At 48.0% G+C, this 60948-nt stretch overlaps 4 protein-coding genes across 6 annotated transcripts; all 4 read right to left on the bottom strand.

Annotated features, from left to right (window-relative positions):
• Nucleotides 1-25404: 25404 nt before the first annotated feature.
• On the bottom strand, nt 25405-26802 carry HOXA1 (homeobox A1). Its single transcript, XM_009955685.2, has 2 exons — nt 26187-26802; nt 25405-25760 (listed from the first exon to the last, which is right to left on the bottom strand). The coding sequence occupies exons 1-2, from the start codon at nt 26800-26802 to the stop codon at nt 25405-25407; spliced, it is 972 nt and encodes a 323-aa protein (XP_009953987.2).
• A 4752-nt stretch (nt 26803-31554) lies between these two features.
• Nucleotides 31555-33385, bottom strand: HOXA2 (homeobox A2). Its single transcript, XM_086468250.1, has 2 exons — nt 33004-33385; nt 31555-32300 (listed from the first exon to the last, which is right to left on the bottom strand). The coding sequence occupies exons 1-2, from the start codon at nt 33383-33385 to the stop codon at nt 31555-31557; spliced, it is 1128 nt and encodes a 375-aa protein (XP_086324376.1).
• A 5336-nt stretch (nt 33386-38721) lies between these two features.
• On the bottom strand, nt 38722-41415 carry HOXA3 (homeobox A3). 3 transcript variants are annotated; one of them, XM_086468123.1, is made up of 3 exons: nt 41170-41415; nt 40944-41139; nt 38722-39491 (listed from the first exon to the last, which is right to left on the bottom strand). In XM_086468123.1, the coding sequence occupies exons 1-3, from the start codon at nt 41413-41415 to the stop codon at nt 38722-38724; spliced, it is 1212 nt and encodes a 403-aa protein (XP_086324249.1). The 3 variants fall into 3 exon arrangements, with proteins under 3 accessions (XP_086324249.1, XP_086324248.1, XP_009949135.1); XM_086468122.1 differs by having other exon boundaries at nt 40950-41415; XM_009950833.2 differs by having other exon boundaries at nt 40944-41415.
• Nucleotides 41416-59145: 17730 nt separating this feature from the next.
• Nucleotides 59146-60608, bottom strand: HOXA4 (homeobox A4). The gene is made up of 2 exons (XM_086468140.1): nt 60014-60608; nt 59146-59474 (listed from the first exon to the last, which is right to left on the bottom strand). Exons 1-2 carry the CDS (start codon nt 60606-60608, stop codon nt 59146-59148), a joined length of 924 nt encoding a protein of 307 aa, XP_086324266.1.
• Nucleotides 60609-60948: the final 340 nt, after the last annotated feature.

Here is a 60948-nt window from a genome sequence, read left to right on the forward strand (position 1 = left end):
TTCCCAAAATTCAGCCCAAACTGAGAGATACCCTGGACCCACCATCAGACCAGAGAGTGCTGCAGACCATATTCCAGAGTGTAGGACTCAGTATTGCCTGACTGTGATGACTGGGAATAAAGTGAGAGTTGAAAAGACAGGAAAGTTCACTTGAAAGGCTCATTTCTTTCATCTCAAATGTAAGGCTAGGTGACAAATGGCCAGCAAGGACAATATATTCTGAGAAGCTGAGGCCACAGAAGACATGTGAGCTCCTCCTTGACCAGCAAGCTTCCCCCTCACTGCAGGAGGTGCTATCCAAACACAGCAACAAGAGGAGGCAGAAAGGAGCTGACACAACAACAAAACCTGACTGGTGCACCAAGATTAGCCATTTCTGAGAAGCAGAGATCCCAGCAGCTCAGCGTCCTCCTCTCCAGGCTCACCTCTCCTTTGCACTGTGCCGTGAGCTCGATCTTTGTCTTCCCTGAAAGTTAAAAAAAAAAAGAGGTATCTAAAAAGAAAAAGTGGTTCATATAACAATAAGCCAGGATGCTTATCATTAGCTTCCATACTTTTTCTCCACACTTTCCCCTATTATTTCTGCTTTCATTTTTTTCTAAAAGTTGTTCACTTGCTGTTCTATTTTTTGCTCCATGCCCTCATTCAATGCAGGTGGAGGTGCAGACTTTTGAACCCTCTTTGCTGGTTTGAATTTTGGAAGAGAGTTATGTACAAAAACTATGTGGCCTTTGAGTGAAAATATAAACCTATCATGTTGAATGGAGTCTAAAAATCAAGGCAAAGCTGTCAAAACATGGTACAGCTTTTCCGCAGGATAGAGTATGTCCAGTTTGCCCTCTTTGAAAAGAGGAAATACATGGAAATCTCATGAAGGAGGAATTCTTATACCTTTAGAAGGTGTATGATCTTTAGAGCCGCAAAGCTAAAACCTCCTAAGCCTTTGTGCATTTAATCATATTCAAAACTCACCGCAACTGTATCTGTCCCTCCTAGCCTGCTGTTCAGCTGATCCAGTTGGTGACATGAGTGGCTAAGGACATGCTCGGCGGCCAAGCTCCACACAAAGGGAATATCAGTCCGTTGCCTCATGAGTGAGTGTGAGAAAAGGTAGGAGAGCCACAAACAACAGGGAACTGGCCTGAGGCAGTTCAGCTTATTAGCAGAGAGAGTGGAGCAGCCCTGAAACAGATGTAACCAACACCCTTCATCTGTAATCACTGTACAGTTCTCATGTCAGGAGAGTCTGGGCAATATGAGGATCTCAACTGCTGTCAACGTCCAGTCCATGAGAAAACAGAAGATGTGGCAAACCTCCAAGCATAGCTTGGCTTGATGGTCCAGCAAGTTAGTTTTATCCTGGAGAGACACTTACTTTTCAGCTACTGACCTCAGTTCCACTTTTTCTTTTTTTTTTTTTTTTGAAGTGACACATGGGGATTAGTGTAGCCAGCTAATATGCTTAATCTCTGGAGAGCAGGAACCATTTTATGCCACTCAACAGAAGGCTTTACAGTTGCTAGAGGTCAAGTTCACAATGATATCTGAAAACCTAAATCCTATAGGGGTACTTGAATTTCCTCTGGCCTTGGTGGGAATTTAACCACTGGAGAGTTAGACTTTAAATACCTTTGGGAAACTGAGCTTAGACAGCTGACATTTCTGCCTCAGGGGTCTATTAGTAACTCCCTATTTCTTTGAGAGTTACTTCTTGAGCTGTTCCCAAGTTTCAAAGTTTCCTACTTCAGTTATAAAGCTGGGGGTGGGGGGACAGATTATAAGAGTATTTACACAGTGAGTCAATAAACCTGCAAGTAGCAAGACAGCTTCCTGCTGTAGAAAAAGTACTGGCAAGCTTATACTTTTAAGCATAACATTGGCCTTTCCCCCTTAACTGCAGAGCTGGGAAGCTGTTTAGTGAGTGATATACCTGCAGTCACAGACCCTGAGAGTCTAATACCTCATTCATTCTGTTTAGCTAGAATGGTATTGGGGAAACTGAATGTTAGATAAGACCTGTCAATAATTCCACAACACTGGCATTCTTCCACATTTATTAGTACAGAGCCTCTCTCATGTACCATAGGCATTACTTTAAAATGTTTGCTATGTCATCTCACCTGCCAGAAAAAAATGAGCCCTGGATTTCGCTTTGAAGTGATGATGTCCCATATGTGTCAAAACATGTTGCCTCTTTTATTAATTCCTTCCCATAACGATTTCAACGGCCATGGTTTAAATTAAAATTCAAGAGTGCAACAACTTAGAATAAGGTATCGCCAGTACCTGCAAGGACACTGTCCCTTTAAGGCCTTGCAGTCGGCCCCAATTAACATTCCAGTTTTATTGCATGTACCTGGTCTGAAGAGAGTCAGTAGCCACTGGGTGTAGCATAAATTGTTGGCCTTCAGCAAAATGAACAGCTGAAACCACGCAGTACCTGACCATGCTTGTTAGGCTATTTGCTCCTTTAATCACCCGCTGCACTGGTGAATGCCTGCCATTCAATTATCTTCAAAACCTTCATCATGTCACTAGACAATAAAACGTGACAAGACAGGTATTACTGTGTTAAGGTCATCTGATATCTAGAAGTGTCTCATTATTCCCTTCAATGATTAGCTACAATTACTGATTTAACCCAAGTATTTAAGGCCATAACTAAGTGTTTCAAATATTCATCACAGGATACCTTATGAGCTGCAGAAGTGTTCAAGGAAGAAGGACAAACAGTTCCCAGCTGGCTGTCCCCAGAGCAGCAGCAACCCCAGGGAGGGAGCTCCCAAAAATGTTTTTACCCCCAGTTTGCTCTTATGCCACAGAACTCGCTAGCCTAAGGGTAGGCAGCCTTCATCTTGCCTGTGCAGATTGCAAGTGATACCAGACGTTTTAGGAAGGATCCATGTGCAAGACTGACCTTGAGTCATCTTTCTTGCCCTAAATCACTTCAGGCAGGGCTGATGGGATAGTTGGAGGCCAGAGATTAGTCTGAAGCACTCAAAACATCTCCCGCAGGAGGTGCTACAGGAGCCACCAGAAGGTTGCACCTGTGTATACATGCTATGTTGGCCCCAAGGAAGTAATGTTACCCCTCTCTGGTAACACAGACATGCCTGGCCCCAAAGATACCGCAGTTTCTGTATTTCAGTTAAGAATTTGTAATTAGATTTAATAGTAGGCCGTCTTGTTTGTTAAGCAAATGCAGTCCTATCCTGACAAATCCACTTCAACCAATTTAGGACCAGGACAAGTTTTTGTTCCTCATGCCTGAAAACAGCAAGTTGTGAGAGTTAGAACTAATAAAAAATTACACAATCCCATGTTCCTCAAGTTTGGATAAATTAGGTAACTCCCTGAATTCAAATTCTTTTTTTCCTTCAGGCCGTACCATTTATGGTGAGCAATGGGCAATGGAGAGTTCCCTCCAAGAAGGGCGAGTCCTACAGGCAAGCAGAGATGAAGGAGACAGGGCTGGCATCTGTGCAGTAGGAATGCTGATTGTCAAGAAGAAAGCAGGACAGACTCAGGGTTCAACATTTCTCAGTAAATGTAAATTACATCCAGGATCAAACTAAGGCTGCCTCTCTCCCTTTCACCCTGCCCAACCTAAGTCAAACTCTGGTGAAGGGGAGAATTTATTCTGATCTTTGGGTTCAAAGGCATGACATGCGTTTCACAGTGGCCCTGCAGGAGGTGGAAATAATACCTGCATAAAGTAGTAAACAAGAACGGCCAGCCCTTCACTGACAGACAGGCAGTTTTACGAGCGCATTGCCAATCAAAACCTCTCTCCCACTGTGGCTCAGAATGGCCCCAGTATCCGCTCTGCCCTCCACATTGCAGTCAACATGACAAACTAATATCCACAGCTGGCACTGCCGCTGGCAAAGTCAGCAGTTACCTCAAGCAGATGACTTGTAGGAACAGCAAAATAGCTTTTGTGTTACCTACCAGCGGAGTCCTGGAAAGTCAAGTGAGGGGATGTGGCAGATGTCCTACTCCAGTGTCATGGGAGTGGCAAGCCTGGCTCTCCAGGACTCGCCTCCGTTCCAGCCCTTCCTTCGTCCTTCCCCATCCAGCAGCAGGACAAGCCCAGTCCTCCAACCTTGGGGCTGCAAAATTCAACCCTGCCAACACTGCTGAGAAGATTTGAGCTGGCCCTGCAGACAGTGCGGCTCATTGCAAGAGAATGAGTTGCCAATTTTGTTTCTTGTGGTACAATGAAACTTATTTAAATAAAATCCTGATTAAGACGGGAAGCCATGGACTTGATTCACAGCAGGGAAAGCTGAAAACTGTTTGCTACATGCCGTTAAATTACCGATTTCTAGCATTTTATTTTTAAAGCAGAGTATTGTTTCTTTGAACTGGGAACAACACGGCATGCACATCATTTTGGATAATGTGTATGCAAGGTCACTTTGTTCATTTGGTGTTACTGAGCCCAAAGTAAGAAACATGGGAGATTTTTTTCCCCTCCAGTTGAGGAGTATCATTTGATATGTGGAAGTCAATGACCCTAACGCAGCAAAAGATCTGTCCCCGTGTGCAAATGGTAAAGGAAGGTGGCCCACCCCACCATAAGGCTCAGACAGCTTTCACCAGTCATTGTCCTATGCCAGGGATGCATGAATGAGGAAAAACAAACTTTGTAGCTCTCTCATCGATTCCTCCCATTTAAGTCGTAACTGCTACAGGGCACAGTTAGTATTTGCAAATCATTCCTTTCTGTGCCAGTTACAGAGGACCTGTTACACATACCAGGCACAGCTGGCGAAAGTTCAATTAGACACACATTAAGATAGCCTATAACAGTGCATCAAAAATTTAATTTAATGCTAACTGTGAATAATTTGGCTCATTTTGGCCATATTTCTTTCTAAATCTTATTCAGCTAATCACTTATCAACTTTTCCATTGCCTGGCTATGACTCTTCTCATGTTAGTCCATGCAGCTTTGTTGTAGCTTATCATTTCAGAGATCATTTCCATTTCCTATTGGGATAAGCATGTGAGCAATCCTGAAGCAAATACTCAAGTGTCCTTCATATGGCTAGTTGTGTCTAGAGACAGGAATGCAAGAACTTCCATGGAAAATGGCTACAAATAGAGCCTGATGATGGTAAAGAAAATGCGGTTACTGAATTCATATTTGGTCATCCTTTGAGCTCTTTTCCTAGATCTTCTTGAAAGAAATGTTTTATCTCCTATCAGCTAGCCTAGCTGTGAGTTAGGGGCACTGTATCAGCTTACACCACCTGAGAATCTGGTCCTGTTTGTACTGTTCGTATTCAGCTATGGCAGAAAGTCACAGAAAACATGTCCAATACTTAACTGTGTCTTGTTCATCTGCAGATCAGGGGAATGTGTCATATCTATTAACCACCATAACAGTTGTGTTTGTTTTCAGTACCCAGACAGCCAATTAATGGAATAGATTTTTAGGTAGCTACATTTTAGATGAGAATGCACATGATGAGTCTGCATCATTGTGAGAATGAACACTCAGCCTATGTATACTCATGGCTTACTGAATTCTTTCAGGCCTTCCGTGGGACCCTGAAGCTCTAAGTGACTCCCAGCTATGGACTCTGCTCATATGTCGCTACTGAGACTTGCATTACAGTAACAAGCCGTTGGAGAGGTTATTCATTATATGTAATTAAGATGTTGGTTAACCATGACACCCAGAATAAGCATTAGAGCAAAGACACTTTGCTAAATCTGTAGCAGTATTCCAAGTCATCAAGACATCCGTCTGATTGACAGATCAGATAATCTCTTTAGTAATCCTCTGAATTCTAAACACAGAAACACAGATAAGAATATGCTGCGGTTATACTCTACAGTAATGGAGAACAGAGTTTAAGTTGGCTGGGTTTATCCACTCACTGTTTGCATGAGGTTCTTAGAGCATCTCTGATTCAAAATAAACTTTAACTTTAGTAACGTCAGTCATATTCATTAATGTCAATGACATGTTCTTGCAGAAGTTCTGCTTTTTTTTTTTACAAGGCACTAATGATGTAATAAAGATTAATCAGTGTAAGTTATAGTGTCTGAAGTGTATACCTTCAAGCTGTTAAATGTGTCAGTGGAGGTCCATTATGACAACAACAGGCATATTATTCTCAATAGAGATTGCTCTATTTGCCAGTATGAGATGTGTGCTCCTTATTAAGACAAAACCAGTGAGAAGAGCCCAGATTTGAACGCAGCTGAAATACAAACCTTGCTTTACACAGCATGATAAGCCTTGATTTTGTAAACACTATTACTTTGCTTTCATTACATATTCCTGCTGGTATTATTTCATGGCATCAGCTATTTTACAGGCTTTTATTTGTCGTCATAGAAAATCAGGCCAATAGCTTAAACAAAATCAACTTGGTGATTTATGAAGGATAAGTACTTGAATTCCAGATATAATCTGTGTATCCATATCAATATCTGCTCATCAGATGAAAACGGTTAAAACTCATCAAATTTCTACAGCCAATAGCACACAAGTGAGGGTTGTGGCTAACAGCACATCTCTATACTTGGACATCCTGTAGTCCAGTTAAATAGGCATCCACTCACTACTGGATTAGAGAGGAGCGATTACCCCTGCAAAGCCCAAATCCATCTGTGTCTATGGATCCATATTGACAATTGAGATATACTCCCACCATCTCTTCATTCAACTATCTCTTTAACTTGTTAGAAGATTTAAACTGATTTTAAGGCCATTATCAACATAATTCAAAATAAATGTGAAATACAACAGTAAGATATTTGCTGCAAAGTTACTGTTTAAATGTTACAAACACCAGTAACAAATGCATTGCTTGGAACATTTTGAGTGCATAAGCCAGTTATTAAAATGCAGTGCTTGAACTGGTTTTCAAGAAGGCTGGTAGCTGCATGGAATGGGCAAGTCCTCACTATGCTGAGATAGGTGCATCTGAAGGCATTTCCAAGTCCCCCACAACAGCCCAGCCCAAATGTGGTATTCCAGCCAAATGGAATAGACAGCTCTTCTCCACTTCCCAGGTTGTCATGATAAAGGGTTTTCCCTTGTTTGTATTTCTCAAAGGAGTATTTTTCCCGTGCACATCTAGAAATTTTTTCTCAACACTGTTTTCCAAACTTGTGATTCTACCCAGGAGTCTTCTGTGCATGGCATTCCTTGAATTTTGTGGGACTGCAGCTGGGGTAGGACATTGGCCTCTACAGAACATCCAGACATTAAAATTAGACGTAATTTTCTCTGAGGTATTTTTGTTTGTATTCTTGCTTGCTTGTTTTTAAGTTGTAGCCCCAAAGAAGGTTCGTTGTCTCACTCTTCTGTGACTCAAAGTTGAATCAAATAATTGTCCTCAAAACTGCAGCAGAAAAAGAAGGTGTTTTATGAGCTGAGATCAAGTATCAAAGCTTTCAACTCTAGAGAAGCTTGGGAGGAATTTACAAGTATTTGAAATTGAGGAAAAAAAAAAACAAACATGACAAGAGTGACTTCCCTGACACCTGGGGAAATGCTGTTCCTTCCTCTCTTCCTGCCATGGCCTCCAGTTAAATTAAATTTCAACTTTTTCAGAGCAACATGAGTAGGGCTCAAGGCTAGATCTTACACTCACTTTTTGCTGGCTTTCTGCTAGCTGTCTCATTCAGGTTCACCTTAATACAAAAGAAGGAAAGCAAGGTGGTAGACATCGGAAAAGGAAAGATACACACTATGTCTGTCTGAAGTCTTTTTCTCTTGCAGTTGTGCTGGCCTGGAGCTGGGCTCAGCTGCCACCTGAAGACTCAGCTGGCACGGAAGCAGCAGGATGACTGTTCATAGCCTTGCTCTGATCCCAGAAATGTAGAGTAATGGCTATGCTCAGCTTTTTCCATCTGGGACAGATTCAAAAGTGAATGCAATGTCAGAGACTAATCAAGTCAGTAATATCAGGTAGCACACCAAATACTGTTTCCCAGTGCTGTCAGAGACTGAAATATTAGTGGACTATGCCTCGAGAGAGCCATGAAAACCCAAAACATTGTCTGTATATCACTGACTGTGATCTGCTTGTTTGATTAAGATCTCAAGATTAAGGCTGGATAAGGGAGAAATCCCTTTCCACAGAACCTTCACTTTCTCAGAAACGAAAAGGTTATTCCTGCCAGTACGTAACGAAATCACAAATTCCTGAAATAACATGAAGTGTCAGGGCAACCCAACATACAGGAGCACAGAGAGCTACCCTGAGAGAGTGGGCACTTTTGTAGACGAGGTAAGGATTCATCTGAATGTGGCCAGTTCTGGGCCTTCACTCACAGCTCCTGCTGATGACCCCTATACCACAGTTCAGGAACACTACCTAAGTGCCAGTGTCTGGTTTTGCTTTCTGTGGATGAAAACCAACAGCAATTACTGCTGCGTTCTTGATCAGCATCCCATTTGTGGAAGATGTTGAAAAAAGAACTGAAGAAACTTTGCTTTAGGGGTTTGAATTCAGAATTAAGATTAAGCTATCATAGTTTCCTACCTTGGAATGCGAAGTCTGGAACTTACATCTAAAATACAGCTCAAGTTACTTTCCATACATTAATCATTCTTAGAGAGTTCCAAATATGTTAATTTGCTTAATATGAGTCCGTTAACATGCTGTATGAACATGTATTTACTGAAGATCACATGTGTGCTTTAGCATATTTAAAAGTAGATGCACAGTTTATCAGGCAGTTACAGAAGATACGTGCCTGGCTGTGACCCACTTAAGGATTCCAGCCATGTAATTTTTTTTTTTTTTGGCAAACTAATCACTGCTACTATTTGGAACTATATATTAAAAATGCCTTAATTATGTGCATTTCACTATGAATGAACCTTTTTCTAATAATGGCACTGCACCTTAAATAATTAAATCGCTGTAGAGCTTATAATCACAACAGAAATTGAATTTTCAGTTAACATTTTCCAAGTCCTATTGATGAAGATTCCTACTGATTACAATTCATATTGATTGAAAGTGATTTTAATCAGTTCAGTTGTTTTTTTAAAGGACTGACCACAAAATAAATACTTTTTTCCCATATGAGAATATTTGCATTACCAGTACCCATACAGGGATGAAGCTTAAAATTCAGTGTTGATTTACTTTGACTGGCTGTCTCCCCTGAAAACAGAAAAACAACTCTTGTTTGAAGACACTCAGCACCATAATTTTGAATGCATGGGCATATCCATCTCCTATGGATAAGACGTCAAAAAAATTTTAAAATTCCATTTCTGAGACTGCTACACAGCTCAGCCGGTTCAAACATCTACTTGCTTAATTTCTTAAGCACTGAGCAAGCATGGGAATTAGCTATAAAAAATGAGAGCTAATGTTTATAAAATGTAAAACCCAAATGCTTAATTTCATTACAAACAAGTTAACTTTCTAAAAGACTATTGATTTGTTCGTATTATGCACCTGCAGCATTTTCCATTGTTCTTTTTTACTGAGATTTATAAACCTTATACTTATGGCAAAATTAACCAGTGGTATGGAATAGCTAACATGAGCCTTTCAGATCGCTTCAGCCTTCACAGGGGCTATGGTCTAGGATTTCTTAAACCTCATATCCGTGACAGCCTCAGCCAGATCAGCTGTCTCTATCCATGATTCCACCCCATAATGGTTATTGGTATTTTACCACAGATTTTAGTGACCTAAAGGAGAATTTCAGTGGGGAGAACATGAGCTAGTGGCTCTGAAGGCATCATTGAGGCATTGCACAAACCAGACAGATGCCTGAGTGCAGACTCTGAGAAAACCCAGTGACTGGCTCCATTGCAGAGGCATGAATTTCACCCCGAGAGTGGAAGTCCTCCCACCAGCCTGCTTATTCAGGGATGCATGGCAATGAGCTTCATTAAAATCATTAAAGAACCAACACCGAAGTCTCCATCCAAACAAAAATTCAGTTGCAAGTCAGTCAGGTCTGGCCTATGGAGTATAAGACCATAATACGTGGTAACATATCTGAGTCAATATTGTCCTAAACCACAACATCTTCCTAATTTTTACATGACCCATAAGCAGGGAGTACTCACTTTCTCTCACTCTCATGCATAGTATAGACAGGCTTACAAAAAATGTCTGTAACTGGAGCCCTGAACACCAGAACTTCAGTAAAGAGCAGTTGTCAAAATACTCTAAGTTCATCTTTAGACCTAATATCCTAAATGGTTCCTTTGCACAGAAAAATATCTTTGTTTAGGCCCTATAGTGCACAAGTCTTCCTGGAAAGATCTTGGCTGAGGTGAGCTGATGTTCTGGCTTTTAATCTTTTAGCACCTTGACTCTGTATGTTGCTATTTACTGTCAACTCCAGGATCCTGCAATATTGTGACTTCATCTTAGTGTCTAACATCAGGTGGGGGATGCACTTGCTCCCCTGGCATTGTAATGCTATAGCTGAGGACACAAGGTACAACATCTGCAAGTGTTTTGATAAATCAGATCACCTAAAGTTTTTTTTATTTAAAAAAAAAAAATCAATTAAAACCATTTGGGTAGTGTGATAGATAAATTATCAGAGAAACTGCAACATACAGAAAAGAATCAAGACCCAGAGTCTGGCTATTTCTTTAAATTTCACACAAGTCAAGATGACAAACAGATGGCACAGTTAAGAAAATCTAGAAGGCAAAATATAGCCCCCATGTCACTTTAATGATGCCTCTGCTTATCACAGGCTATATTTTAGATGAACTTATAAAGTATTTTTCTAAATCATAAAATTCTCTTGAGCTCTATTTTCTAAAGACAAACTGGTCTGTAAAGATGCATCACTCAAGCAGAAGATTAATTCCTGTTGTACCAAGTTGTTGTTTTTGGCACAGAAGTCAATATTTATAAGACAGAAAGCAGCTGTAGTATGCAAGTTAGCATAGTGCATAAATCTTTGCAGCAGGTTATAGCAAGATGATGCCACTATCCACAGGTAACACGATGGAAGCACTGCCACAACAGAGCCTTCCTAATGGTGGTCATCCATTTATCAGTGTGAGCCACGCTAATGAGGTCACACTGATTCACTTTCTGTCATTTCCCCTTTGGAAGCAATCAGCCCGAATATAAACCAGTAATACATTAGAAGAGGTCACCCAGCACAGTAGCTCTGTAAAGAGTGAGCTGTTTGTATAGGATTCCGAGCCAGATCCACGGCTGCCTGGAGCAATAGGACATGTGGCTACTGACAACAGGGCCTGGGAAGCAGATTAACCCCCCGTCCCCTCAAAAGCTGGATGAGGTAAAGGGCTGCTCTCAGCTTTGCCTGTGGTGTGGTACTTCATGCCGCCTCTCTCATCACCCTGCCACGTCAGCCGTGGGGGCAGCAGGGAAGGCGGGGGGTTAACTCTCAATTTTCCTCCTGCTGATTGAAGCTTTTGCCTCCCGCCTGATGATGCTGGACCCCATGGCAGCTTTGGGGCAGCAGAGAGATCAGGCACAGCGCTGCCAGGAGCTGTGGCAGATGTGGTCCTGCCTTCCTCACAGGGGGACAAGAAACTTCTCCTCTGCCACATATGCTGCCCCCCTTCCCTGTCTTTCCACCTCTCTTGCCCACCACACCAGCAGGTTAACCACTGGAGGCCGAGGGCAGTGTTACTAACCACTCTGTTTTGAGGGGTTTTTGGGTTTTTTCGGGAGAAGAGACATGATGCGAAGCCCATTGAGGCAAACAGGACTGTTCCCTTGCTTGCAAAGGGCTTCTTATAGGTGCCAGAGCTCCTGAGTCCACTCGAGGGACTTGGTGGGGACCGTGCAGCCCTGCACTCCCCCTCAGTGCTGAGCCCTGCCTCTGGGACAATGAGACACCCATCCTCCCTTTCCTCTGCGTTAGAGACCCAGTGTGGTCAGCGACAGGGTCAGGGCACAGAGGCTAGTGACTGACTAGTGAAGTGGCTCGGGCAAACCCCTTCCCTCCCCAGCCTCAGCTTCCGCATCTTCTGCATGGCAATCATTCCCTTCCATGGCATATGATGACCTCTGCAGAGGAGAGGCTAGAGCTGACCTAATTTTTCATGCGCAGGTTTGTATAGATTACCCATATCTCCATCATTCTTTTTCCCTGTGCTGAAATTGAGGATATCAGATCCTTTGCCACAGTGTTATCTCTTAAGACTAGATGAGAAGTTCAGCCTGGAAAGTACTTGGGTATCTCTCTCCCTTCTTAAGAACCCTGTCACACCAAATTTTGATCTCCTGGCACTGTTCACATGAGTGCAGTTACTCACATACAAGGCCGTATGCAGTTTCAAGCCCATGGCTTCCTCTCTAACCACTGCTGTGCTCATTCTGACATTTCTATCCTCACTTGACCAAATTATGTGTGGGTTTAGGCAGAGTTGTTTGAAATTTAATGTTGAATGAATGCAGATTGAGCCCACATGGGAAGCAGGAAATACAATAGAAATATGCAACTCCATTATATGAATTTATCAGTGTACGTTCTGCATGCTTTATAAATTTCACTAGCATGATCATCTGTTTCGCTCCTAGAAGAGAAAATGTTAGCAAATATGAATTTCTTGAAATAGGCAGCAGAAAGGGATTGACTTGAAATAAACAAAATAGTTGAAATTAAATTTTCTTGGCAAGATTTGCTTGTGTTGTTCATCAAATAAATGTACATTATGTCTTGCACTGTTACTCAGCTGTGATCCTATAATGTGTTCTCTGCATCCTGTCAGACATATGATCCTTTGTCCCATAATAGACCCAACTATCTCACAACCAGCTGAGCTCAGGGTCATCCCAGGGTCAGGCTGGTTAAAGATGGCTGTCAGTTCACTGCCTGACTCACAGACGCACTTTAAATCACCTTTATCTTACTTGTGCTGATGCTTTCCAGCCATCACTGTAGCAGGAGCTGTAGCATCCATGTACAATGTAGGGAAATGTCTTGCAGCATCCCTAAAAATTTCTCTGTGGATATGTAATGTACCCAATATAAAGAAAGTGCAGCTTGATGTATAATGTGAAAAGAGAACTATTTCAAATACCTTTATGCAAGGCAGCTAAACAATATGGTTGTCATCCATCTTGCAAATTAAAACAAAAATTCAGAGGGTGAAATATCACCTTTCAGATCGGAAATATCATTATTACTTAGCCTGAAATTTCCAGCAAAAAGAGTATTTGCATAAGAAGGACAGATAATCTGGGAAATGCATCACCTGATGTTTTTATTGTGACAAATACCTCCCTTCAGCTCCTGATGCTATACAACTTCTTAATGTTTGTCACTAGTCTCCAAGGTATAGAAGAAAGACAGGCCTTAATTGTAAATTTACACATGCTTTATTGCCAGTGCAATGGCATGAACACATTTAACAGGATTGTCATTCCAGTTAATTATGCTGATTCTGACATGTACCTATCACGTCTGAAATTGATAGTACCTTTCGACCAGTTAGTAGCATCACAATATGTTGTGCCTTTCTCTCTAAGGTTAAGCATGTTAGAGGCCAGAGAATGGCAGGAGAAAAGAGTCCCTGCATACTAAGTAAGCGCTGCTAGCTCAACAGCCAAACCTCCTTTTAGAAGAACTGTAGATAGCTCAACCCCAGCACATGTTCTGCATTTCTATGTGTGCTCCAGCCCCAGCCCACCTGCCCCAGGCAAAGACAACAATCTTCATTATGCCTAATAGTAAACAACACCATCCCAGGCCATTGGAAACTCTTGGTCTTGTTCACAACACGTAATACCAGGCACCCAAGCAGATGGTAACACTTATTAAAGCAGAAGAAAACACAGCAGAAAAGGAGGCAAATATTAGAAAACACTTTGTTGCAAGGGAAAAAAACTATTTCCATGTTTTCCCTGCAGCAGAAGTCTGAGTCTGTGAACTCCAGACTGAAGAAATTGGGGGAAGACATGAAATCAACAGCAAACCACAAACTAATATCAAGTGAGAGTAAAACAGCACCCTTGCTCAGACTGAAGCCTCACATTAAAACATCACACTAGAAAGGCAGACAGAAATCTGGGGAAACCATACATCCTCCTTTCCTTCCCACACACCCCAGTGTAAATTTGTGGGGCATTCCAGAAGGGAAATGGAGGTACATATATCTTACACTCACACCTGACTGACAGGGAGGGAGAGAGAAAGGGAGGAAGGGAGGAAGGGAGGGAGGAAGGGAGGGAGGGAGGGAGGGAGGGAGGGAGGGAGGGAGGGAGGGAGGGAGGGAGGGAGGGAGGGAGGGAGGGAGGAAGGGAGGGAGGGAGGAAGGGAGGAAGGGAGGAAGGGAGGGAGGGAGGGAGGGAGGGAGGGAGGGAGGGAGGGAGGGAGGGAGGGAGGGAGGGAGGAAGGAAGGAAGGAAGGAAGGAAGGAAGGAAGGAAGGAAGGAAGGAAGGAAGGAAGGAAGGAAGGAAGGAAGGAAGGAAGGAAGGAAGGAAGGAAGGAAGGAAGGAAGGAAGGAAGGAAGGAAGGAAGGAAGGAAGGAAGGAAGGAAGGAAGGAAGGAAGGAAGGAAGGAAGGAAGGAAGGAAGGAAGGAAGGAAGGAAGGAAGGAAGGAAGGAAGGAAGGAAGGAAGGAAGGAAGGAAGGAAGGAAGGAAGGAAGGAAGATGTTTGCTTTTGTAAAAAATTGATAAAAAAATCTTCAAGTCATTCATTTTCTTTCATTTGACACACATACCTTTTAAAGAAAAGCAAGCTTTTGTGCTACATCCAAAAGCACAAGACCATGAGGGGAGATGGGATCTAAGCTAGAGTAAGCAATACAGAAACCTGGAAGAAAGAACCTAGAGGAATTATAAAATACATTAAGGAATAGCAACCTTGTTGGATGGTCATGTGAAATGCAACTTGGAATACCTCTCCATGCGTTACAGAAATTTCACATTGTGCCTGGTAAAGGCAGAAATATCAGCACCAAAGTCTCTATTCTCTATGCTATCCCCCTGCTCCTGCCCATCCTGGGCAGCAGTCTCTCCTTTCAGCTGCCCCACTGTCCTATAGAAAATATCCTCAGGGACAGTGGTACCAATGGCCAGCAGACCCCCTGCACGGTTGTCCCTCTTTTTTCCTCACATCAGCCTTGCCCTTTTGACCAACCTCATCCTAACCTGAATTAAAGTGATAGAAGAGCTGCACAAAGGGCTGGAGAATGTAAGCTCTCAAGGTCTGGGAAACAGGAAAGGCTTGGAGCACCAGTGAACAGATCCTGAAGAGCTTGTCTCGTAGGTGTGGATAAGCATCTGGGAAACATCTAGATAAAGCTTTCTTTTAAAAATTCTTTTAAATAAGAGAACAAGCTGTATGCAAGGAGGAATTCCTTCCCCACGTTTTCCTAATAAGAACTTCTGCAGCTCTTCGCCTTTCAGAATTAATTTTGCTGGTCAGGAAAAAGCAGTATTTTCAGTAGTGACATTCTGGCTAAGCGCATATACTTCTACTCACAATTAAAGGGATGTTCACATGCAACAGCTCAAGGAATGTCTTTCAGATCTAGCTGACAGGATCTCTGGAGCAGAGCACTGTGCCTGCCTTCAGACAAACTCACATCAAGCAGGTATGTCTCAAGACAGAACTGCTGACAAACTTCATTCCTTTCTCCCTCTTCTCTTTGAGTTCAGATAGTGTTCACCCCATGGGTAGTGACTTTTGGGGCTACTTCCACAGTCCTTTTTCTGAAAAACTCCCCACTGAAATGACTAGGGCCTGTTATACAGCACAAATATTTCAGGAGTTAACCTTTTGTGATAAAAGGAAATTTTCTGTTTGATTCCAGCTGGCATTTTTTTACTTTAAATGTTTTACTACAATAATAAAAAAAAAAAAAATCCTACCCTTTGAGATGTGAACAATAAGTCTTAGATTATTTAATCTTCACTTAAATGTAGATTGCTTTTTTTCCAAAGTCTGATATATATTCCTTGCCCTGGAGAATATTTGGGGACAAACAAACCTAATTTTAAGGCTCAGGCTGAACTCCATCACCTTTAGTGCTGCTGCTCCACACTGATACTGAATTGCACTGAACAAAAGACCTGCTTTAAGGATTAAAAACATGAAAAAACGTGCCTCATTCTCATGAATCCTAAAGGACACACCCATGCACCCATCACTGTCTTCCTTCAACATGGACACTTCAGACACGTTAGCACGGAAGGCTCTCAAAAGTGCCTCACTGAGGAGAATGGCTGTTCGAATTTCCTGTGTGAGGTACCAGCATCCTTCTCACTCTGAGGTTACCCGCTGAGTGCAGGCACCAGGGGTACAGGGAACCCTGTCCAGCTGCATGGCGACCGCCATCCCACGTGGCTGAACGTGCATGCTGCCCTCGAGGAAGGGGCTGGGTTCCTTTCGTCTCCTCTCAGCCGAGACACACCTGAATGCAGTTAATATTGGTCAGCTCTTCCATTCATCTCCTGGATGAATTCTCAGTCTCTAAGAGGAAAGGAATTTTATGAAATAAAGATCTAAGCGTTGGAAATGTGTGTGCAAAGGAGGGGGGAGTGTGACAAACCTCGCAGCCCATGTGAAAGGTTGTTTTGCTTCTAGACCAAAGGGGAGGAGGCCTGATCCTGCTCCCATGCTAGATAAGCAGATATCCTGCAGGCAAGCAAAGCTGGCAACAGGCTGAAATCATGGTGAGAGTTGAAAAGCTTGTTTTTCTGTATGCACAACAAACCAGAAATGTTGACAGAAAAGCAAAAGAACATCTGCTCGTGCTGATCTATGAGTGCTTTCCCTGGCTCCATTAACCTCCCTTCTTTCTCTGTCTCTGTTTTTTTCCTAAACTGAAAATTATCATTTTAAATGTTCAAGGCTTTCATTTCTGTATTAATCAAATTAAATCTCCTTAGCCACAGTTAAAATACTCTGTGAGGTGCTTTGACCAAACATCATTTGCCTTGCAATTAGAACTCATTTTTAATACAACAGGGGGGAAATAGAGAACCACAGCTTTAGAATCAATATAACTATAAATTACATGGAAAAAGAAAACAGTAGCATCCTAGCTTGAAACAACAGATTTATTATCCAAGTGGGTAGTATTGTATCGACAGAGTACATAAGTTTTATAAAGAAAGAGAGAAGGAGGTGTACAGGAAGAAATCAGTGTTAACATGGGCTCACTGTTGCTTTAAATGTTGCATTTGCGGTAACTAATTTTCACTTATTATTTTAAATTGTAAAATGTCACGTTGAGAAATGGTTAGTGACTAAAAAAATCCTGTCTGCAGTATTTTCTAAGGCGAAACTCCACTGATTTTAATGAAAAAGGTCTGCAGAAGAGGGCTCCATTACGTGCTCTGTATTTAATCCTGGTTAAGACGGGTTACTAAAGGGCCTCCTCAATTCCTGTATTTTGAACATGATCGTAGTTAAAGTTGCAGCTAGGGTTTGTATTTAAACCTCAATGACTTGCATTTATTTTGGTTCACACTTGCTGGATAGGGTGAGCAAAATTGTTCTTTCTGATAGCAGCAAATATTTTAAACAGCTCATCTTTCCCTTCCACAAGCAGGATTCCCCTGTGGTTGCTCACATATACAATACAAAAAACCCTTGAATGTCTGACCAGAAGATTTCTTGTTAGGTTTTCACTGCTTCCAGCACACAGTCTGCCCTGCTGTCTCTCGGTGAAAAGCAGAAAGGAAATTTTTGCCCATTTTTCGAATACAGTTTGCGGTTAGGGCCTGATTCAGAGCCCAGGGTAACGGGCGTGTCTTCTTCTGTTTCAGCTCCAGCAAAAGTGGGAGTCAACCTGTATGGTTGACCGATCTCGAAACACATCACCATGTTCAAAAAGGGGATTACATGGAGATTATCTGGATTTCTAGTCTCTCATCTGATTTGCAATCATCCTCAACAGAATTTTCAGTGGGTTTTGTTTATGTTCTTTGTACACTTTACTGTGTCATTCAAACCCTGAGGTGAGAAAGGTGTGATCTGCAGAGAGAAAAGTTAACTTTACTGGTGGATTAACAGATTCAATGAGCCTAATCATTTGATTTGTAGACCTGTGAGCCTCAGGTGAGCTGAGTCCTCAGGTGAGCTGAATCTCCCTGGGCAATGAGCCACAGCAGGTCTCACTCAAAGCTGACATATGCGTGGGGTCAGGTACAAGCCTCTGCTAACATTCATTTTGTGACCTGACTTGAAAGAAGCTCAGGTAATGCCTCTTTAAATTAAACTAAGTTTGGGGGGAACATGCATGTTCCTATGGATAAAGACATTGTGTGTTTCCTGTGCAGTGTAAGCCGAGCTGTGTCATTGAGGATCGGTCTTCTCGGACCCTTTTTGCCTCACCCTCTATTTCACAATCATTGACTTGCCTCCGAGCACTGTCAGAAATACAAAAAATAAAATAGCGGGGGGGTCTGGGGGCGGTAATAAGCTGCAAAGCCCCACAGGTTCGTCCCTCTGTAATACCCACTTCTATGCCCAAACATATTGTTCATGCTAATACTGTTTGCTGAAAGGAGTGTTCCTCCAAGATAACACTTTTGCACAGTGAAATATGCGTGGCTCTTTGATGGCTCAGCTCAAATGGGATCACCTTTCGGTTTCTAGACAGTTATTTTTTTCTTACTTTCTTTTTTTCCCCAGCACAGCATGAACACAACACCACCCCAACCAATGCATTTTGTTTTATGATCCATCCGTCCTCAGAACCATGCATGGATGTTAAATCCGCTGATACTACAGAGCAGTGCTGCAGGGATTTTGTTTCTTGCAAAACAGACTAGTCTGGTTAAAGTCTCCACATTTGCTGGATGCTAGCAGGAATGGTTTACAACTACACTAAGAAAATAAATTGAGGTTTGGATGGCATTTCCACTGCAACTGATGTTTTGCACAGCAGCTAGTTAAGGTAGCAGACCTGTTGCAAAAGTCAAGAAAAAGCTTTGTGTATTGGTACCGGGGAGTTGTAATTAAAACTGTGTAGAAATCCCCATCCCTGTGGCTTAGCTCCTTCCATAACCTTCACCTTCTTACGAAGAGAGTGAGAAGTCTGGACAAGTGGTTGTTCTCTGAGACTCCTCTGACATGCTCCCCCTGATCTGTCCCCAGATGGAGTCTGTGATTTACACGGGTGTGCTGTGCACCTGAAGGCTCACTGGTGTGCAATGGAGGAGAGATTCCCACTCCCCCACCGCCCCCCATTTCCACCGCCAGCCTCATCCTCACCCCCATCTCTTTTCATTACTTAACTAACGTGGTCTCCTGTGTTTTCTCTGCTCTTTATTCCATGTCACGGGGGCTGAGTGACTGCTGAAGATGAGAGGGGATGAGGAGTGTAAAGAGGGAAGCTTCTGCCTTTGGTCTGAGCCTGATGGGGAATGATGAAAACCACATGGGCTATGAAAAAGTCCAGTCCAACTTTCTGTTTACCGAGCTCCCTAGAAACGTCAACATCTGTCACCAGGTTACCCCTAAAAGGGGCACCCCCTTGCCACAGGACCCCGATGGCAGGTCCCATCCCTCTTCCCCCAGCACGGGCTGGAGCGGAAGGGTGTTGACAGAGGGAAAGGGAGGTTATCCGAGATTTGGTGATGGCTGTATTAATAGACAAAGGAGATCAGAAGCGATACCCCTGGCGCAGCGCTGAGGTGCCACCTCTCGCCCGGCAGCGCCTGGGAAGGCTGCCGGGGCACCCCCGCCTGAGCTCGGTCTTTGCCCTCCCGGCAGCCGGGGGCCCAGAGGACCGATTCGCGGAGCTGGGTGCGGAGGAGCGCGGAGAAGCGCGGAGCGGCCCGGCGGGCGCAGCCCCGCTTCGTTGTTATTGCAATGCACGCAACGAATTTTCCTTGTATTAGTCATTTCCCGAATATCAAACCCGAAGACAGCTGCGAATGCAATCGATCCCTACAAAATGCGTTAGCGAAGCGTTCAATCAAAGTAGATATTTTCTTGGATTTATTTCTTTTTTATGTTTTAATAATCGATAACGTATTGCTTGGGGTTTTTTTTCCCCCCTGGAGGCGTGTGGCCAGCCGAGTTACAACTCCGCGTAGGTTATAATTAGAAAATGTATAAATACTATAAATACTTATGCGCAAAGCCAAGCGTATCGGATGCAGAGAGCAACCGCAGCGCCGGGAAGCCGTCGGCACCGGGGCAGGCACCGGGGCAGGGCGAGCGGGTCCCCCGGCTCCCGACCGCTCGGACACTTCCTACAACTGCTACGAGCGAAACGCTCCATGAGTCCCTGGATTTTCCTAATCCCTCCGCTTCCCGCTGGCTACACCACATCTTAGACCGATGTGAACATAGGCAAAAGAGTTTGCGGCTGAGATTGGCTTCGTGTACTCTCGCCGTCCCTCGTTGGGGCTTGTATTTGGTTTTATTTGATTTTTTTAAATTTTGTTAGTTTTACTTTCTCGAGTGGGTAGAATTTTTGCAATACGTTGAGTTTGTATTTATAAACTGAGCATCCCGAGAAGTCATGAACTGGCTATTGGTTTCATGGTAATCGAGGCTGATCGTTATTCAGCCACATTTTTGCAAGAATCAATGGTCCCGATTTAACTCTACGAGAGACACACTTTCAAGGAGAGTGGATCAGAAAGCCGAAATAATTGTAAAAGTAATGTCTGAAACATTTTCCTTGTGGAACAAATGCTTAAAATATGTCACTACCCTATAAGAAATAGCACGGAAGCATTTTCCCGGGCCAGTTTCTGCTCATATTACTGAAATGTGTAATCCTTTTGAAGTTATATGGCAAAGAGGACCCCTCGCCTGATCAAAATCAACAAAGTTTGCCCCCGGATTCTTAAACACAAGGGAAGACTTCTTTTCCCCAGAGCTCCCATTGATTTCAATGGTCTTTCTGAGCCTGAAACAGGAGTAACTGTGACCTGTAATATTTTATGACACATAAACCATAAAAGAATAATGTTAACAGTGAACGTCGGCCAAGTAGTGTGCCTGGGGGAGAAAAGGAATGTTTGCCTTGGAAAGGGAGAAAGGGAGAAAAGAGAGAGAAAAAGTGACAGAGAAAGAAAGACAGAGAAAAAGAGAGAGAGACAGAAAGAAAGAGAGACAGAAAGAGAGACAGAAAGAAAGAGAGACAGAAAGAAAGACAGAAAGAAAGAGAGACAGAAAGAAAGAGAGACAGAAAGAAAGAGAGACAGAAAGAAAGAGAGACAGAAAGAAAGAAAGAAAGAAAGAAGAGAGACAGAAAGAGAGAAAGAAAGAAAGAAAGAAAGAAAGAAAGAAAGAAAGAAAGAAAGAAAGAAAGAAGAAAGAAAGAAAGAAAGAAAGAAAGAAAGAAAGAAAGAAAGAAAGAAAGAAAGAAAAAAGAAAAAAGAAAATAAAAGAAAATTATTATGTTGCTATTTATTCACATATTATTCATGTAATTATTGATGTATTCGCTTTCTGTGGTTACCAATTTACTGAGATCTTACCGAACTAATTGCTAAGTGAAAACAAACAAGAGGTCCTGCTCCTGAGCTTACGCGGAAAAACATTCCGAAACGATTCTTTTCCCCAAAAACCTGGCAGACCCCCCTCCCGACCGCGCCGAGGGCCCCCGCCGTGCCGCGGGAGGGGAGCGGCCTCCCCCCCCGGGCGCTCTCCGGGGTGCGGCGCTGCCGCCCAGGCTCTCCCGCGGGCGGCCCCGGGGCCCGGCCGGGAGCTCATCGCCTTTCGTGCCCGGGGACCCCCGGCAAAGCCTGGGTGGGAGGGGGGTAGCTCCTGAGGAGCAATGTGCCCGTGAAAACTCGCTCGAGTCTATGGCCCAAACGTGAGCTGCCATCAGAGAGGTACTAATAAATCCCTATTACGCATGCATTTATGCAGTGATTACGTGAACTTTGGCCTTTGAAGAGTCCCTACAATTAGCAGCGACGTCCGTCGCATTTTGCCCAGGTTTCTCTCAACTCCTTTCCTATAAAGGATGGAGCGGGGACTACAGCCACGCGGCTCCGCCAGTGTCTCCAGCTGCCGGGCGCGGCTCCAACCGCCCCCCGGCACTGCCGGGAAGGAAGCCCCAAGTACCCCTCCCCTTGTCCCCTGGACACCCCCACTTAAAAATGCCGGGTCCCTTGCGGGAGAGTTTGTTTCCCGCACCCCCGGTACCTCTCGCCGGGGGTACCCGCCTTTACGCCGCCGTCGGCTGTAGTGAGGGGGAGCCGCCGGGCTTTTGCTGTCTCCGCAAAACAGCGGCAAGCGGTTAAGATTTAGTGAAAACCGCTGGGCAAAAATTAGAGGAAAGTTGCCGCTGCCGGGAGGACAGAGAGAAGGGAGAGAGGGAGAGGGATGACTCTGTAATTGTTGCCTTTACCAAGGCTGTGAGATTAACCACTGGGACTTATTCTAAAGTGACCCATCACCGAATTCATTTCTGCTTGAACTTTCGGTGAACCTGAGATTAAAGAGGGGAGAGCAGCTAAGCAGTTTGTTGTTAGCTGCCTTTTCAACAGCCCTTTCAGACTGAGTAAATATTGATCGGTTTCAATCTGATTGCCCCAGAGGAAAACACCAAAGCATCTCAATGGCCTCCAAAAGTAAACTTTAAGGGTGAACAGCAGAAATGTCCTTAAGTATGATAGGAAGATGCTAAACTCAGTTTGACATTTGGACGCGGTTTGGGCTGGGGTTTTTTTGGTGGGTGGTTCTTTTTTTTTTCCCCTGAGAGAAAAATTAAAAGAAATTTTTTAAACTAAACCCAAAAGGATCCCTACAAACTGAAGGGCAATGACTGTCTCCATCAGGCCAAATCACGCTGTGATTTTTTAGCCATATTTTGTGGTAGAAACACTAAACTAGAGATTTTCCTTACGCTTCCCCACACTCCCTTACCCGAAAGGCTGATCGTATCGAAATAATAATTACGCTAACAAACTGAGCCAGGATCGGGAGGTTTGGGGTGTCTGTGCTTGAAATCGATCAGGGCTGTGGAAAAAAAAAAAAAAATATATATATATATATGTATAACCCGGGGGTTGGAAGGAGACTGGATTCTTGCTGATGAATCGCTCACCGCAGATTGACGCACTGACAAGTGTCTTGTCTCTCGCATTTAGGCTATAATTTATGGCCGCTCTTTCTAACACATTAAGTCAACACCGGGGGAGCCGGGTTGCAGATCCGGATTCCAGCAATGTTGAGATCCAGATTTCGATATTGAAATGCCCTCATTGGCATGCAAATGCCACTTTTACACATCCAAGCCTCTGGAAGAAGGCCATCTGTTTTGCTTTGTGGCTTTACACTAATAAACAAAAGGTAAAGTATATGGCAGGCGGGGAAACGAAAGAAATAGAGGCATCGGCGGGAGCCTTTGGAGACAGCCCTGCTCCCTCGCAGATAGCTCGGCTCTTGATATGGCCGCCGCGCTTTGCAAATCAGTGCTTGCCTCCTTTGACACCGAAGTGAAGAAGACTTCGTTGACTCTCTGCGGATCCCGCAAAGCAAAGCCTGCGTGAGCAGCCTGGCCCCAGGAGAAGCCAGGGAGCACTTCCCCGCAGCTGGGCCGGGGGAAGGAGATGTTACACGTGTTTGCGCTGAAACTCAAGAGGCGGCAGCAGTGATTTGAGACACCCCCTGTCCGGCTGAGCATGTCTCTGCTCCGTCCTGCCACCCAGTTTCTACATACTCACACCTGCCTCCCCGCTCCGCTGTTCATTTGACACCTCTTGGGAATCTTCTGATATTTACCTGCGAGATCTTGCTCTTTTTTCCCCCCAAAAAAATGGGGGGGGGGGGGGGGGCAGGGAGCGAAATGGGCTGGGGTTAGTGCCAGCAGCACACTGCCAAGCACCTGGGAGCCATCTCCCACCTTGGCACCCATCAACCTGGGGCGGGGTGGGGGGAGAGAAAAGCCGGACCAGCTTAGTGCCCGGTCTTATTAGATGTGCAGCCCTTGGTGAGAGACCTGAGGTGTGAGGAAAGACTGGCTGAAGACAGTTTCTGCTTTTGAAGGGTGCTCTGTTTATGTAAGTGTCAGCATCCATCCCGAGGTGAAAAGGTTAGCACTTGACCCAGGAAGTTCTCATGTTTGTGCTTCAGAAATAGATGGGGATTATAAATTCCTCCCAGTTACGGAGGAGGGAGAGGAGGGCCTTATATTTTCTAAAAATAATATTGTTTGAGCATAGGAAAGGAAGAAGCTTATGAGTCAGGCTGGGCAACCAGAGCTCTGACCCTGCCAAAACAATGCATGAGAAGTAATGTTGGGAGACTCTTCCTTGCTTTCCCCCTTGGAAAGGCCCCAGCAGTAGAAAATAAGGAGAACCAAACTGCTGAGCCCAGCCTGTGACTCAGCGCTGACGTCACGCAGAGGTAGGCAGATGAGGGCTACCTGAAAGTGGAATATATTTATTACAGACATTATAAGGACCCGTAAATCCTGCCCTGGCTTCCATCACCGGTGGAATCCCAGAGCCTTTCATGATTGTACAGAAAATCAGAAGGACATTTTGCTCACACACGACAACTGATAGAACTCAGTGTACCCTCAGTACAGCAAAGCACGGTGCGTCATGCAATGGTCCGGACACCAACCACAGAAATTATACATTCATTTGGCCATTCGTCACATTCACAAGTAGGTTGAAAAGACATCGAGTCTAAAGGAAGGTTCACATGAAAATAGGAAGAAGTGAGGTCTTTCAGATGGTTATACCCTTTGGTTGAGTATATTCCAGCGCAGCTTGGGGGGGGGGGGGGGGGGGCGGGGCAAGCACACTGAGTAAGGTTTACAAAACCTAGTGCAATTGAAGCCTTGTTTGTCACATTTAAAGAAGTTGCGCTACTTTTTTTGAGGTATCTGCTTGAGCTTAAGACGTTTGCTTGGTACAGTCGTCGGCTTTACCGATACAAAAGTGGATCCAGTTTGGCGAATGCGCTCACCCTGCTTAACCTGATAATCGAAATGTCATTTCTAGAAAAGTCTGTAAAAAGATAAATCTCTCGGACAAAGTATTTACAAGCAACAAACTCATAGACACGAACAAAGAATACATTAAATTAAGGGGATGAAAGTCCTATAAGTCGTGTAAACACTTGCAATAGTGCATCTCTTCGTGAGGTTATGTACCCTAGATAACCTGCCTTTCACTCGGGGAAACTCGGAGGAGCGTCCTTGCAGCGGAGGAGGGAGACCCTTACGCGTGTGCCAACACAGCTCCTCCAGCAAAAAGGGCTGGGGGCGGAGGGGGGGCGGTTGGCGAAAGAAACCCCCCTGGCACCAAGGTGCTGGGAGGCGAACGGGCGGCGGAGCCTGCACCCCCGGGGCCGGGCGGCGGCTGGGGCGTGGGGGGGGGGGGGGGGGGGGAGCGGCGGCACGCCGAGACCTCTCGGGGAGACCGACCGACCGAGGGACCGATGGAGGGAGCGACACAACCGCGGTGACCGGACGCGAGCTGCGCTGGCGGGGGCGTCGCGCTGGGCAGCCGTCGGGGCGGCAGCGGGTCTCAGTTGGAGGCGGCGAGCGTGTCCGAGGCGGAGGAGGCGGGCGAGGCGCTGCAGGGCGACGAGCAGGACTTCTCCGAGGAGTCCTCCGCCTTCTCCTCGCAGCCCGTGGGGGTGGCGGGGGAGATGGGCAGCAGCCCCTCTTTCTCCCGTTTCTTTTGCTTCATCCGCCGGTTCTGGAACCAGATTTTCACCTGCGTCTCGTTGAGCTGAAGGGAGGCGGCGATTTCCACCCGCCTGGCCCTGGTCAGGTACTTGTTGAAATGAAACTCCTTCTCCAGCTCGGTGAGCTGCTTGGTGGTGAAGTTAGTTCTGACGGTGTTGGGCTGCCCCACGAAGCCGTACTCGCCAGCCTTGCCTGCGAGGGGACATGCAGCGGTAAGTAAGCGCAAATGATTTATAGGCGACGTAATCAATATGTCCACACCGGCTAAGCGATAGGGAGCAAGAACTCCTTAGGATAAGAGAGAAGCCCCGGCAGGGTGAGTGATGGAGTGCGAGGTGCTAAACCGGAGTCAGCCTCTCGTGTCAGAGGAAACTTGATAAGTGGTTTATGAATTACAAGAAATATGACCGCGGGAGAGGCGGAGAGGGGGAGCCAGGAATAAGCAGCGCTGGCTTCCGACACGGCGGGCAGATGGCTGTGGCTGCTCCCAGAGGTGCGGGCCGCCCTACCTGCCCAGCGCCCCGCGGGGCACCGCGCTGCTTTCCCCGCACCCACGGCAGACAGAGAGAGAGAGAGAGAGGAGCTGCCCCTGCCCCGGCCCTCCCGCCGGCCACTGACCTGTTTTGGGTGGGTTTCTTTTCACTTTCATCCAGTCGAAGGTTTGCGCCGCCGGCGAGGTCTCGGCGGAGGGGGAGCGGGCGTTTTCCCGGTGGCCGGCGTGGAGGGGAGACAGGGCATGGTTGTAGGTGCCCAGGGGCAGGCTCTGCTGCTCCTGCCCGTAGGGGGGAGGCACGTACTGAGCGGGACCCCCCGAGTAGCCCTGGTGCGGATGCTGCGCGGCGGTGGAGGAGGAGATGCTCCCCGAGTACACGGCGGGGGCGCAGGGGGGGAAGCCGCCGCCCAGCTCCGCGTCCTGCCCGAGGGGATAGGGGCCGTACGCCGGTCCGAAGCCCTGCGCGCCGTAGGTCGGGCCGCAGCCGGGGTGCGCGTAGGACACCCCCAGGCCGCCGTGGTGCTGGTAGGCAGCGGGCTGGGCCGGGGGGTGGTGGTGGTGGTGGCGGTGGGGGCTGATGGGCACCCCTCGGCCCGTGAGGAAGCGATCCTCCCCGCTGCAGCTGCCGGCGCTGACGGCGCAGGGCTGGAAAGTTGTAATCCCGTGGTCGGGGTGGTAGGAGCGGGCAGCGCAGCCCCCGGCCTCGCCGCCGAGGACGGGGTACTCGAGGAAGGAGCTCATCCTCGCCGCGTCCCTCTGTCACGCCGCCACCGGGTCTTCAGCGTCCGGCGGGGCCGCGCCAACTTTCCCACTTCCTCCATGGGGCCGGCAGGAAAATGACACGAAGGTACAGGCAGCGGGCAGGCACGTGGGGGGCGGCAGCCAATGGCTGCGGCGCCTGCGGGACTTTCCCGGCTCCTGCCGCTGATAGATAGATCGCCGCGTCGGGGGCATTTAAACGCCGAGCGCTCCGACGGCGCGGCACGGCGCGGCGCGGCACCGCGGGGCAGGGCGGCGGCGGCCCCCCGGGGGGGGGGGGGCGGGGGGGGCGGGCGGGGGAGGGCCAGGATGGGCTGTCACCCCACTGCCACCGCCGGAGTGTCCCGCCCGCCGGCCGAAAGGGAAAGGCAGAAGAGACCCGGAGGCTGCGCCTCTGACCCGCGGAGCCCACCGGCCGTCCCCTCCCAAGGTGAGTGCTACTGCAGCGAGGGTGCCCCGGCGCCTCCCCTGCTGTCGGCGCTATCAAGCCTGCACTGGGCACCCCCGCCTCACCCTCATCTCCCATCCGGGGCCGCCGGGGGGCGGGGGGGGGTGGGGTGGCTGAATCCGCGGTACGGGGCGGGAGGTGGGGGGGAGGGCGACGGGGACAGTGCTGAGAGCATCAGCCCTGGGGACGGGGATGAGAATGGGCCCACGGATGCAGCTGAGGACTGCTATGGGGATGGAGATAGGGACGGGGATGAGGATGAGGCGGAGAATAGGGAGGGGGGCGAGGATGTGGATGGGATGGGGATGGGGACGGGGGAACCTAGATGCTCCTGTCCCGCCGCAGTCCCAGCTCGACGCGACGCCAAGAGTTAAAGGGGCTTGTCCAGCCGCATCACCAGGCGGCCGCGGACATTAGCATGGAAATGAGCCGCTTTTGGGACTGACGGCCATTGTGCTCTCCCGGGCGCACCGGCCTCCCCCTAGCCCGCATCCCTGCTCCCCCCGCACCTCCGCCGGGCTCACCCGCTCCAGCCCGGGGCTGGGGTAGGGGAGGAGGAGCCGGGGGCAGGAGGGCGGACGGTTGGGCGGGGGCCCGCGGGCTCCGCAGCCCATCTGCTGGGTCCTCGCGGCGCCGCTGCCGCCCGCCCGCCCTGGTACCGGGCGGGGGCAAGGCTGCCCGGGGTGCCGCGGGTCGCAGCCCAGCGGCCCGGGGAGGCGGCCCGGGGCAGGGGCAGAGGAGCAGCGGGAGGTGCGGGGTCCGTCGGCCCGGCCCCTTTGTCCCTGCACTCCTCCACCCGGGCCGGCAGCGGCGGGAGGTGGCAGATGGCCAGTGGCAGAGGCGGCCCCAGGACCCTTGGGAACGGCGCTGAGCATTGACTCAAACCCACCCCTCCCCATCCCCACGGAAAAAAATGAAAAGGATCCGTGGATAGAAAAGAGGGAGGGCGATGGTGTGTGGGTTGCAACCTCACCCTCAGTTTACGTGTGCGGAAAAGGAAAGGGGAGGTAAAGGCCGGGCAGCCGTCCTTTCCGGGGCACCCAGCCGCCTGCAGGGAGAGAGGACGGCACCAACACTTCGAAGAGGCGTCGTGCGAAACCCGGATAGATGGATGGGAAGTCATGCCACCAGCCCCAGGAGGGGCTGCCCCCTCTATTTCTGCAGGTGCATTTCCAGCCGGCACCTACGTCCCTCTGTTCTCACGCTCAGTTCTTTCTTGTTTTAAAATCCAAAAGGGCTCTTCTAGCCCTTCACCTCTCCCTGCTCAAGAACATACACACAAACCCTCAAGCTCCTCCCTCCCACATGAACTACAACATCCTCTTCTAGGTGCAAAGCTCTCCTACTCCCTTTAGGTCAGCCCTTATCCCATGCCACCTCCATGGCCTCTCTACTGCCAGACAAAACCGAAGGGCTGCTCTCTCTACCACGCGTCTATCCGTACGGCCTCAGTATTTCTATTTGTTCTGATTCACTACCCAGGCACGGATGGTTAAGGGCCCTCTGGAAAGGTTCAGTTTCTTAAACTCCAGCGGGGAGGACAAGAGCAACAACACTCCAGAGGCATTTATGGCATTATACTGCACCAATTTTGGCTATGGTTACAGCTGTAAACACATTTATTTCATTCTTATAAACCAGTTGTGATAAATATTACATAAGGTAGAGAAAAAAGGCAGGCTGCTAGGACTGCTTAGTAATAAAAGGGCTGGCATCTTCTCAGTGCTTTTTAGCCAGCCAAGGGAAAAAAAAAAAAAAAAAAAAAAAAAAAAAAAAAAAAAAGTGTATATTTTACTATAAATAGATCTGTTTTACCCATAAATTCCGGCGAATCACAACATCTCTCTTACAGTCTTCAGCATCCTGAAATCCTTTTTTTCTCTCCCTTTTTTGTGCCATTGTCTCTTTTGTTGCATTGTCTCTCTGGCGGGGCTTTGGGGGTTTGCTGCCTGCGCTGTGCGTGGGGACAACATCATGAGAAGGACTGGAGCAGAGGTACACACACACAGCCCCCCTACCCCCGCGGCCCGGCAAGGGGGAGCTGCTGCCCCTTCCCCCTGCCCACAGGCCGGCCCTGCCCCTCCGCGCCCCTCCGCGGCTCCGCTCCGCGTTTCCTGCCCCGGGACCGGAGGCCGAGGGGGCGATCCCGGCGCTTTAGGCTTTTCCGTGGGAGTGTGTCCCCGCTGTGGCCCCAGGGCTCACCAGGAGACTCGGAGGCGACTCCTGCTCGTTGAATCCCCCCATTTATTTAAACGGAGTTTGCGAGAAGTTTAAATCTTGTAGTGGTTTTTTTGTTACTGCTTGTGGCTCGGGTTTGTTGGGGTGGTTTTTTTTTAAGCGTTGTCAGCATCTGGGCACAACCCCCCAACCCGTACGTGCACGTTGCGGTCCCATTTAGCCCAGTGGCAGAGGAGTTAAAATGCCGGTGAGGCTGCTCCCTTTCCGCAGGGACAGGGCTGGAGCGGAGAGGAGAAGAAGCAGGGCCGAGGTTTCGCCGCGTCCGCAGCTCAGCCAAGCTGTTGTTTTAAAAGAGCAATAAAAATGAATTATGACTAAACGCCTTCTTACTTAATGGTTTTAGACGGGGATCCCCAGCCCCGGCAAATACGTAAGAGGATTTTTATTTGTGCATGTGTTCCTGCAATTGATCTCTTTGATGACATTCTCATTCATAGAAAGAGTTTGATTTATGACTTTCGGAAGAATTGCGTTCAGCCCTTCCAGCTATAACCCACGCATCCCAGCTCCACAACGTGTTGCAGGGCTGAGAGACAAGGCTCCTCGCATGGACGGGCAGCAGAGCCCCGTCCACAAACCCCCGCTCAAGCCCCACTCGCCTGTGCGGTGTAACCACACGCTCACACGCACGCAGGGAGCCGCGATCGCACCCGCCCGGTGCAATCCCCGGGATCCCCTGGCCCCGCAGCGGCAGAGCTCCGCTGGCATCTGTTGCTCTGTTTTAGCCTGAAGTAACGGGGCTCGCCCTCCGCTTTGGGGGCCGGCAACGCCGCTAGCCGGGTGGCAGGCAAATTGGTGGACATTTCTGAAAGCCCGTCTTTGCTGCCGCCAGCAGAGAGTGGGGAGCCCTCAGGAAATTGTAACTTTAGAGTTTCCCCGTTTCGTTATCAGTCCTTCGCCTCGTGAGATTTAAACAGAAATATATCTTCGGCTGTGCCTCCGCATCGCCCCTCAAAAAGACCGAGTGGAGAGGCTGATTCCTCCCTAAATGCCTTTTTTTTTTTCCCCCACCCTGCGTTTCTACCACTCTTCTGGTTTTACAGGCACTAACTTCTCCATTTCCTCTCTTTCTAGGGCTGATTTCTTGGATCGCTCAGCATGTGAGAAGTACCCAAGCGCACTCTCTGTGAGCTGTGATATTTTTTTAAGATATGCTTCCTCAAACAACTTGCTGGCTGCTAAGCACTGGTTTCTAGAAAAACAGAATTATTTAAAAAAAAAAAAAAAAAAAAAAAAAAAAAAAAAAGCAGCCTTTCGTGTGTGTAACAGGCTGGTTTCTGCAGGAGCCGCTTATCCTGCTGAGTCTCTCATGTTTTGCCTGTAACAGAGAAAGTGCTCCTTCATGCTTTTGTTACAGCTCAGCATTTCCAAGCTTTGTATCCTCACGGAGATAAGATGCTACATTTGTACATTAAAAGGAAGAGGTCTCCATCAAAGCTGTGAATGGCTTTAGTTTCTTTGGTTTGTTTTTTTTTTTGTTTTTTTTCCCTTGTGAGAACCCTTGCAATAAAGAATTTGAACGAGTTTTCCCTCTCTTCTAAATGTCCTACATTGCCAAAAGGGGAGAGCTCATAGTCAGAATGTTGGATTTCGATTATTAATAAATTAAGAGTAGAAGGGAGGGGGAGAAACACCCGTCATGTTATCAGTCTTGAAAGGAGAGAGAAAGAAAGAGGGAGAAATAGAAAGAAAAAAGATAAAGCTCCTTGTAGCAAACAAGAATTTATTCTACCAAAAATACTTATGACAACGCATCCTAATGCAATACAAAAATAAAAAGAAAGTGAAGATACAATTCCTATATGATCACTTTCTTACAGACCTCATATATTGCTTTCATAGAAGGACCTAGAATGTGGCTAGGTTAAAATCGAACACAACTAAAACTTCGTAAGAAACGGCAAAATGGCACAGCAGAGGGAGGTAATAAACAGAAAATACTGACCAGGAAAAGGGAGGGAAAACAAATAAAATTAATTCACTGGAAAAATAAAGAAGAAGAATAAGGAAGAGAAAGTAGGACCCTTGGAGAGGACGTCTTTAATTTCTCAGTAATTCAGATGCTGCAAGTCAATTGTAGTGAGTGTGTCTGTAAAAAAGTCAAAACTGTCAGCAGAAATGTCTACGGGACTGTCCAGAGATCCTGGCAAACTGGGGGAAACTGCATCTGAAAGCTGTAGGCAGGAATCTGTGGAGAAAACGTTAAAGTCCTGTAAAGAAGGGACATCTAGGGCCTCAGGACTGTCATTGTTCAGGCCAGCTGCACAGTTCTGGGCCATTGTTGAGAGGCAGTTTTGAACAGTGGGTGACTGATGTTGAAAATGTTTCAGATTTTTCTCATTGCTCGTTAAAGGCGAAACGGGGAAAGTTTGGGACTCGCCATTGTGCGCATTCTGCGCCTGCTGCTGGGAGAGGGCATTCTGCTGGAAAGCGTAGCCTTCCCGCTCCAAGAGAGCGCCGGAGACGTTGCTGAGGGCTTGCTCGAAGAGGGATTTCTCCTCCTCCTCCTCCTCCGCTGCTTTCTCGGGGTCCTCTAGGCTCTTAAATTTCCCTTCGCTGTTTTGGTTCTCTTTGCACTGGGTCTGTCTCTTGTGCTTCATCCTCCTGTTCTGGAACCAGACTTTGACTTGTCTCTCAGTCAGATCCAGCAAGGCTGCAATCTCAACCCTCCTTGGTCTACAGAGATACTTGTTGAAATGAAATTCTTTCTCTAGCTCCAAAAGCTGCGTGTTGGTGTAAGCCGTCCTCAGCCGCCTAGATCCACCGCTACCGCTATCGGGGATTTCAAGGGGGTCTGTTAAAAAAGAAAAAAAAAAAAGAAAAAAAAAAAAAAAAAGAAAGAAAAACACCACCACCACACGCACCCCAAAGCACCACCGCCAGAACAACGAAAGCAAAACCACACGCACGCACACACAAAACAGATAAATGCACGGATTGAATTTCAGCACCCGAGCACATCGCATCCCGGGGGGTTGGGGGGGTGGGGGGGGGAGTGCTCTCTCTGCACGTATGTGTCTATATCTATATGTCCATATAGCATAAAATAGCAACTGCAACAAAATGGCCGCCTTTGGATGCAGTAAACCCATTGTGTTGCACTGCTGAGCGCCCGGTGCTGCGTGCCCCTCGGCCACCTCCGCAAAATCACTGCCTCCAGCTCCCCAACCTCCCCACACCAGAGCAAACTTTATATTAGCCATACCGCAATTTATAATTAATGCATCAGCTGCTTAGCTGAGCGGGAGCAATCTATCACTCTTCATTACTGTCAAATATCCTAACTCTAGGACGGCGAGACAAGAGAGGTCAGCTCCAACTCAAATAAATCATCCCGCATTAAGCAAGTTTGGGGAAAGTTTGGGTTTCCAGAGAGCTCCGCCAGCTCCGTCCTCCCCGCCCGCCCGCCCCTCCGCCTCGTCCCCCCGTGAAGCCGGGGGGATGCGGGGAGCCAAAAAAGCGGCCCGGCGGGGCCGGCGGCAAGTCTTTGGACTGACCTTTGTGGCTGAGGCAGGCAGGTCCAGCGGCTGAGGCGGAGGCCGAGGCGGGCGGCAGCGCGGATCGCTTGGACGCCTTTTTCTCTTTCATCCAGGGGTACTCCGGGGGCGGTGGGGCGCCGGCGGGGCCCGGGCTGCCGCTGCGGCCGCGGGGGCTCGCCTTGGGGCGACCGCCGCCGCTGTGGCGAGGGTGGCTGCCGGGGTTCAGGCTGGGGATGGTCTGCTCGAAAGGAGGAGGAATCAGTGTCGAGTGTGAAAGCGTCGAGTTCTTGATTGATGAACTTTGAAATGTATCACCGACAGGGGGAAAAGATGTCAGGCACTCAGCAAGCGATGGCTGGCTATTGATAAAACCGATCTCTCGCTCAAATGCGAAATTCATGGCCTTCAACTGGCAGCCCCCGCGGAGAAAAAGTTCCCTCGGATTCAGGGGGCTCGGGGGGGGGAAGGCCCAGGAAAAAGGAGAGAGAGGAGAAAAAAATATAGCATAGAAGATCGCTGGTGGGGTGTTTTTTTTCTAATTCACTGATTACAGCCGTATGGGGACCGTGCTACTATTAAACTATTGAATTCATGGAGACAAGGTTGAAATTGGACCGAATTGGCTGTCACATGATTGCCTCTGCCCAATGACAATTTGGGCTTTAATCAAAAGAAGCCACTGTCTGTTTGATTGATCCAAAAAAGTCGGGAAGGAACGCCTCATTGGGGGCCAGAAAGGCTTTATTTACACTTTTTTTAAAGAGGGAAATGATATCTCGAGTATCTATCCCCTTGGCGTCCTAATCTGAAATGATCGGGGCTGGGGGGAGGGTGCGTGTGCGTGGATATGTTTGTGTGAGAGGCTGCGAGTGTGTGTGTGGTGTGGTGTGTGCGAGAGTGTGTGTGTGAGTGTGTGTGTGGCTGCTTGTCCTGCAGCCTGCTGCCTCCCTCGCCTCCACCCGCACACTCTTCTCTCATTGTTTGGGACTGTCAGGAAAACGCTTTGCACCTCACAAATCATTTAAGCACCTCAATCTGACGCCTTGAGTCATTAGCAAAGTAATCCATTAATCTTCAAAGTTTTGACACCGCCAGGCCCCCGCATAAGAAGTTGCACCCAGGCAGGAGTCTGAAGCAGAGGGTCTTGATTTTTTCCTAGGAATAGCACTTCCTCCAAAACTAGTTTCTCCTTCCCGACTCAGCCTCGATGGGCTCCTTTTCTTTCCTTTTTTTTTTTTTTTTTTTTTTTTTCCCCTTGTTTGGTATTTTTTCCTTTCTTTCTTTTTTCCTTTTTACTTTTTTTCCTTTTTTTTTTTTTTTTCTTTTTTTTTTGGTGGCTATCTGGTGTACAGTACGGAGAACAATTGGCCGCCGGTGCCAAGCCATTGTTTAACAGGATCTTCCTCAGCAACCTTGCTTCTAGGGGAAGAGTCACATAGGCAGCAGCCCTTGTGCTTCATGACTTCCCTCTCCAGTTGACTTCCCGGGATTGGACCGTAAAACATAACCCTAGGAGTACCTCTCTGGGCGAGCCAAATCGCGAGGCTGCAAACGCGTCTGGCTGTTGGCTCTTTAAAAAAAAAACCCAAATCCTGTGCCTTAGCTTGCAAACGATACTCCCGTCTGCTGGCATAATTTGCTTAATAACCGTAGTAGGCTGGGTCTGGTGAGTATTTTCGATTACCAGGAAATATATGGGCTGGTAGCGGGTTTGTTTTCACGGGGTCAGGCAGAGCGAAAATGCTGCGGGGTTGTGACTTGAGAAACGGCATTCGCCTCCGACGCTTGGCTCTCGCCGCCGCCGTCTCCGGTCGCCCCGGCTAAGGTCGAGGCAAGTCCCGAATTTGGATGCTTTGGGCACAATTTTCCAACCAGACCGAGGAGAGAGGGAGAGCGATGACAATGATGACCACAATCACCAGTCTGATGAATCCTATGGTCACAGCCGCCCCGGGCAGCCCGGACGGGACTTGCCTTCCCGCGGAGCCCGGGATGCCCGGCGGGGTGGGGTGCGCCGGGGCCCGGGGGGACACGGCGCTTCCGAGCCGCTCTCCGCGTCCTCGAGGAGCCAGGGACCATCGCCAACGCGATGCGGTGCCGTCTCGCTTTATTTTCGGAGTTGCCAAAAAAATAAAGTGTCGGCAAGCGTCTTCGTGATTTAAAAAAAAAAAAAAAAAAAAAAAAGGGGGGGCAAGACTAGAAAAGAAAACAAGACCCCAAACACTCAGCGGATCAGTCTGCGTCCAGACTGCACGAAGTGCATTTTAAAAATCGGTTTTAAGTTAATGCACCCACAAGATGTGGCATATCTGCGAAGGCATTGGAGAGAGGGGGAGGGGAGGGGCCGGGAGGCTTTAAATGGGCTTTTTGGTGGTTGCTTGTTTAAATAAAATATAGAACGAGACTTGTCATTTAATCCCTCAAAAGGGATGCCTTACAAATATCGATGCTGTTGGAAAATGCAAGGGGTTTAATTTTCTTGCTTTTAGTCCAAACAAAGCTCTGGTGGTGTCTGCGCGCGATCAATCTTGGCCGCCAAAAGGTTTGACAGCTACTGGCCCTTAAGAACACATTTAAAGCTTCTTGCTCTTTCCAAGATCAAATGTGGCCGAGAAAAGAGGCAGAGCAAGAAACGCAAGTAAACAAGGAAAAAAGCTGCTTTTAAAATATGCTGGCAGAGGACTGGGCTGCTTGTGGGAAAAGTCCGGTTTTATTTTGCTTCTCACTGCCTACCTTGGGGTCGGGCTTTTCTTTTTCTTTTCTTTAATTTTTTTTTTTTTCCCCCACTCTGGAAAATATTGGGATTAACAGCAGGATGACAAATAATAAAGAGAGAGGTTTGGACTTTAACCAGGCTTTGTGAGTAAAACCTGTGTGGGTGTCTCTATTCTGCACATTTGTTTCTTGTGGTCAATCTAATACAAAAACCACCTGGAACAAAACCTTTGGAGAGGGGACGCGAAATTCTTGGGCAAATCAATTACTGCTGCCTCCAGAGGGGTCTTTTAATCGGGTGAATCTTAAATGCAAAAATACAAATTATTCTTTGCAACCTACAGGCTCCGAAGGAAATGTTGAAGAGGGTTTCTGGAAAGAAGGGGGCAAAATCGCCTGTATTTTTATTTATTCGGAATGGGAGGGGGGTGTGAAACGCCAAATTCCTTCTCTTTGAACATTTTCCTAAATAATTCGTGGTGCTAAAGGAGCCACACAGTAAGAATCACCGACTGTACCGTTACCTTTTGTTGTATCTAACCTAACTGATGCGAGGGGTGGGGGGCCGGCTTGAATTTTATAGGGGCACTTACTTGAAACGAGCAATGTCTTGCAATGTTGCAAAAATGCCTCCTTCGCCTACAAAATAATAATTAGTCGTTGGTCTGTATTGGGTAATAATCAGGTTTCAATGAAAAAAGTCAGACTACATAACCTTTCCTTCCACGGTTACATATCTACATATACAATAAACAGCACGGTATAAATACATTTGCAATCCCTTTCTTTGATTGAGCATGCTTTATCTATTTATGCAGAAAAGCTCTATATAGATTCATGGATGCATGACGATGTTTCACCATCAGGCAAGGATGATTCTGGGAACAAGATAAAGCCCAAAGATTAATAATATTTCAGCATGAGACCAAAATGGCGACATTTTTTTCTGCGCTCTAAAAGATACAGATGGTGAATAGCGTGCGTTATTATCTACGCAGCATAGGAATATGTCTTTATAAACGTGCAGGGGTATATTTTACCGAGTCTATTAAGGTCCATTTTGATTTATCTTTCGAGTTTCAATCTAAAAATTACGGAAATTTTGCCTGAAAGGAAGAAAAAATCGGATTTAAGCGTATGCTTGCGGGTTTCTGCCTTCCACCTCTAGCCGATTCGGACCGGAGACCCTCGCGGGTGCCCGTTTGGAGCCGGGACAGTCGCCATTCTGCAGAACCGTGTGCCCCCCCCTCCAAACACAGCCACCCGCACACACACATCCACACCCCCGCGGGAAGAGAGGGAACACAAGGCTCCCCTCCCCCACAGCCTCAGGCTGCGGTGGGGAGGGAAGGAGGCTCAGCAAAAATGAAACAACTCCAAAATAACGTAAAAAAAATTTAAAAAAAAAAAAAGAAAAAGAAAAAAAGCCCACTTTTACAAGAAAAACCGGCGGCCGGGGGGGGGGGGGGGGGGGTCGGGGGGGGAGGAGGATGGAAGGAGCCCTGTCCGGAGGCAGCAGTGCTCAGCAGTGCTCTACACCCACCCCCAGCCGCGTTTGGGGTTTGGCCGGGGGCTGCTCTACCCGCCTCGCTCCCTCACGGTTCCCTTCCTTCCCCAGCGGGAGAGGCCGGGGACGAGGCGGCCCCTCCGCGCCCGCGCACACGCGGGGCTGTATCCTGAGCTCCGTGCCCATGTGCTCCACACGCAGGCTGGCACACACACACCCCCCACACACACACCCCCTCCCGCCCCCGGCTGGCCTGCCCGGGAGGCAGGGGACGCTCCCCGCGCTGCTCCGCGGCCGGTCCCCACCGCAGCGCCAGGGCGGGGGCGATCCGCGCCCGCCTGCCCTCCGCGCCGGGCGGGCACCGCGCAGCGGACGCAGGAGGAGGCGGCCGCCGCCGTGGGCAGAAAAACCCCGCTGGGCAGGAAAGAAAAAAAAAAAAAAAAAAAAAAGCCCTCGCCCTATCTATGAAATGCTGAAAAGGCGTCGCGGGGCCCTCGGGTGGGCGAGCGGATCCTCGTGTGAGTTTACAGACGAGTTTCCCAGCTCCCCACGTCATGAAGGGCTCTCCCTTCCCTTGCGCTGCGAAGAACATGTTCTTAACTCTTTATTATTCAGAATAAAAACTTTATTTTTTTTTTTTTTCAGAACGTGAGCAGCAAGGAATGTATAAGTTTCAAAACATATCTAGCCTTTTCAGCTTCACACGCTTTCCGCCTAGCTGGATGTTACAAGCATAAAGTATTCAAACCGTGGTCTTTTTTCCCAGATTTTATTGCATCGTCATCACCATCATCACCATTTTCAATAAAAAGAGTTATAGTTTCCTTTCAAATGATATTTCCTACGCGTGCCGATATGCCATCTAACATATGGCCAGGTAAATACCTCCTGAATATTCAGGGTACAGAATTTTTATATATATATAAATATGAACAAATGGGGATAAATAAAATTTTAAACACTTAGATTATTCAATGTTTGCAAAACAAAAATATAAATAAATCTGAATGTTCACCAGCATACACACATTGAAAGACTTACACGTATTAATAATTGTCCAGGGAGTCCCTGTCCAAGCGCTTTTGATGTCTTTCTCGCTATTTAAAAGAAGTGCAATAAAAAAAATTGCTTCCCCGTGGGATCAATCATGTACGAACAAATTCACATTTAAGAATTCCTTTTATAGAAAATTTGTTCATATACCCTGTTTTGATAAAAGTGTAGAAGGTAAAGTATAAAGCCTCTGCATACTCCCAAAGTGAGACACAAGGCTACAGTTCAAGAAGATAAATATCCACTAGTGAAACTATAGAGCAATTCAAGCAACAAATATTGCTACGTCACATAAACTAGAAAACGCTTTTACCAAAGGAAACAAAACAAACCAAAACGAACAAAAGAATCGAGAAGGGGAGAGGAGGGCACATGGTGGGGGGGGAGGAGAGAGTGAAGGGAAAGGATGAATACTTCCCAAAATTTGGGGGCTTGGTGTTCCACTTAGTGACTCCTGTCTCTCACAGATGGGTGAGTTTGGGCGCTTCCTGAATTCTTCCCTGAGAAGGATGGTGAGCGGTAAGGTCTGTGTATGTTGGGTGCGGATCACAAGGTCCATGGTGGTGATTGTTGGCCATTGGCCCAGCCCCGCTGTAGTCCATGTTGGCAGAGGGAGGATGAGGGAGATGAGTTAGACCAAAGATGGAAGGCCCAGAATTGGTCATGGTCTCCACGTAGTTGCCCCCTACATAGACGGGGCTTCCCTGTATATGTGGATTCCCATAACCGTTGCCTTGAAGAGGATGAGTATCGTATTCAGGTGTCACAGCTGCCGTCCCCGTGTATCTCTTTTGAGGAGGTGGGCAATTATTAAGAGGAGCGGTATAGGATGCAGGGATGCCATAAGTGTTTTGATGAGGCTTGTTAAATGGCGGAGGCGACTGGGGCTCGTAGGGGACACTGTTTACTAAAGAATGCATAGAGTTTAGATACCCTCCAGCAGCTGGAGGGACAGGGCTTCTGCTTGGGGACTGTCCTCCTGAAGAGGTCATCATGCCCTTGCCCTTTTGATCCTTTTTGTATTTCATTCTGCGGTTCTGAAACCAGATTTTGATCTGTCTTTCTGTGAGATTGAGCAAATTAGCCATCTCTACCCTTCGTGGCCTGCAAAGGTACCTATTGAAGTGGAACTCCTTTTCCAGTTCTACCAGCTGGGCACTTGTGTAAGCTGTACGGGCTCGCTTAGAGGAGGCTTGCCCCGGAGGGCTTTTATCACCAGCACAACTCTCACCTATGTAAATCACACAAAGAACACAATCAGCATGGCAAACTCAGACACAGCAACCAGAGACAATGGCCAACCACACCAGCACCTGGAGAGTCCAGCTCTTGGACACGAGATGGACACGCACGTGTGCAGCAAGTACTCCCCCATGGCACGAGCTCAGCCATGCCAAGCTACAAGACTCAATAGACTCCTTCACCTCATTAGTGTCACTACATGACCATACTTGCTTCCTTGAAGAATGACAGCATGCAACATACCTTGAGCTTTGCACGAAGGAGTAAGAAAGGTTCAGAGGAACACAGCACAGTTTAGAAACTCTGAAGGTAAACCTATGGCTCTGCTAACATGGTGGGATCAGGGTCTTCAAGAACTAGCCGTTCCCCATTGCTGTAAAGACCTGCGGCCCCCTTTTTCTAAAAACCCTGATATATACACACCAGCTAGAGATGTCTGAAAGTTAGGTATCTACAGTATAACATTATAACATATAAGCATATAATTGACAATGTAGTGTTTCTGTCACATCTAGCATATGGCATAAACATATGGTAGTGATTGGGAAGTATAATATACATGAGAACATACGGTGGTTAGGCTTGTGTATAGGCATACAGACCTATTTAAATTTACTGCTTTTTAATAAAATAAATACATGATATGGAAGGCTGTAAACAGCAGTGTTACCAGGGCTTTAAAAAGCAGACTGGCGAAGACATTTGCTAAAGTTATGGACTCTATTTCCAAGGCACATTTAAGAGGAAAAGAGGAAGAGGTTAATACAAGCCAAACTTCTGGGCATTGGACTAGCACTGGTGTTATTGATTCGGATTTCCTCTAGTAATAAAAGCATTAGTATACACTTCCATCCCTCAAATAATATTTTATGGGCTGAAGTTTATGGCACTCCAGAATGATTTTTGTTTACCAGGCTTGTAACTTTGCCAATCAGCTTGTTAAAATAGGAAGAGATTCTGACTGCATGCGGGGCATTGATCCTGCCCGCACATGATTATGAGCTATTTTATTCCTGTTACACTTCAGCAGAGATAGGTCACTGTCTTATTAATCTAACAGCACCGTGCCAACAGAGTACTTGGGACAGGCCTCTGGCTTAAGGCCTGGGCTGCTCCGCACTGAAATGATTTACTGGAGGGGGGATTACCTAGGAAATGTAATAGATGCGGGAGGGCATGTGTGGTTTAGCCACTAGGAAAGAAAATCACTTCAGACCCATCCTGCAAGGCTGGGGAAGTTTTGCAGGAGGTGGTTTGTTCGCTGAGCTCCCCTTGCAAGTGGTGGCAACCGCTTTCCAAAAGCTCAAGGGGGTCAACTCAGACAAGAGAAAAGTTCACTCCCTTCCCTCCCCCAACTGAAGGTGAGCAGGGCTGCCTTCCTCCCCGCCGGACGTGTGGCCAATCCAGGGGTACCCAGGGAGAGAGGGAACATGTTTCATACCTGAACTGGAACTGCTGTTTTTCTGCTTTGTGTTTTGCCGAGACTCTTTCATCCACGGGAATATCTGTTTGGACATGGTGGGTGAGTTAAGAGCTGGGCTCTTGGTGGGGTTGGCTGGGGCAGGGTTGCTGCTGGCATTTTGAGATGGTGAGGCAGAGGATGGAGGTGGAGGTTGCGCCTGCTGGGCTGGAGGCGGCTGCGGTGGGGCCTGTGAGTCAGTGAGGACGGGGCGCTGGAGAGGCTGGCTGGGGAGGGTCCTCATGCAACTCTCACTGATGTCATTGGCCTTGTGATGGGACACAGAGCTGCCAGGGGACTGGAGAGAGCACGCGGGGCGGTGGTACTCAGTTTCCACAAGTGATGAAGATGGAGGATATTGCTGCTGACTCGTATTATAAGTGAAACCATTTGCTCCTTGGTAGGGGTAGGCACCATAGATTGCAGAGCTGTCGTAGTAGGTCGCTTTTTGCATTTCGTTGTTTCCCAATATTTATTTCGCAAACTGACAGGGTCTTGACACCCTTGGAGAATAACATTGGCACCCCTCTGTCACGTGGCGCTCTTCCTCCAATGGCCTCTCCGGGCAGACCTGGGGTGTGGGGAGAGCAGAGCAGGGTGAAGAAATGGTACAAATCCATCTTACTTTCAATAGCTAAGTGACATGAAAGCCATAAAAGAAAAAGTGGTCAGCAATATTTAGCAGCATGACTTGGCCTCAGGCGCAGAGCGTTTTGGTATAAAAGCTGCCTGGATTTACTGGCAGCTACAAATATGTGCTTTGCTGCACCGGGATAGGGGCTTTCTAGGGTTTTTTCTTCCTTTCTTCTTAAGAAACAGAGCAGGGCACCGCATGGCAAGGGGGTTGATCGTTTATCACCGAGAGACTTTTTTAATGCCAGTCTCTGAGATAAGGGTGATCGAGGAATCGGTAATGCAAAGAGGCTGGGCTGTTCCTTCCTTCCAGCTCTAGGATCAAACCCTCTCCTATAACCAGCGTCGTTTTATTTTTAGCCTTTCTTTCCAGGTTACGGCTCTCCATACAACTTCAAAGAAATACATGAGATTGTTCCTGTCTCCATGTGGCGGGGGGGCAGGAGCGGGGCGGCAAGGTTTATTAGCCAGGGATATTTACACACCCCGATCCCAGGTGATGGATTTTGGCTTGTCTATGAAATGCTCGGTAGGAAAATAAACAAAGCGAGCGCCTTCTCCCCTCCGCGCTCGCACACTACCCCGGGCCGCCCAGGTCACGCACCCCGGCCGCAGCCCGGGTGAGTCCCGGCCGCCGCCCGCAGAGGCTCCCGCTCGGCCCCCGCAGCGCCCCCCGGGCCGCCCCGCGTCCCACCCCCAACACACACACACGCCCCCCCCCCCGCCGGCGGGTCGGGAGCCCCGGCTGTACCCGGCGCCGGGCGAAGCCCCTTCAGCGAGGCCAGCAGGGGCAAGTTGGGCGCATCGGCGGCTGTTGGTTGGGTTTTTTCAGCAGTTATTTTGAAGACGCTAACTTTTCGTGGAATCAGCCAGATCCTACCTGTTAAAACATGATGGATTGGGGGAAAAAAACACACCAGGAACCTGAAAAACCAGCGTTCATCTCCATGACCACGGCTTGAACTTTCCTTCCAACTTAGCGATAATAGGTTCTGTCTTGGAAACTGCTATGTAATTTGATGTATGAGGGTCACTTGGCTGGCGAAAGGGTGGACACAAACCCAGAGAATGCTTCTCCTGCCCGGGCGAATCCCTCTCCTCCCCCCCTCCCCTTTTGTCCCGCATCTTTCTTTCTTTCTGGTGTTTTGTTGTGGGTTTTTTGGGGGTTTTTTGTTTTTTTTTTTTTCCCCCCAGATTAAAGTCTACTGGTCACCTGCTTGAAAATAAACACTTAAAGAATCGCCCGCATTAACGAGGAGACCTGTGCGTAATCTCCTATCTAGGAGCTCTTCCACGGGCACCCATATTGTTCTCAGAAATTAAAGTGTGTTCCTCACCGTCCCCCTACCCCATTGCTGACAAACAACCACGACTTTTCGGATCAGAAGAACTCTCGTTTCTTTTGCCACTTTCCCTGTATTTAAGCAGCTGAATGTTCCCCCCCCCCCCAACATCTAACGAGGACAAATGCTTAGGGGCGAAAAGCCTTACACAACACATGCACCAAACGAGCTCATTCTACGCCTTTCAAGTTATACAAGTTCTTAGAAAACAGTATTCCCTTTGTTAGATCGTAACAAAATGAAGGTAACACACCTACAGCAGGGCGGCTACCCTGTTATTGCACTAATCAAGGTCTTTGGATGTTATTAAGCTAATAAGCCGATGGAGATCTGAGGCGTGGACACAATTTCCAGCTCCTCGCCTCTTCTTCCTGACGCTATCGAGGCCTGGTGTGATTTTTCTCAATTCCTTTGAAAGAGAGAATATAGACACCACTACCAGAGGAGAATGAGGAAATAATGAGCCAGCCGTGATTTCACAAAGGCACCCGCCTTTCATGATCGCGACATCAAATATTTCGCCTTCCCCAGGCCGCTTGGAAGTTTGCTGGTGTAGGCAGGACGGGGATGCGGAGTGCGCTGCTCCCGCAGCCGCCTGTCCGCAGACAATAGGCAACTTCAATCGGAAGGCAAAATATTATTGAAGCTTCGGCCGCCTGCCAGCGAGGGGGGAAAAAAAAAATCAACTCCCGCCTTTGGCTTTGCCAAGTTAATCACTTCCTACAAAGTTATAGAGAAGCGGGGGTAACCTGAGGAGCGCCCGGCCATTCCTGGCGAAAGCGGGAATAGCGGGATTAAGAGCGACAACGGTAACGATAATAACAGCGCCCTGACGGGAGAGGGTGGCGGGGGAAAAATTTGCCACCCCACCCGGTGCCTGGGACGGGAAAAGTTCTCTCCGCCTCGGAGACAAAAGGCGAGGTCTCACAAACACAGATGGCCCCCCAATTTTTCCAGTGCCCATTTAACCGGCTCCATCTCCATTTGTGCAATACACCTCTCTGCCCTTTTCCAGCTTCTCTCCCCCCATTCCAGACAGCCCGGAGACAGCCGATGAAAGCCGCTTGGGGGAGGCAAGTCCCCCCCGTTTCCCCCCACTCCCCACTTCAGCTCTCCCCTACCCTCTCCTTCCCTCCACCTCCCCCCTTCCCAAGCACACCAGATCTTTGCCCTTTAACTCCCAGCCGAGCCCCAAACTCTGACTCTAGGACGAAAAAACAGGCAGCCCCCCTGAAAGATTTCCTGAAAGATAAAGACAAAGTTGAGAGAAGGGGGTGGGGGGGAGAGAGAGCTGCCTGAACACGAAGTGTAAGGGTATCAGTCACTGCCTGGAAGGAAGCCCCAGCTTGTGAACTCTTCTTGAACCGACATTTAAGTCTACGGTCATAAATCACTGGGACATAAACTCCGCCATTCACGACTGATAGCAGCGTATTTGTGGCCTGCTTACCTTAACTTCTGACGACTGAGGCGGAAGCCAGCATGCTCGCTCTCTCGCTCTCCCTCTCTCTCTCTTTTTTTTTTTTTTTTTTTTTGGAGGCGACACAACCCAGGGAGCAGGGGCTGTCTGCCCCAGCCCGGTCCCTGCGGCCGCGGGGTGGGCACCGGCTCAGCTCCTCCGCACCCGGCACCCCCCGGCCGGGAGGGCCGAGCCCTGCCCCGCACGGGATGGGGACGGTTGCTCCGGACACCCTCTTCCCCCGCTCCCCACCCGCTTCAGGATGCCCACCCTGCCCCGAGCCGGTCCCCGGCGTGCCGGGCTCCCCCTGCGCGGGGCACGAAGGACAAGGAGGTTTCCCAGGGCTGCTCTGGGAAGGGAAGGAGAGAGAGGAAAGGAGAAAGGGGGGGTGAGGGGGAGTGGAGGGGTGGGGGGGTGAGAAGGAAAAAGAAAAAAAAAGAAAAGGAAGAAAGAAAGAAAGAAAGGCGGCCGCCTGGGGAAGCCTGAGGCAGGGTGGGGGCTGGGGAGGGAGCGGAGGAGCGCGGCAGTGAAGGAGTGCGCCCCCCCCGCACCCGGGCGTCACCAAAGTCCAGGAAAATTATGCTAATGAAGACAAACGGCGCTCACAAAGGGTCGCTCTCACCAGCCTCCGGGGGTGCTGCGGGCGGGGGGGGCTCGAGTTTGTCCCTCTTACCGGTGGACTTGGGAGGCGGCTGCGGAATAACCCCTCTGCCGCTTCCCGCCGCCGGGAGCCCCGCAAAGCCCCGACTGAGTCCCAGGGAGGGGAGCAAAGACCGGAGAGCCGGGGCTGGGTCCGGAGAGCCAACCGAAGCCCACCAAGATCCCCGCTCTGGGCAACGCTTTCAGAGCCACGCTGGAAATCATTAGGGTTACTAATTATTAACTCATGCATGCGTGAGCGCACACACACACAGATGTATACAAAGACACCCACCACTCCCCCGCCCCCCGCTCCCCCAAATATCCCCAGCGCCCAGGACGAGCACAGAGGCGCTCACACACACACACACACATGTGCCGCACAGGCGGGCCGGGGTGCCCTCAGCCCCCGTGGGGACGCGTGGGTGGCAGCCCCGTGGGGACGCGGGCCCGGCGCCTCACAGCTCGCCTTCGCCTCCCGCTCCTCGGCAGCGCTGGGGAAGGCGCTCGCCTAGTTCTCCGGCGCCCCGGGTTTTGGGAGGTGCGGGTGGTGTGCCCCCCTTTCCCTGCAGCAGAAACACGGCAGCGACCGTGCAAACGAGAACTTAAATAAAGTTGCAACCCCTGCCCCTCTGGCAGCCGTTAGCTGGACTATGGGCTCCATCTATTAAGCGGAGGCTCCGAATAATCCCTAGGTGTAAATTTGGCGTTACTTCCTTAATTAAGGCATTAAAAATATAACTAGTCCGTTTAAAGCACGAGGGAGCCCGGCGTCATCTTAAAGCACAAACAAAGCGAGGGGGAAGCGAGAAATAAAAAGCGCTATAAGGCTGGGGTGGCCTCTTACGCATACCAATGGTTTTTGTCATTTATGGCTATGCAAGATTTATGACTTCATGCACCAAAGCTGTAAACAGAGCACTAAAACAGAAAACACTTGCTCCTTATGGCATAAGTGAGAAGGCACCACATGAAAGGGGAAGCGGGCAGCGTAGGAGGAGAGGCAAAAATCCCGCGTATGCGTTTTGCTTCAAACAATCCCTTGAATGTTGCATCGGAAGAAAAAAAGTCTCTTTAGTCAATAATCAACCCCACACTTTCTTCTGAAACTGCTGATCTGCCATTCGCCCTCTTGTCCGACCAAATAGCGAGAGGCAGCGCTGCGCCCCGACGGAGCCCCCCGGACTGGAGAGGAGAATTTGGCAAGGGAGAGAGAGCTGGGGACTGCAAAAACCTGCGGACGCCGGGGAACCTGCCGGTTTGGGGAGCCCTGCCGAAAGCCTGGGCGATCTTTTCCTAGGAGCGCGTTTAAACTTTGGAGCGATCTCCAGCGGGATATTCTGACTACATGTCTGTATTTAAGAGCGGGGACGGGGAGGGGGGGAGGGGGTCTTTTTAAAACTAGAGGGATTTGCAAGGGACTTTAATCGCGAGAACCGAAGTGGTTCATAGGAATACTGAAGTGTTTCCTCCATTCGTCTTACTGCCTGCAAATAGTATTTTGCGAGATTTCGCCTATTAGTCCCCTTTCCCCACGCCCCTTCGCTCCCCAAAGAGGTCATTTTAAACATGAGAAGGTGATTTTTTTTTTTTAATGTCTCCTATGATTTCGGGATAAGTGTCCCAACGCACAGATCCCCGCTGCTTTTATCTGTCTTTCCCTCCCAGAGGCCGAATATTTTCTTTCTGCTCCATTCCGCGGAGAGCGATAGGGCTCAGCTCGGGGAGGGACTGGCAGCGTTTGGGGCTGATTCCCGGGTCAGAAATGAGCTGCCTTTTCTTCCCGAAGGGTCCCGCTCTGCGGGAACAGCCCCCGGCCCCTCACCCCCCCTTCCATGGAATTACTCCTAGTTTCCGAATAAAATAATGCCTGTAAAGCGCTTTGTCCTTGGATGCTCCGAAATGGAAGCAGGCAGAACCATAATTCAAGGCTGATTTGGGGGGATCTCTTAAGGATGAAATAGCAAGGCGGGGAGTTGCTGGAGAAGGGGACCAATTCTGGAAGTGGTGCCTGTCCAAGTCGTTAGGGAGTTAAGAGGGGATATTAGCTACCTTAGAGAAGGACTGGATTATCGAAGCAAGCCGTGGTTAATCTGAATTATTGCTTACATTCTCTAACGCTGAAGAATGGCAATGGACTCTTTGCTATTTGCTCAACAGACTGAAGTTATGTACACAACTCGCAGAAATCTCCCTCTCCTCCAAAACTCTTCTTGCTTTCTTTTGCTCTAGAGCAGGACCGTAATATTTATTAGTGTTTTAACTGGGACAATGTGCATCCGAACTGGGTCATAAATCAGAGGAAATACTGCCAAGTAATTGAGCTGCAATTAAAGCTTGCACTTTATTTTTGAGGCACGTTTTGGCCCATTTAAAACTACGGCAAAGCCAACCTTGGCTTTTAGACACACAGCTGGAAGCGAAACAGCTCTCCTCCCCTCGCCGAAGAGAGAAAGACGCCGCGTCTAAGAAAGGAAAACGTCCTTCAGTATGGCGAGAAGGGGAAATAGCGTTTCTTTGGGTCAGTTCTGCTCTGAGAGCAGCTTAAAGAGCAGAAAAGCGAGAAACCAGCCCAAACACCTCCGCCCTGCAGGTCTCTGCAGAACGGCTGCCAACAGCTCCGAGTGGAAATAACCTTTTTTGTTTGCTTGCTTTCAGCGGAGTTTTTATCATCGTTCGCTTTTCTTCCTCTCTACCTCTCTTTCTGACCCCTTAGGAGATGAGCAATTATAAGCACCCAGTAACCGGGCACAAAATGGTACAACAGGAATAGGCGAGAGGCGCGGAGTGACCTGGAGGAAAGCGAGCCCCCGCGCTCCGACCTTTCCCAAAGCCGGGGCACACCAGGGAAATCTCGTTTTGTGTAGCACTTTGCCCGGCTCGGGTAGCCAAGTAACCTTTTATTTTCGTCATTTAAAGTGCATTCTTTATATATAGCTACGCACACATATTTATAAGTATGTGCAAATATTTACATATTTATACGCACGGATATATCTATATTTGTGTAAACTACAGTATGGATATGAATTTAGGACTAGTATATGTTCTCCTAGAAGATAATTTCCATCCCTCCCCTTTTTATTCTCGCTTCCCAGATCCCCATTCAGAGAGAGAGGAAAAAAACCCCACATTTCCAAGGCTGATTTATTGTTAGAAGCCATGGCTGACTCTTGGTTCAACTCCTCACCGCGGAGAAATAAAGAGGAGTGCCTTGGCTCACTTGGGAAGGGAAAGCTTTGCCACAGAGCTGAGCGCCCATGCAGTCCTCCGCGTACGGGAAACAAAGTACCACCAAAGCATCATAAATAAAATGGCAGCACCATCGCATGCTCATCGATTTACGGAGCGGCAGCGGCCGAACAAACACCCATAAAACAACAACGGCCGCCGCCGCCGCACACTCAAGCACGACCCCGACCGAGGAGCATCCCACCCACCCACACCCCCCCGCATCGTTTTCTCCGACTTCCCCAAATACATAAATAAACAAACACACAAATAAAATAAATAATAAAATATAAAAATAAAATAATATAAGAAAATAAAATTAAGGGGGAAAAAATCCGTTCACGCCAATAAAAGAGGCTTCCCATCTCCAGCCGCTCATAAATAACGATATAGATGGCAATCGAGGGGCTGGAGCGGAGGCAGCTGGCCATCAAGAGCAGTGTGGGATCTATGGAGAAAAATAAATAAAGCAGCAAACTCTCCCTGCTCTGCTCGCTGAGAGGGGAGAGTCGAATATTCACCGCAGCAAATTGAAACAAAGGGGGAAACAGCCTGGCTCCGGGTGCACACACACCCGCACGCACACACACGCACTCACTCCAGACTCTGCTACTGACCTTTGCCTCGAACAGCAATAACTCACCACATAAATGAACAATCAACGGAAATACCTTAAAATAAAATCCATCCTTTCTAACGAAGCATTTCGTCCTCTCGGCTCGACAATAACCTTTCCATAAGGAACGAAAGCTGTCAGCGAAATGGCCAGCTCTTGCGGGGATGGTGATGGGGGCAGGAGGAAAAAAAAATAATAAAAGCAGTGCTTGCTCTGAACAGAAACTGGAAAAGCGTAATCGCAGACGGAGCCAGACCGGGTCTCCACTCCAAATGCCACAATAATGCGCTGTATTATGTGCTCACGTGGTCATACGTCAACTTAAATCCTTTTATTTGAAATAGGGAATCATTGAAGGAACAAGGTTTCTTAGCGCGAGCCTTTGCTTTTTAGACCCTTAACCCAACACGTTATAGAAGAGTTTTACGCGAGGGGAAAAAAAAAAATAAAATCCAAGAGATGCAGATGACTGGGGGGGGGGGGGGGGGGGGGCGGGATTGGTTTGATTCTTTTTCCTCCCACACTAATATTTCTTTACACAAAGCCCATTGGAAGGTAAGAGGAATTCTTCTTATAATATGGGATTACGCTGCACTTTGATACTTAGCCTAATTAACTGGCATTTGCTCCCCAGGCCCACCACTCTGCTCGCACGTCCTCTGCAACCATCGAAGAAAGCCCAAATCTTAATACTATTATTTCCAGCCCCCTTCTAAATGGCACGATTACGAGCCTTCCCCCCACCCCCAGCCGCCTCTACCCTGCCATTGTACAGGGCTTGCTCAACTCCCACACGTTACATCAGGGCTCCTGTAGAAACTAAAAAGACCTATAATTACCTGACAAAGGCAAAAAAGAGTGTCTTCTAAGAGGCTAGTTGATTTTTGTCCTTGTAACACACTATGAAGAATACACCTTCCTTCACTGGCGTAGCTCTGAATTTTGAAAAACCTTTTGGGACCTTGCTGTTAAACCTGTGCTTACGCATTTCCTATACAGCTAGTTTGAGTGATGCAGAAAATTATAGGTTTCTAAAGACGAAAAAAAAATTGGGGAGGGGGAGCTCTCTGCCTAAGGGGAAAAAAAAATGAAAAAAAAAAAAAAAAAAAAAAAAAGAGTAAAGTTGTATGCAGCCCGCGAGCCAGGCAGCTTTGCCTGTGTGCGAACACACCACATCTTCCCTTAAGACTGTTTAACTTGTGCTATTGACACAATAAGCTAAACAAACAAAAGAAACCCTCAACTCGCATAACTTTTCTGGAAAGAGTCAAAGAAAATCAGATAGTTCACGCTTTTAACGTGTTCCTGGTCCAGTTCTCTGATTCCGGCATTTTGCATCGTGATGTATATACCCTTGCCTAAATCTTTCCACCATCCCCCATGAGCTGGAAGAAAACTTTCAGCTAACGGCATACCCCCTCATACTGTTTCACCTGCACTTCATTGTACAGAATGGAAGGAATTTTCTTTTTTAAGGTGATTTTTTAGCGTTACGGGCAAGCCTTACATATTCTCTCTTAGATTGTATAAGTGGGCTACTGGACTTTAAACCCATCAGTAACTGTGTGTACTAGGGGACATTGCAGCAAAGTCAGCATGACAGTACAACAGAGAGAGAATTCGCAATTTTCCACATAGAATTGACTAAGGTAGTAGCAGGTTATACATACATTATCCCTCATTTAGAACTGCAATAAAAACTATACACCTTTAAAAAAGAAAGAACATCACGACATGCCCAAGTCTATAGCTATCAGCACGACTGGTAACACCACAGCCCTCATACTCAACATAAACCAAGGCTGTTATTTACTCGAGATGGATTCACGGCTCTTTTAAACATGGTACGTTGAGATCCCATGAAAGAAACATGCAAAGAAGTTCTTCTGCAACAACGAAACTGAAATTAATGGAGAATGGAGCAGACGATGAAAAAAGCAGAGCAAGTCTTTCTCGGGGCTGTTGTAAAAAGTTATCGACTGCTTTGCGTCAAAAGCAGAAAGATGGCTTTAGAAGTTACAGTCCTGGGCAAATAGAAACTACAAAAGCAATAAATCACAATCATAAGTCAACTTAAATGCCTTAACGCTAGCTATGGCTACTGGCTTCAAAACCCTGTTTCTATGAACATCTTTATTAGTATTAATGGTGAAGTTAATGCTAAAACTACTGTTTAACAATTAACTTCGTGTATGTAGTGGGGAAACTAATTAATTCTTAAGAAAAGTAACTTCTTGACGTGTGAATACCTTCCACAGGGTGTGCTTTGGGAAGGCGGAAGGGGGAGTCTGCCTAACTTTATGATGTCCCGGATCGCAGCTGAAAATTATTCCCTTCCGCCGATTTCGGAGAAAGCTTTCTTTGCTCTAGTATCATGATTACGAGTTTTCAAGCACAAATTCAAATGATCTTGCGAGTCACAGACGCTACATTTCCCCCGCGATTCCATGTATTGCTTTGTTCCTGTTCCTGGACATTCAACATTGTGTTCTATTACCTCGATGATTTAGAGACCCGAAACACTGTTTCTAGCAGAAAAATGTGGAATTTATCAGTTGGTCTGCTACTGATTTTTCTGTGCTTTATACACATGGCTTCGAGCTGAACTGAAATTCCAGTCTCCGTAACAACAAACAGATCTGAGTTCATAACGTGCCTTCGTTGAGAGACCCTTTGTGCCAGCTCTGGCATTAACAGCCGCTCTTAGCATTAATGCTATTTGAAGTTACCTTCAATATAATTAGATTTAGAATTCTTACTGTCTTTCAAGTTTACTTTTATGCCAGTTGCTAAGAGGTAAGCCTATCACTCCCATGTGGAGATTAAATGGGAATCACCGTACGGTGTAAGTATTTATTTCCTCCCTTCCTCGAAAGATTTGAAATCTGCTGGGACGCAGAGCTGTTTACCTACATCTGTGCGTCTGATAGAGATAAAGTTGGTCTTTGATCACTTCCAAGCAGATAAAAAGAGTAGAGCTATCGACTGTGCCCTTGTGGGAGAAGTTCTGCTCAGAATCAGATGAGTCTGCCAGTACTGGGTCCGTTAAGGAATCCCAAATACCTCTGCACGCAGTGCTGTGGGTACATGTCACCGGAGGAAGATTCCTCCGTATTTTGGCTTTTAATTCCCTAACACAAGCGTGAACAGACATTTGCAGCGCCTTTTTGTAGTTAAGATTTAAGCAGCCCATTAAGCCAACACAAAGAGCCCTTGTAGTCCTGTAATTTATGGCCGCTTTTAAAAGGTAGTAAAATACACTAATTGTACACCAGTGTCCAAAAATAAGCAGGTAAATCTAGCAGGAATTTGAGCTAATTCCCTGAAATCCACCCCTCTCGGCGGCCGGCATAAGAAAATGGTCACTATGAAAAGCATCACGTTTCTGCTGCCAAAGGACCAAGCACATCAAGGACTCCAGCAACTCTGAACCACCACGCACTGACCTCAGCCCTGTGCAAAGCAGGCCAGGCCAGACAAATACCCGAAACTTATTCGCGATCCATTCTGGGGCATACACTCAGACAAAAATCAGGCTTTCTAACACCCCCCCCATGAACTCCACGTTTGCAGGACTGGCTGCGGAACTCCTGGAGGAGGAGGAGGCAAACAAACAAGCCGCGATAAGCCATTCAACACCGACATGGCTCCAACCCGCTCTCCCTCGCCTCGCTCCTTTGATTTGGGAAGGAGCTAAGAGTGGACAAAGAAATTCTCAGCCTCTTTCGCTCTTCAAATGACTTTGCATCCTTCCTGTCCCCAATGCCTTTATAAGGATGGCGATCACTCAGGTCCCGTACACTTCTTTGTCTGCCCAGACACGCGCATTCACTACCCACGGAAGATGAATAGAGCCAATCCAGAAAAAAAATTCCAGCTAGGTTAAATATTTATCACAACAACAACAACAACAACAACAACAACAACAACAACAACAACAGTCTCATTCCATCAGGCTTGTTCTGCATGCAGGTACTAGGCAAATGGCTTTCTTACAGCTGCGATCGGCGCACAAGCAGCGGCCGCTTCCCGGCTCTTACCTCCTCCAGCTGCGCAGAGTTGGGCTGAAGCGCTCCCAGCTTCCACCGCCCCAGCCGAGAGGCTTTTTTTTTTTTCGGGGCTCCCTGTAAACAAGCAACAAACAGTGCCTTACCGGGGGGTGCAGGGGGAAGTATTTTGCTCCTTCACAGGCAATACATGGTTTGCCGGGTGCACTGGGAGAGCCCCGAAGCGGGACGGGTAGGGATGGAGCGGGCGCAGGCTCCCGGCGCGGAGCGTGGGTTCCCACCCGGGTGAAGAGCACGGAGAGCTGAGAAATAAAAGCGTGTGGTTGGTGTTGGTTGTTGTGGGTTTTTTTTCCTTTCCCGTAGACAGCTATGCCTTCTGTCTCCAAGTGTTTGGAAATATTGTCATTCCAAACTCTTGTTACATGAATGTCTGCTTTATTTTCCTCTGGGAAACCTTTGTTTAGGATCATTTAATCAAGAACAGACATTAAACACAAGTCGTGGTGTTCATCTCTGCTGAATAAAACGCGGAAAGTGTTCCAGTTTAAATGCGGGGCGTATTGTGGTTGGGCTTTTATTCAAACGGTTAGCCGGGGCCCGATCCTGCCACCACTAGCGCAATCAGAGACTAACAATTGACCTCACTGAAGCGGGATCGGGCCCAAAGCGCCTTTTTTTTTTTTTTTTTTTTTTTTTTTTTTTTTTTTTTAAATCCACACTGAGAGCCATTGAAGTAGGGAAAAAAATCTGAACGGCTTCTCTTTCCCTAAAATAAACAATATTGCACAATCCAAAAAGACAATAGTCAGATTATCCATATACCACTTACTGAATCGAGTTTACATATGAATTTGTCAGATATAATAATGTACCCCCCGTATTCATTCTTGCTAATAAAAGCCATCTAACGCATCTTAAAATTGTCAGTAAATGTAAATGTTAATAATTAAATAACACAGTTCTTGCGGAAGGGTGTCATCTGAGCCTTGGAAATATTAAGTCTGTCTTGGGAGAACTTTTCGAGCAGAGACTTTGCTTTGGTAATTTAGCAGTCCATAATTACGCTAATAATTTTAAATTTGGTGTTGAACTCCAGTCTACATAAAAATCATGCAATAATAGCCTACTAAGCTGTTTATTGCCATCTCATAAATTTGAGAGCGCTGACTGTTAAAATCTACTGGCAAACACAAAAGAAAATGGAAAGTTCAATCTGCAATCGCAGAGCCCGGGCGCTGCTGCCTGGGGTTATTCTTAGCTCTACCTTTCGCTCCACTCGGCTCCAGTACAAGGGGAACCCCCTGGCATTTTAGGCTCAAACTCGTACCTTAGTCGTTTTGATCCTTAATCAATAGTCATGTTACAAATGGCAATAATCATCGATCAAGCGCGTCGTGACTGGGTTGCCCCACTCGTGTTAAATATGGAGCGTGTATCTGAAAACGGTGCCAGCTACTTTCTGTTATTTGTTTTGGAGCTGTTAAGTCACGCCACCATATTTAACACTGCCACAGTCCTTTAAACTATGCTGCTTCTTGAAAGAGTTGCTAAGTAGCAATAAAGCACTTTACAAAAGCTATGACATTTTTTTTTTAATTTGTTGTTATCCCAAACTCTAATATTCATTGAGGCACTTTAAGTTCGTACATAAATCGTTCAAACTAATGAGTCATAGAGAAATTCGCCCATGACTTTTCCTTTACAATGCTCACTGCCTTTCCATTGCTTTTTTGGCCCTGCATTAGGAGCCGGTGATTTATTAACGCCAGGAAAATTGAACAAAGCAGGTCCTCCTGCACCGTGGCACCCAGCCTTCCACAGTGTGAATTAGAACATTATCAAATGTGTTTGCCTCGGTAACACTTAATCACCAAAAGCCGTAATGTGACCGCAAGGCAGCTAAAACAAAGATTTAACATTTTTAAATATTAAACTTGTTAAGCAAATGCTCAGTAGACAAAGCAAGCACAAACAATTAAAGTCATCAAGCTAGAAATACACACTACCTACTTACCAACACAGACCCTACTGCTTGCTTAAGAAGTTTAGAATCTTTCAAGATAAATCAGGTGATATTTTTTTTAAGGAAAAAAAAAAAAAAAAAAAAAGAAAGAAAGAAAAACAAACTCCAGTAATAAGGAGTTGAGTTTCAGTTCTGAGAGAATCATTCCTAGTGAGGACTGACGGCCACAGATCCATTCCTGACTATCTGCATTAATTATTTAATGAGTCACGTGACCCTAAAGATTAAAATTTCAATATCTCCCCCAGAACAGACGCAACACCTTTATCTGCGAGCGCAGGGATCCTCGTACTCGGGTCGCCTAATCTCTGCTGGCTTTGACAGCTCCTCAGTTTCTAGGGAGAGCGCTTGGGCACTAATAACATGGGTTTGTCCCAGTCTGTACAGCGAGGTGGGGCAGATTTACACCCCCCCCCCGCACCCCCACCCCAAATTAGCCAATTGAACCCATATCCTCATTGTCTGCAGCGGGAAGGGGGGCTCTGAGAGCTGCTGGCAGGGGGACAGGGGAGCACCAGGGGCGGCACCCCCCGGGCTCCCCTCCGCGGGTCAGCACTGCCGCTCCGCGGGCCCGGGCGGAGCCAGGAGGGCTGCCCGGGGCCGGGGGGAGGCGGCCGCGGAGCTTCCCCTGCCCACGCGGGAAGCCCCGACCGCACGGGGACCCGCGTGGGCCGGGCTTGGGTACCCGCGGGCACGGTCTCAGGGCGACCCCCGGGGGGGTCCCACCCGGCCGCGGGCCGGCAAGAGCCTCGGCCTCCCCGCGGCCGAGACCTGGGAAGGAGGGGCCCGGGGCCGCGGCTCCTGTGGGGTGTGGGAACGGCGGGCGGGCCCGGGGCTGCCCGGATCGTGCCCCAGCGCGGGGCAGGGGGGGCTGGAGTTTCATGGCAAGCCTCTGCCTGTGTGAGGGCTCCCCCCGCCCCTTCCTCGTTTACAAACACCGGGCAAGAAGGCCACGGGGCGGCAAGCACCCTGAAGAAAAAAAAAAAAAAAAAAGAAGAAAAGGAAAAAAAAGTCCCAGCATTGGGTAATCCTCCAATGCAGGATGGCTCTAGTTATTAAATACCACAAGGCGCTTGTCACAGCTGAGTTCTCTGTGTAATAAAACACCAGGTATAGCAAGAGCTTGCAGCAGAAGCGAGGAAGGGAATCTTGGAAATGGAGCATTTTTCTTGGTGGGTGGAGGGGAGGTGGGTACCGGGGTTAACGGCGTGGCGTTCCCTGCGGCCAGCAAATTGACTCCGAGGTGGTTTGGTCTTTCTTTGAAATATTGACAAACTTCCACTTCCAGCGTTTTGGGCCGCGCTCGCCTTTGTGGGCAGAGCAGATAAATCCGTGTGTGAGAGACACTGGGAGAGCGGGAGAGAGGGAGGGGGGGAAGAGACATTTAGGTCCAAGTGCCGGATTAAAAAGAATACTGTCTTTAAAGGTCAAGGGTTTGAAGGGTCAGTCTGCTCCTCTAAAAAAAACAATTAATGGGATAGAAAATTTGTCCTCTCGGTGAACTCCCGGTTGCCTTAGCAAAGGGAGCACAATGCGAGAATTTAAACTGGACGATGTAATTTTCGAAGTTATTGTAAAGACGAGCGGTATCGGACGGGGAGCAGAGGGCTCCCAGCCCAGGAGCAGCGTCCCGCTCCCAGCGCAGGCAGAGAGGGAAGGGGAGGGAAAAAGGAAAAATTACCTTAAACGACGATAATCTGCCATAGGGTATTTTGCAGTCCGCGGTTCAATCTCCAGCAAGAGAGTGTACATTTTTTTAGCAGACAGCCAAGATGCTGTGTCTTTACACATGACCACTTTTTTTTTTTTTTTTTTTTTTTTTTCCCCGGGAAAATCCTTTGCGTCTTCACAGACTTTTCCAAGAGAATGCCTTTCAGAACCGCTGTTGAATTACAAAGAAGTATTTATTGTAGGAGGTGATTAATGATTCTCGCTAAAATTGCTATTTGCAGCGTGATTTCATTTCTCTTTACAATGGAGCAAACCAGGTTTATATGCATAGGCTGCACACTAAAGAAATCCTGCGTCGCCAGTTAATACATTTCAGCCGGGATTTTGCTCGATTGGGCTAATTTTGGTCCTAAATATATGGAGGGATTCTCAAGCAATAAACAGAATGAAGAGTTACACGCTTGCGGGTAGTAGTTACCTCACTTACAGCTGTATTTTTCTCCCTTTATAAGGAGGCAGCTGGCAACCCAGGATTTAGTAAACAGCAATATGTGAGTGGAAGCGTGCTTTTCAGGCCTGCTCCTTGGTGAGGTTTGGAGACAGCCGTGTTTGCTGAGGGTGTTTACAGCTGCCGCCTCTCTGATGCTGAACGTGGCCTGCCAGTGGCACGTTACATTTTTCTCGAGGACGATCTGTGTTCCGTGGCCAGGCAGGGATGCTGGCGATACCATCGGGGCCTGGTGCTACCTAACCCAGGGGGTGATGATGCACCCAGTCCTGCTGGCCTCACTCATGTGAAGAGAAACATTTATTCCAAAAATCCCTCTCAGATGTACTTGGGTAAGTAAATCAGTCTTGGCCTTCAGGCCTTCCCTGGAAGATTTACTAGCACTTGAGCTCCTTTCCAAGCCTTTTCCTACCCGGCTCAGTGCTACTCTGCTGTGGAAGCCCCGAGCAAAGCTTTCCATTAGCAGCTCAGCTTTGCTTGTGCTGCCTGGAAGCAGCGAGATGCGCAGCCTGAGCTGGAACCACTTGAACCCCATTTTGCCACAGTCGTTTCGGCAACCTCGGTCAAATAAACATCTTAAGTTGTACCCAAATTCATGTTTCTGCCGAGGCTCTCTCAACACATTTCGAAATAGTCTTAAAAAAAAAAAAAAAAAAAAAATACATGGAAACAGAAAAAGAGAAGGCAGCTTAGAGAAACTTTAGGTTACCGCCCATGTATTCCCCTTCAAAAGTGCTAGCCAACTGAGAAATCATAATCAGGCGAAAATGAACAAATAAATCACGACTGGCTAAAGATTTAAAGTGTTATCACAGGGAGTATGTGTGATTTCTCCTCCAGCAAAACCCGTCATGGGACCTTATTGGCTCCAAATGGAAGCGCAATTTCTCTGTAAAGCAGCTGAAAATAGTCGTACGGACGGCGATGGAGAGCTGGACTGATTCTGCCATAAGTCCGCTGAAGAGAATACCACTCACCTATGCAATGAAGCAAGATCTTTCCTCGTCCTACAGCGCTCTTTTCCCCAGCCAGGCAATTAGGAGTCAGGACGTTTTTCACTATGTTTAAAGCAACCATTACCTTGTTGACAAGATGAATCCAAGTTAAAACAATACATTAAACCGTTGTTTTCCCATTCCTGGTGCCAACACCAGCCAAGCACAAGGTGGACGAAACAGCACTGACTGGACTTGTGTTTCAAGCGTTTAATTCTTTTGTACAGAATAATCTTTATTACCAGCATTTGGCACTGTTATACATTACACCAAAAATCCACAAATTGTACATGGACCCAAACTATTTAGACGGTGCCAAATACGAAGACAGCAACAGCCTTTATAGCAATATTTCTTTAAATAAATGCAATAGGGAATGTGGAGAAAAACTAAGATCACAGCTACTGCGGGGGCTACACTTAAAACCAGTTAAGTTACTTTTGATACATAAAACATTTTCCTTTAGACAGCGTAAGGGGACATTTTTCGTAAGTCTCTAACCTCCCGTGGACGTGTTCGTTCTCTCTCCCATGTTGGTGTGTGTGCATACGTGCGTGTGCACCTTCACACACACATGCACACGCACGGGAAGCCACGAACACAACACGACACAGCGCTATTCAAGTCAATGCCTTACACAAGTGTCTCACGAGGTCTTTGCTTTGTTTTAACCGTCTTTTATTTTTAAAGTGTTCTCTTAAAAAAAAAAAAAAAAAAAAAAAAAAAAAAAAAAAAGTCCGTCTTAGGTACAGAGATTTCGTCCATGACAGCATCCAGCCCTCTCTTACATCGAGGACAAGAAAGCGTTTCCATAAATAGAATAAAAATGATGGGCATGGAACCATTATCTATACACAATGTAGACAATCGTCCGGGTTTTGGTTTAAACATGTGCCCGTTCTTGGGCACGTCTCGTCTTCCTTTCCTGCTTCTGTTTTATTTTACACAGTTGTTTGGTCCAAACGGCCAGCCTCCACCACGGGGCAGCTGGAAAACCCCAATAGATAGGTAAATATATATATATATATATATTTCAAAAAAAAAAAAACAAACCCGTATTTATAGCGCGGCTGCGTTGGGTGTAGCCCCATCGAGCGGATGGGGGTGGCCCTGTGTCTGTGCTTTGGACTGCTGGCTCAGTGTGGACTGGTTTGAGGAGCGCATCTTTGTGTTGGGCAGTTTATGGTCTTTCTTCCACTTCATGCGCCTGTTCTGGAACCAGATCTTGACCTGGCGCTCGGAGAGGCAGAGGGTGTGCGCGATCTCGATGCGTCTCCTCCTGGTCAGGTAGCGGTTGAAGTGGAACTCCTTCTCCAGCTCCAGGACCTGCTGTCTGGTGTAGGCAGTGCGAGACCTCTTGGGTTCTCCTCCGTTGTAATTGGGATTGACTGAAACGTGCACGCACAGGCACACACACACACGCGGAGGGGAAAGAAAGGAAGGGGGGGGGGGAAAGCCATGGAACATAATCATTATATAATAACTTGACACCAGGTTCACATAAGATACATAAACGGCAAGAAAAATTGTTTCACAGCCTATCGACAGTGGGGACAATCGAGAAGCAATAAAAAATGGTGATGGGCATTTGGGTTAGAAGAAAAGCTTCAAAGACACATGGCCCAGAGCCACTGCAGGGCAATTAAATTTATGGGGGCTATAATTACTGCCCTAACAGTTTGGCGTCTCGTAAATCTTTTGATAAAGGATCCCGGATACAAAAGGTTTCTCACTTTTTTTTAATTTTTTTTTTTTTTTTTTTTTAATTAGGAAACGCAGAGGGAGAAGGAGGGGAAAAAAAAAAAAAAAAAAAAAAAAAAAAAAAAAAAGCCACACACGCAAGGACCCATCCCGGCCCCGGGAGCACCCTCCCCCCTTCCCTCGTCTGCAGGCGCATCCCCACCTCCCCCTGGCAAGGGCAACTCACCCGTGCTCACATGGATCTTCTTCATCCAGGGGTAGACCACCGGCTCCTTCCCCTTCAGCCCGGGCAGGCTCTTGTCGGGCAGCAGCGGGCAGCCGGGCCCGGTGCCGGCCCCGGCAGCGGGGGCCGCTTCGCAGCGGCGCTGCAGGGCATGGCCCGGGAGCAGGGGCTGGGGCGGGCCGGGGTGGCCCTTGGCGGGCGGCGGCGGCGGCGGCGGCGAGGCGCCCGGGGGCGGCTGCTCGGGGCCCGGGGCGGCGCTGCCGGCGCTGCTGTAGCTGTAGGGCGCCTGGGGGTAGGAGGGTGCCTGCGCGGGGTAGAGAGCCTCGGGAGGCGGCCCCGGCGGCGCCGCGGGAGCCTGGTAGCCCGGTTCCCGGCGCGGCCGCGGAAAGTACTCGGGGAGCGCCGGGCCCGGGTGCGCGGCGTGCAGGTGCGGCGGCGGCTGCGGCGGCTGCGGCGGCGGCGGGGCGTGCGGGTGCGGGTGGTGCGGGTGGTAGCTGGCGGAGCTGCCGGCGCTGCCGCTGTGCTGCGTGTACTCCTCGCAAGGAGGGAATTTGGGCTCGATGTAGTTGGAGTTTATCAAAAACGAACTCATGGTCATTAATTTGTGAAGTGCAAAAATACTAATTTTTCTCGCGTTGTCGTTTTTCTGGGCTCGGCGAGGCCCCTCCCCTTCCCCCCCCCCCTCCCTCCCTTCCCTCCCTCTCCCCCTCCCGCTGCTGTCAAGTGCTCGCCGCTGCCAAAGTTTGGGCCTCCAGCTTCCCCCCCACCCCACCCCCCCGCTTCCCCGCCGTACTCCCCTCCCTTCCTCTCTTCCCACCCCTGGAGCGCCTACAACACACACAGCACACACCCGCACACACACACACACACACCCGCATCCCCCGCCACCCCATCACCACCTGACCGCCAGCGCCAATTACCACGCGGGGCCGCGGACC

The sequence above is a fragment of the Leptosomus discolor genome, chromosome 7, assembly GCF_034619465.1.
Source record: "Leptosomus discolor isolate bLepDis1 chromosome 7, bLepDis1.hap2, whole genome shotgun sequence".
NCBI classification, from domain to species: Eukaryota; Metazoa; Chordata; class Aves; order Leptosomiformes; family Leptosomidae; genus Leptosomus; species Leptosomus discolor.

Bases quoted from the DNA above. Each gene is read 5' to 3' on its own strand.
- HOXA3 (XM_009950833.2), bottom strand. From the start codon at position 41,415: ATGCAAAAAGCGACCTACTACGACAGCTCTGCAATCTATGGTGCCTAC. The intron at 39,492-40,943 runs GTATGAAACATG...TGATTTACATAG, and splicing joins AAACAGCAGTTCCAGTTCAG to GTGAGAGTTGTGCTGGTGAT.
- HOXA2 (XM_086468250.1), bottom strand. From the start codon at position 33,385: ATGAATTTCGCATTTGAGCGAGAGATCGGTTTTATCAATAGCCAGCCA. The intron at 32,301-33,003 runs GTCAGTCCAAAG...CTTTTTTAACAG, and splicing joins TGCCTGCCTCAGCCACAAAG to ACCCCCTTGAAATCCCCGAT.
- HOXA4 (XM_086468140.1), bottom strand. From the start codon at position 60,608: ATGACCATGAGTTCGTTTTTGATAAACTCCAACTACATCGAGCCCAAA. The intron at 59,475-60,013 runs GTGAGTTGCCCT...TGCACGTTTCAG, and splicing joins GAAGATCCATGTGAGCACGG to TCAATCCCAATTACAACGGA.
- HOXA1 (XM_009955685.2), bottom strand. From the start codon at position 26,802: ATGAGCTCCTTCCTCGAGTACCCCGTCCTCGGCGGCGAGGCCGGGGGC. The intron at 25,761-26,186 runs GTCAGTGGCCGG...GTCCCCTCGCAG, and splicing joins AAGAAACCCACCCAAAACAG to GCAAGGCTGGCGAGTACGGC.